General features: G+C 40.7%; 3 protein-coding genes across 3 annotated transcripts in view; 1 reads left to right on the forward strand and 2 right to left on the reverse strand.

Annotated features, from left to right (window-relative positions):
• Positions 1-11,742: 11,742 nt before the first annotated feature.
• On the reverse strand, positions 11,743-13,262 carry LOC125242345. Its single transcript, XM_048151120.1, has 3 exons — positions 13,127-13,262; positions 12,661-12,981; positions 11,743-11,935 (listed from the first exon to the last, which is right to left on the reverse strand). Exons 1-3 carry the CDS (start codon positions 13,188-13,190, stop codon positions 11,769-11,771), a joined length of 552 nt encoding a protein of 183 aa, XP_048007077.1. The 5' UTR covers positions 13,191-13,262; the 3' UTR covers positions 11,743-11,768.
• Positions 13,263-13,359: 97 nt separating this feature from the next.
• On the reverse strand, positions 13,360-52,981 carry LOC125239610 (aristaless-related homeobox protein-like). Its single transcript, XM_048147217.1, has 7 exons — positions 52,858-52,981; positions 40,164-40,360; positions 39,886-40,023; positions 28,875-28,962; positions 24,130-24,259; positions 23,461-23,525; positions 13,360-13,523 (listed from the first exon to the last, which is right to left on the reverse strand). The coding sequence occupies exons 1-7, from the start codon at positions 52,916-52,918 to the stop codon at positions 13,360-13,362; spliced, it is 843 nt and encodes a 280-aa protein (XP_048003174.1). The 5' UTR covers positions 52,919-52,981.
• Positions 52,982-70,644: 17,663 nt separating this feature from the next.
• The window catches only part of LOC125239613, a 2,215-nt gene continuing 770 nt past the window's right edge, over positions 70,645-72,089 (forward strand). The window contains exons 1-2 of the mRNA XM_048147230.1: positions 70,645-71,626; positions 71,754-72,089. The exon at positions 71,754-72,089 is cut by the window's right edge and continues 770 nt beyond it. Of these exons, the coding sequence (XP_048003187.1) occupies positions 70,645-71,626; positions 71,754-72,089 (1,318 nt within the window). The remainder of the gene's footprint in view (positions 71,627-71,753) is intronic.

Here is a 72,089-nt window from a genome sequence, read left to right on the forward strand (position 1 = left end):
ATGGATTCGCCATTTTGACATCCTGCATGATTTGATCAAATCCCTTAGAGACTTGATCAAATCTCTGTTTTGGCCATTTCCCTGCGACATATATATCAATGTGGCATTTTGATTATTCCGAAATCGATTTCAAGTCGCATTGCAGCGTAACCGGATTTAAGAAAAACATAATTTACATACATACTAATACATTTAAAACTAGAAATACACTAAATATATAAATATAAATACTTACATAAATGCGACTTCTTCATACTTTCCGGACTAATGGAGCTATCCACCAATATATGTATTTGAGCGAAGAAAACAAACATATAAGGACTGTATCGATAAGTATAAGGACAAAACAAACCTCGTCTAAATGTTGACATGTGCATAATTTTATATTATTATGTTCCGAGAGTATGATCTGAAGGTATTGGTAAGCACTATTTGATATAAGAAAGTCTAATTTTTATTTTATTTTAGAGACTTTATGGTACTTTCATTAAGGTCTAGCAAATAAATTTCGGACAACCCCTATCTGGCTTAATTTGAGAATATTTCAATGACTGTTTGCACGATTTCAACAAACAAAGGTTAATATGCTGCCAAAATATATTCTTTAAGAGTCCTCTTCATGGTTTTTCAATTGGGTACTTGCAGAATAAATGCGGTGAATTTATATAATTAAAAAAAACGCTATTTTGAGCAACGTTCCGGATTGTCGTAAATTTTTGATGCAAGCAGGATGAGAGAAACAGATAAAAAAATTAGCCATAGGCCAAAGTCTAATTGACATTCACGGTGTTTGAACAGTGCCTAAACCAAATCGATATAAACAGTGTATGATAGTTAAATTCGACATCAAAGTCGGAGTTAGAGGAAGCACCATGCCACATTCTCTAAATGGCCGCCATACACAGATCCTGAACTTTATTTCTTAAAAATAACTATGGCTAGACTATGTCCAGATATTCTGCTTTGTGAATCATATGTCGTTGAGGTTCACACAGTACAATTTTTTTTCGCAATCGTATCGTTTTTTACGCACTTTGTGAATTTTCTAGTAGCATTTGTCCGGAATCGTAATTGTTACTCGGGAGGATTAAGTCAATACTGTCTAAACCACTTGCTTTACGTCGAGTTTCTAGGACAAAATGTGAACCTTATTATGTGCCTTATTAAGCCTATGTCTTGTTTTAAGAAAAAAATATAATAGCAAATAAATACGGCTACTCAAAGTTATCCTCATACTTAACGATAAAGTCTTTAGGCAACATCATCCGACCCAGTTATACAGGAAAATAAATGAAATACTTTTCAGAACGCAACTGACTTTAAGTAGCTTTAACTGCTTCTGGTCAGTTGCGGTCTTACTTGGCTAATTCTAGCAAAAAAGTAGAACAAAAACGGAACAATTGACCGTATCGAAAAATAGAATGGAATGTGTATCATAGGATAGCGGCAATTAACGTTATCAGCTATTTTCTGTGTCGACAGGAACCTGAGTCTGACACAATTCTTGGTAAGTTAAGTACAATTGTTTACCTCAAAATCAATATTATAAAAAAACATTTATTGTAACAGCTAATGTATTATGTACAATATATCTTGATAATTTATATTAATTTCCTGATTGGTTAGGACAAAAGGTGGAATATTAATTTTGTACTGAAATAATATTGTATAGTATTGTATTTGTACACAATTTTTATTTTTGTCTAGACTGCGTCATGAACCTCCGCCTATTCATCGCTCGAAGAGGTACCCCCTCAGAGCTGTGGTCAGATAATGGGACTGCATTCGACGCTACGCCACAGTTCGCTGCTACACAAAAAATCAACTGGCGATTCATCCCGCCGTCGGCGCTTTTCATGGGTGGCTCCTGGGAAAGGCTTGTGAAGAGCGTGAAGACAGCACTTAAGGTGACCCGAACGAGCTCCAACTAACAGTCAAATACAGTGGTATTTATTTAATTAAGAGTTTTTTTATTAAACAAATCAAACGGAAATAAATACAACTAGGTACCTAATCATCCCAAATGCCATAAAATCTGAAATAACTAATCTGCTCCCACACCAGACGGCGAGCCGCTGAAACTCAGGACTCTAAATAAGGCGCCGCAAGATGTTAACTACAGCTGAACACATCCAGATTCCCGAGATCTCACCGCCCTAACCATCTGCACACAACTACAGTTCTTATTCGCTGGATGAAAGTACTAGTTACAGGAGACCTGTGGTAATGAACAGTTTGTATGGTTAGAGGAGTCTAGTTCGCTGGCCGCGCTGTGTAGGGTAAGTCTCTGTGGATGCCTACGTTCGCCAACGATAGTAGAGCTGTGGTATGGAGTAGAGTGTATAAGTGCAAGAGATCTGGTTCGGTGGTCGAGCTGTGTACGGTAAGCATCTGTGGTTGGCTGTGTCGCTATTTACAGTAGACCCGAAGACGGGAGTAACGTGTATAGTTTGAGAGATCTGGTGGACTGGTCGCGCTGTGTACGGTAATAAACGGGTGCGCGTGGGCATGTCTGACACGCGTGTGTGGGTGACGGCCCGGTTGTGTCACGAGCGGTTAAATAATCGTTAAATTGAGCTATTTTACTGCAACTGCTCTTTTTAGTATAAGGACATTAAGGACGCTTTTCCGCTGAGGTCACTGAATTTGTACTTGAGTTCTACTCACTCACTGCTCATACACATAGCTATTTGTACTCACTAGAGCCACATGTCAAATATCAATGAAATTGACTGCATTTTATTCGGAGCAATAAACAGCGCTCAACTTTGTATTCCATACGGGCGCATAGTTTTTTTAATATATAATTCAGCATGCAATGTATTATGTCCACATTAATTAGCGTACCTATATACATAATCGTCAATACGACATGACGTTTATGTCATGTCAAATTTAGTTAGACGAGACGAGAATGTACTACATTGCTTCCTGGTTAAATTTAAAAAATGAATTACTTTTAACACTGTTTAACAAAATGATTATCCGATACGATTCGTATGATCAGATACTATAACTAGATACATTTTACGCCCGTATGGAATCCACACGCTGTATAGTGAAAAAATATTGTACTCGAATTTTTATTTAAAGGTTATTTCTACTTAAAATAAAGTATTATTAGGTAAATAAAAAAGTCCACTGAAGTGTCTATCGCATTAGAAACCACTCACATGTAAGGTATAGAACTTTAGTAATATGTTTTGCAATGCAAAAGATGTTTTAGACAATTGAATGTGTTACGCAGAAAACGTCACACAAAAACAGGAAAATGCTATACATACAGAGGGTCTCATTAGCTTAATAATTAATGTTATGACCACAACTTTTGATAATGATGAATCAGCAAAATATTTTTTACTTAAAATATTTTTTTTTTTCGAGAGAGATTTCGCACAACGGTTAAGTGTGAATATTATTTTTCCCCTCACTAGGTCAGAAACACGTGTTCTATCCTTTAAGCGCGCGGTTGTTTTATGCGATGCGATAAACGCTACGTTACACGCAATGCAATAGACGCAGATAATTTCAAATCAGGTAATATAATATAGATCATTGTTTTGCGCGGTTAACGCAGCGGCAAGCGCAGCGTGAGATGCAATGCGTCAAATGCACATATAAAAATATTTTATCTTCATAGTTTATGTAAGGAGCATCCTTGTTTATTGCGTGAAACGTGTCCGTTCAACCCAAGCGGTTAGCGCTTGCGCATATTCGTGTTGTTTTGTGCGTCTACCCGCATTTGATGGAGGAAGATTAGGAAGAATAAAATTCACTTATTGCATGCATTGCATCTCAGATCAGTTAATTGTGACATTAATTATTTATTACAGTGAAACCTGGTTAAGTGGGACCTGGATAAGTGAGAAACCTCTTTAGTTGGGACCTAAGGTGTGGTCCCGACACTTTCGCACCGATTTACCTCTATTAGTGAGACAAAACAGACCTCTATAAGTGAGATTAGCCTTTCCGATTTTATAGTCACATTTCCCTCTATTAGTGAGACAGAGTGTGTATTTTACCTCTGTTACTGAGACTATATTTGAAATGTATATGAACTTAATTGTTTGTTAAGAATTTTATAAAAATTTACCTCTGTATCTGAGACACAGTCAATCTATGACCTCTGTAACTTGGACTTCATTGAAAATGTACTTCCATATTTTTAATAATTCTTAGCCTATCTTTAAATTACGCGATTGATCCTTTTTGTGTTCAGATGAGTTTAAGGGTTTTCTTGGTACATAAAAATAAATAAAAATATTAAATAAAAAATACTTACATAAATATACCTATAAAAGTTTTAAGACACAATGACGTTAAGTCTTATATTTTATTTAAATACGAGGCTTATTTACCTTTTATTTTAAGTAGTATGCAACTAATAATAACTATATGCAAAACACCTTATTTATCACCTCTATAACTGGCATACCCTCTATTCTGGCCTCTATTAGTGATACCCTCTGTAAATGAGACAAACATTTTATTATGCCTGTCTAACTGAGACCCTGAATAAGTGGAATACCTCTTTAAGTGAGATAAATTTTGTCGTCCCTTGAAGTCTCACTTATCCAGGTTTCACTGTAATTGCATCACTATGACAAACTTAAAGACACGTAAAATTATGACATTTACAAATAAGGATGATGAACACCTGATTAATTTAATTAGAGATAGACCGGTGCTCTATGATCTTTCACACGAACATTACAAAAATATCCAACATCGCAACCGAAAGTGGATGGAAATAGGCGAAATAATCGAAAAGTCTGGCGAGTTTTTCTAACTTTTATATGTATGTTTCAAATAATCATAAAACTTATCTTTGTTGTTGATTAAATGATTTGATGAATTTCTCTTGTTTTGTACATAGGGTCAACTTTACTGCGATATGATTGTAAAGAAATATAAAGATCTTCCTCTTCTTCTTCTAATAACAATAATGCTATTATTTTTCTTTTTCTGTCTGCCATTTTGTTTTCTCACACGTTCACCTGCTTGAAAACTTTAAAACTAAATTCCAAATATACCTTCTCAAGAAATCGCTGCGGTAACCGCAAACAATTTAAAATATCGCTGCTAACGGAGCGTTAAACGCATAAAACAATATTTCACTATGTAGCTCCCACGTAGAAAAAATTACAATGCGCTCGCAGCAGAGAGGGAAAATATATATTTAATATTTCGGTCTGGAACAGAATCTTCATTCCCTTTTCTCATGAAAAAGTTACGTGACTAACCGGCGATTAACACCGACAGCTACCCGTCAGTTAAAGCTACGCGGCACCGGGCCGTGCGCTCGCGCCGCCTTCAGCTGTTTCAGCGCGCAGTCGCGCGCGGCGCCCGCGCACCGTCACATGCCTGGAAACAATTCGTACACCACGTCCTGCAACACTCGGAGATGGTATACTAGATTCGTCAGACCTACAACTGTACAACTTTTTTTTATTTCGTAACCGGATAAAGTACGACTTCCCCATCGTCAGCCAATTTAGCCCTAAATAAAAGGAAGTTCAGTGGAGTATTGAGGCAGTGTCGCCGATTGTTATTGTTCCATTCTGGTGATAATTGTGATGCTCAAACAACGTTCCTAAGGAGTTTAATATGGATTCGATCTAGTGATTGTAGTGGCGATCGTTATTAGTAGTATTGTTTCCGCAGCAAGTGTTTAGAGTATTCAACATAAATAGCAAGAAGTACACACATAAGTTCATAGACGTGCGTCTGAAAGTCCAATTAAGTAATAAGAGCGACAAGCGGTTGGAAAGGAGATTTACGATTTCTAAAACAATTTCGATAAAAACTTTTTTAACCGACGTATCTGCCTCAAACTCCTTAATCATGTTAATTAAGTTAATTACCATACAATATCAATACCATACAATTACAATGTACCCTTCATATCGGTAGCGTATCGTATCCAATCAACCGGCTACCAATAAATACAAACAGTAAGTAGAGTATGTGCCAAAAGAGAAGAGTCGTAAAATGTATTGGATCCCATACATTTCACAGGTCTTCTCTTTCCGCACACTGTACAAGCGCGAGATAGTTCTCATCGCCACTGAGTAATTTGGCATGTGTACTAGTTGTTGTGTACAGTGTACACTCCTAACGAATGACTAATTAAATGTATACTGCTCTCAACACTGCGTGCTACACATGTTTTTGTTTGTTCCAATCGAAGAGTTTGCCAAAAGTAACGTTTGTCGTCGACTTCTTATTAATTCTGTCTCATGGCCGTCTTAGCTGATCGCTGGGATAGTCAGCTCCTCATACACTGGACTAGAATGCACTCGGTGGTGGCCACCTACACATATAACTGAGTGTGTAAGTGGCTGTTACCAGGGCACTCAGCTTTTTGTCCAGTGCATAATATATTAATTTTTAAGATTAATTTAGTTATAATAAGTTTTTTAAATAATGTAATGCCCACTGTATGGACTTTGGTCTGAAATAAAGATTTTTTTTTATTACTGACTAGCTTTTGCCCGCGGCTTTACTTGCGTTGAATTCGAAAATTGTGGAATGCTCCATACAAACTCCCACCACTCACTTTAGGGAAGTGGGGGGTTAGAAAGAGACAACAAGTAGCCTATGTCACTCTCCATCCCTTCAACTAGGTATCCCCACTTAAATATCACGTCAATTTGTCCGTTTTGCCGTGAAAGACGGACAAACTAACAGACACACACACTTTTATAATATTAGTATGGATGGATTGTTAAAGGTGCATCCACACCGATCTCTACCTTTTGTAAACAATGATGCACTAAGTAGGTGCCGTTTCAATCTTTTCATATAAAATGTTCATGACAGATAACCTAAATTGTAAATTTTCAGTGAGAGGTTGCCAGCTTATCGCTCACACCACAATGGAACCCGTATCTCATATCCCACAGTCAACTTCTACAACAACCACGGGAGAAAAGGGGATAATGATATTCCTTGTTATTTTCTTACAGGTTTCCAAAATCCGAACACGATACCAAACGAATCCCCACATTGCTTTTATCTTTTCAAGTGAGGTAGTGAGTGACACATGCAAAAATTGTCATTGGTAGGTGGTAATGAATGTGGTCGCGGCGCCGCTGCCAACTTCACAGTTACTTCGCAACTCGACGCCACGTTTAACTGCTTATAGCAGCAAATCTAAAATAAATGCGATTAGGGTCATTCATAGTATCTAATTAGATTTATTATTGTAATTTATTACTCCATATATATATATATATATATATATATATATATATATATATATATATATATATATATATATATATATTATTCTCCTTAATTATCACTATTGGCAGCTATCAGAATTATAGTAGATCGTACAAATACTAATAGCCATCCCAATTCCCAAACATTCCTGTTATGTAATTTACGTAATTGCCCTAAAATTCGAGGAAACGTAAAATTTCTTATTTTATTAAAGGCCATCAATACCATCATATATTTATTGACAACAGCCAAACAACTCAATCGACTACAACTCGATTCAATATCGAGATTACGTTTTTTGTGGCAAATTCACTCCAACGTAATTTACACCATGTTCCAAGATAACAAGACAGAAATCTAACCTTATTTTTCGAGGTGTAGCTTTTCTCAGCCGGCGACAAAAATCGCCTTTTTTTGTCGTGTGAATGCGGTTTCTGGGCCATTTGTGCGATTCCACGCATCTGTGTGCAATCGAGCGTGTGGACACGCCTTTATTCTCCATTATAACCTCCTAATAATGTCCTACAAATAGTACAAATGCTAAGTACGACGGAATGGATATTAAATAGACAAGCATTGTGGCACTTGAAAGAGAAAACTTGATAAAGAGATATTGTTGGGTTTTAAATAAGCACGGTGCGCTTTAGAGCGTGTTCTCAAATGATTTTGTTACAAATGTGAATACGAGCAGCGATCGAGCGACCTTGGTTCCGTGTAGTGTACACATTTTATGTTTTATTTAATTTAGGTACAGTGCATGTTCGTAGGGATATGTAAATACTTAGACCACTTATGTACATGACTTACAGTATGTCTGCGTAATTCTACACCGGCTGTGAGGTCTGACTATCAGCAACAGCAATTGCGACTAAATAAGTACTTCATTACAAAAGTACTGTGATGATGGAGTACTGTTTGTCACTGTGATTCCCTATAATATATTAGAACAAGTATAGGACCTATTCCTACATATGCTCCCATACATACCCCAATTTTTTCTTACCCCTTCTACTCGAAAAGTATGTTAAACTCAGCAAAAAAATGAAAGTTACCAAACATTAGATACAATTGTGCAAGCAACAAAGCCGCAAAAGCACTCAAAAACGTCTGAACAAACACGAAAGCAAGATTACCGGCAACCGGGCTCATTAGCGGCGAGCCGCGGGGAGAGGCGGTTATTATGCTGTAATAGCTGTTATTATACTTCAACAAAGCCGCAATATTGATATTTCATAACGAGTGCGTACGCGCCGCTGCGTTACCAAGGGCGCGGCACTCACTCTACACTCTATGGCACGCAAACGGCATCGGCAGCGGCGCAGCCAAATATCTCGATTGTAACATTTTATACAATGCCCTCTACACACAGAATTACAAATTTTGACTATGATTATAATCGATGCACACTACTTATTCTGTTTTTTACAGATGTCAGAATTTCAATTTTCTCAAAATTATTTCTGTTAGCGAAAATTTCATAATGAACAATATAGGTTCTGAGAGGTCTATGTACCATAGTAATTGGTAGTACGGTTACGAGCAAAAGTACGCATTCCCGATCTGCTACCAATGTTATCAGGTGTCTCCACCGACTCTCATCTGGATCTCGCAAGCTGAGCTCGGTCGAAATCATACCAATGGTAGTTCCTCGTAAAGACGCGCTCACAATGGCACGGCGGGCGGTCCAGACTGCGCGCCGCCAGCGCACACACGCACACACACACACTCACAGAGACACACATCACATACATATACGTCGTTATAAAGCCGGAACACACTGGTGCACTTTGTAAGAGTTCGAGTAGAGCGACTTAATTGATGGTTACTTGGACACATGTAAAGAATATTGAGCAGGCTTTTTTTGAATGTGACAAGTTAAATCAGTGACATTTTCACCAATTAAAGTATCTTCGGTGGTAATAAAGTTCGCTAGGCAACTTTTTTTATGTACTAGGTAGATATATCGTTTAAGTCAGTGTCAGTATGATGAGAATACATTTTTAACAATTATACATGGATTCGTTCAGCTTGCTCCTCATCTCACATGTAGAGCATAATATTTATCAATAATTTAACAGTCAAGATTGAAACAGCTTGAAACGAACGCGTCAGTTTTACCCGGAGTAATTGCAATTCTTACCTAATGTAACTGAAACCACCTACCTGAATCCTAAAGTCGTCACTTGGCATCGAATGACACTTCTCACTTCCGCTCACTCGTTCGCCGCCGTTCCATTCACTCGCGACAATCGCCGACCGCCCAGCATTCACCGCCATTATCCGCCATGGATACCGCATCGATATGTTTTTGTCAACAAATGTGTTTCTATTGCGAAACGGAAACTATTTAAACTTGGCATCAAATAACATACGCTACAAATGAATTGGGACATTTTTTACTACTTTTTTTAAGGTTATTATTTAACAGACCCTTTTAGCAGTTCTATTTATGTTCATAAATATAATTGCTCTATTAAGTAGCTTTTGGTTAATACCTTGTAAAAATAATCATATTTTTATATCCTTTCATTTCGACGAAATGTTATTAGGGAGTAAAATAAGGGATTGCTCAATTGTAAGACCGATTACAAAAGAGTATTTAAGATAGGTTTTGCACTTAAGGACTTATTAGTCATCGTAACCATCTTAAAAAGTAATTACCTCAGCAGTGCCCTCACAGACAATGCTTAATCCGCCAGTACCCGGTAGCGACCAGCCACCTATTTGTTGGCCACCCAGAGAGATAAGCCTAATGCTAAATAACCAGCTTTAAGCCACAAGGATTGCAAACTATTCCATTCAATTATCAAGGTAATTGTCAAAATATTGCAAAAAATACGAGTTAATTTAAGTTAGCCGAATGCAAACCTTATAAATGAGTAGTATTAATACGTTTTGCGAAGCCGGACACACGAGTGAGTAGGTTCCCCGCGACATCGACACCGCGGCATCTTTGTCGGCGACGAGCGCTCACATCACACTACGCTTGCTTCATTTCCAATAACGTCGTAAGCGTGCATGGGCACTGTAGCTCCTTCAGCCGTTTCTCATCGGAGAGAATGGTTTATTAAAAGGAAGTTAATGTGAAGTCAAGCTTGGCTTCCGTAAACTACAGAAAGTTATTGTAAGTTGTCATCATGCGGTTCGTTTGACTCCATGTTAACTCTCCGAATGTGCGGCTGATCTAAATCGACTTCGACAATGATACAAGTAATCGCTGATATTGAATTGCTTTCAATTTGGTGTTGAATGTGTAGAGAAATGGAATAGACCACACGGATAGCATTCATTCCCACGGAAAGCTTTTGTTAATATGTGTAAGTATGTAGCTTTGGGAAATCGATAAGTAAAACTACGTCGAGAAAGAATAATTATAATTATCAAAAATACCTACACATTAATGACGAAGTATCAGGGCTTTAATTTCATTCGAATTAGACTTATATTGACCGGGATATAGACCGTGATTACCTTTTTGATTTTTGTCGAGCTCCCGGATATTTCGACGCAGTTGCATGCATCATGATCACGGAAAATATAAGTCTAATGAAAATAACCGTGAATCATTGAAAACTTTCATTCGAATTGTCAATTATTAGTAGGTAGGTATTCTGCGTAAATGTTAGACTCGCCTACACTTCACATTCACGTATATAACAAGGTAGATATTTATGTACTACAAAAAAATAAATTAGCGTTTTACTACATCTGTTGGAACCACACAGTTACCAATCGTCATAGTCGTACTTACTGTAAAAAAAATCACGACTGAATCGAAGGGAAAACTGACTAAACTATAATTAAGGGAAGCCACAAAAAACTAGTAGCGTTTTGTGAGTTCAGATAAATATAATATTAATAATCCTCTCGCCCGGGCGCATGCTTTGTGTCCTGACGCGCCCTCGCGCAAACAGCCCTCTCTACACAATTCCTACTTTAAACCTAAATAATAAAGTTTCAAATTGAAATGCTTGTATTGTCGAGTAGGTTTTAGTGAAGCAGTGTAGATTATTATGATGTAGCAGATTATCGCAGCTGATAGGCGCACAATGCGGTGATGTTTCTACAATGAAGTCCGGCTTCTGGAGCGCAGATAGTGCAAATTACTCCCAGTGGCGATAATAGGACATCGAGGGGCTTAATTTTATTACCCAGATGATATTTACTAAGTAGGAGTTATGATTTAGATGTTTGTGGTCTTTCTATGAATTCTTTAAGAGTTCAATAATAACGAACAGATTTACTGTACAATCTCATAATCAGCGGTCTCCAACAAACCTGCCCACAAAAAGAGTCTTAAATATTAGTCTCTTGGATGATCTTGCAATTTGGTCCTCAAGGCGAAAAGTTCACCAATGAATACCAAAACTACGGTGGCAAATGCGCAGCGGTTCATGACTCGCCTTTTCTGTTCCAAATTCGGTTTAAATTTTCGAGACTTTCAATTGCGCTATCCTTTGGCTCCGACTTTTCGAAGGCATAGGGAAGCATTTGGGTATAAAAAACATTGTGAAATGTAGACAAAGAATAGTTTATTGTTGCTAATAATACTCGCCGTCGGAGAGGCGGGCCGCGTAGATGTGCAGCGCGCGGAACTCGCAGAACTGGTTGGTGCACCAGCCCGAGTGGCCGTCGATGCAGCGGCAGGAGTCGCACTCGTCCATGTACTTCTCGCCCGGGATGCACTTGAAGAACGGGTTCTTGATCACTGCAACCACAGATACTAATCGTAACACGTCGGATTCTACGACGACTGCTCACAACGTGCCTTTCATTCAAAAGCAGGGTCCACAGAGCGAGGTAATTTTCGGCAAACGTGCTGTTTAAACGTGCCTCGGCCATGGCAGCGCGTGCGTGTTGCTCAGCCGAGCAACCTGTCTAGGCCGGGGCACGACTACAATGGACGTTTGCCGCGCGAACACAATTCTCCGCGACGTGCCTCGCTCTGTGTGGACCTGGTTAACAACAAAATTCTCGGTCACCACCATTCAATACACTCACATTAATTTCTTATCAAGAACAAGTCATCATGTAGGTACGGCCTATTCTGATTGAGTAGTACAACCCGTAGAACATGGTCTTAGTAAAACATCTTCTGATAAACTCGGGAAAATATGAAAGTGACCTGTGCAGCGGAGGCAGGGCGTGGAGCGCTCGCACAGCGCCGTGACGGTGGGCTCGCAGTAGACGCAGGAGGGCATGGAGCGGCACGCGCCCGTGTCGATGGTCTCGCACAGGAGGCAGTTGTTCTCGGGCACCATGGCGAGTGTGAGTGTCACCTGTGCATCGGAGGCAGGGCGTGGAGCGCTCGCACAGCGCCGTGACGGTGGGCTCGCAGTAGACGCAGGAGGGCATGGAGCGGCACGCGCCCGTGTCGATGGTCTCGCACAGGAGGCAGTTGTTCTCGGGCACCATGGCGAGTGTGAGTGTCACCTGTGCATCGGAGGCAGGGCGTGGAGCGCTCGCACAGCGCCGTGACGGTGGGCTCGCAGTAGACGCAGGAGGGCATGGAGCGGCACGCGCCCGTGTCGATGGTCTCGCACAGCAGGCAGTTCTTGTTCTCGGGCACCATGGTGAGCGACGTCTCCTCCTCCCAGTACTGGTGCGGCGGCTTGGGCTTGACGAACTGCGACACCACGTAGGCCTGGCTGCCGGGCCGGTAGATGGGCGGCGAGCTCTCCACGTCGCCCACGCTGCTCAGCGTGCCCGGCATCGGCGCGTTGCGGATCCGACCCAGGCGGTCGTTGGCGTCCGCTGCAAAGTTAAGGAAAACATTAATAATTACTTTATTAACAGACGATATTAAAATATTCTAAGATGTTTGAAAACCTTTTACATCAGCACCACCTATTAAAAATTAAATTAATCAGCTAATTAATGATACGCACTCCATACTCACAGTCCAAAATCGCCGTCGTCAAGCCGACCGCCAGAACACTCCAGGCCACCAGAAAACGCGCCATCGCTCCGAGCGCCCGCGGGGAAATGCACTGAGCGGCCACGCTTGATTGCCCAATTAGCCTTTATCCTTATCAAATAAAATAACGATCCCTTTAATTGCTTATCCACAGACCAATCAGTGAGAAAACATGTGAAAGTAATCCCTTTTTTATACGCATTGAATTTGTCTCGTTAGCGGGATCGGCGCGGCAGCGGCAGCACGGGCGCGGCGGCCGGCCGGGCAAAGGCAGCGAGGAGCAAAGCCGAGGGAGGAGGCGCGGTAATTGATGCGCTGCACGGTGATTGGCTTATCCCGCGCGGGTGTTCCGTTTCATTGCTTGTTATGATACATTCACCTGCGATAAGCTAAAGGCAAAAATTATATTTGCAGCCTTTATGTTCGTGATTAAGGCGTAGTATAAGTAGGATCTCGTCTTCCATAGGGTAAAATCTTGTAGCTGTTGAAACTTTTAGATGCCGAGAACTCTATACACTAATAAAATTTTAATTGGCTTTCATAAAAATGTAACTCAATATTTATAGGACTACTGGTGAGCATAGTTAAAATTAGCGAACAGCTGCAGTGCTGGTGTGACGTCACAGTTTGCACTTTATCCTTCCTTATCGCGCCATCGATCACCATTGCCACTTTATTGGGTTGACTACTGCACGTATTACCTCTTATCCTTAATGAGCGAGATATTAACAATATGCTACATGTGTTCACACTGAATCCTACATAATGAGTTATTTAATAATCACTGCAGTAGGTATGTAAGAAAGAGGGAAGCACAGCGGAATTACGTCTAACTTGAACAGCCTGAGAAGTATTTTTACCTTTCCGAATCGAAAGGGGTCGTGTGATATAATGATGGATCACCCATTTGCATTTGTCTCACACTATAATATATGCTTTTTATGTTTTGTACTCTTGAGGATGAGTGCTATCATCGAATTTACTAGGTATATTTGCAACGTGTTCATTTGTTCAAAACACATAAGAAATATTATTGTTAGTAGGTAAGTACTCATGTATACGTATTGCCTATGAGCATAATAGATTATATTATGGACTGCTATTGCGATTAGGTAGGTACAATAACTACCTAATTAAACACCAATGAGCCAACTTTTTTATTAGTACAGGTAATCACAATAAACAATGATAATCGGTATCAGAGGAACATTATTAGCCGATAATAAAGATTAGTTATCGAAGGGCAAATACTGGCACGTGTGTATTGTTTCAGGTGTCTCCCCCCCCTCGCCCCTCCCTCACCCATTCGTCACCAAGCAGGTGCTACAATTCACAGTCAACATTATTATACTCTGGCACACTGAATTTTTCAATTTAAGGAGACGCCAAATTTACCCATTTCCGAGCCCCGGTGTCCACGTAATGATTTCCATTGTATTCCATTTTTTTAATTTTAGAATGTCCATTGTCGATGCAGGCCTAAGCTTCAAATCGAATCTATTCTCGCAGAGTCCGAGGTGTTATGCCCTGTGGAGCCACTCCGCTGCAGTCCAAGAGCATATTATAAAAGTATTTCCCTTCTTTCTACATGTACCTATACCATCAGTAGGTATTATAGGAAGTAATTCTGTGACAAGAAATATTTTTAAAACTTCGTCATAATGGTTGTTTGGGGCCGTCCATAAATTACGTCATTCTAAATTAGGGGGGGGGGGGGGTTTGGTCTGCGGATGACGGTAAATGATAGATGGGGAGGGGGGGTGTTTCGAAATTGACGTCATTCTTATTTATATATTTATAGTTTATTTTTCACGTACAAAAAGATTATTTCTAAAAAGAAATTTCTTCCAGCACACCTAGTAAGTGAGACTGCAAATGTGAGAGGCGGCTAAGGCGCATACAATACTAAAATAACTCATAATAACCATACATAAGTAATGCAACATAGATGTACACAAATACAGTAATAACTACAGATAAAATACTCTAACAATAATATTACATATAATACTAGCTGCCCGCCCCGGCTTCGCCCGTGGTACTTAAATGTATTATACATATAAACCTTCTTTAAGAATCAGTCTATCTATTTAAAAAAACCGCATCAAAATCCGTTGCGTAGTTTTAAAGATCTAAGCATACATAGGGACAGACAGCGAAAGCGACTTTGTTTTATACTATGTATTTATATTATATTATAAGTAGTTATATTATATCAATGATTATTGCCAAAGTAAAAATAATAAAAGATGATTCTATAACCAAGTGTTTTAATCATATAATACCCTATTTTTCTCAAATCTGCAATGTTTTATTTTGTCAAACTGGTAATGACGTCAATTTTGGGAGAAGGGGGGGGGTCATTAAGATATGACGATAGGATGATTATAGGGGGGGGGGGTCTAAAATCTGAAAAAATCGATGACGTAATTTATGGACAGCCCCTTTTCTGTGCACCAAAAATGTCAACTAAGACACATTTAATGAACGACTACCAAGAGTAAAAAGATTGGACGTTATCTAATCCATAAAATAATCTTGTACAAACCTATTAGAGCTTTTTAGCAGTCCTTATTGTAGATAATGTAGTTGATTATATTTTGACAGTGTGTTATCGGTACATGAAAACACTCTCATTACGGCTAGCGCAGCCGCCGCCGCCGGGAGTGGAGCGTCGCGCCGTCGATCATTATCCATTACGCGCTGTATCCATTGATTGCCCACTTTGCTTATCGCCACCGCCCAATATTCAGTCGGATGGATTGGAACACTAATACACTTTCACCGATATTTTTACCTACCTACCTATACTAACATACTTACATAAACTCTGAATTTTTATATTCCCAAAAGAGTTATGTCGCTGCTTTTATGTGAAACGTAGAATTACTTTATTGGTGATGTTATATGGACTTTTAGTTTCTATTTTTGTTATCACCTTTAGTGAAGGTGACCGATGCCGCTGACAACATTACAGGGCATAGGCACAGGCGCCACAGGGCAGGCTCGCTATCGGTAATGCTGCCTACTCACCGAGCTGGAGAGCCGTCGAGGGCCTCCCACTCATTACATCTGCCTCTATGCTCTACTCCGAACTCCGAGCTAGTATTTAGACCAAAACCCTTAATAAGCTTATTTACCCCCCCCCCTTCTACGATAAGCAATTTTAATTTACATTAAAATAAATATTTCTACTTAAATTCTGTATGACCTAAATGAAATAGCCATAAGATATTCACCCCTTATTCATAAACGTACTCTAAAGTTATCAAGCCGATAAAGTTCGTTTGTCCCTTTCTATCACACCAATACGTCGGAAAGGGACAAACGAACTTTATCGGCTTGATAACTTTAGTGAACGTTTATGAATAAGGGGGTCAAACTTTGTTTCTAAAGTCTGTTGGAGTCTCAAGTTCAAAGCTTCAAAAGTGTTAAATTAATGAGCACATAGATACGTTTCGCCAACCAATGTTTGTGTTCCCAGTATTATTATTTACTCGAGTACATTCTCCACATTCTTGCTGTTTTCATCAGACGAACATATTAATCTTAATTATCGTAGTAATTGAACTTCATTCGTGTTCACTGGCGACCACTCGAGTGACACAAACCTCACCCGTTCACATTCCCACACTCCACCACATCGCTCCACGGAGCTCGATCACACCGGCGCTATTGGCTCCTCTTCGCACTTCACTGCCTCCATGAGAAACCACATCAAAGGGCCTAGCACGAACACACTACTTCGCAAATTGCTGGCATCTTTCTCGTTTACTTACTACAATTATAACGTAATTAGTGTGACAGAGAAAGACGGCCCACAATTTGCGTACTTCGGTATTCGTGATAGGCCCAGGGGGCCTAAGGAAATATAGACGTTATAAAATCCAATCGGTCCCGCTTGTTGTTGCAGTGGATCGAGCCCGTGCGTAATCGGGTGGAAGCGTGCGCGCGAGGTGCGCTCGGAGAAAGGGCTTTATTAGCAATTTGGCATATTCTAATTTGTGGGAATATTTGCAATTTGTTTTAATTTAGTCGGTTTCTTTGGTTTTATGGTCAACAGCTTGACTTTGCTTGATTGATTGCACGATTTTATTTAGTGGTATTACCGACCAGTATTTACTTATTTTATCGAAGTAATTGTATACCTATGAACAATTGAACATGGCAAAAGTTATACCCATTTTCTTGTAAGTATTTAAGCCATCTATCGCTACATTTAACCCTATAGTGTGTACTATCATCACCTACAAAAGTGCATGGAGAAATGATGAATGAATTCATTGATAAATTCGCCATACACTTTTGCAGCTGATAGTACATGATTCAGTGCGAGCTTAATACATTTTCCACTAAACGCCTACGCCTGTACTTAACAAGTAACACATGTATGAACTCATACTTAATAAACTGTCAATCAACGTCTAAACTATCCCCAATAAAGCGATTAGTGATAAGATGTGATTAGGATTATATTAAGTTTGCAAATTCTGCTTACCTTACACCTAACTGAATTAAAAAAACTACCAACCATCAAATCAAACAACCAGTATCATACACAGAGCGTATGTGCCATCTTCCGCCATCATCACACCCCTGCTCGGTGCGCACCCCGCTCCCCGCTCCCCGCTCCCCGCCCCCGCCGCTGCCTCCTCGAGCCGCTCGGAACTCAATAAATGTTTTATGACGAGTTTTATTAGCTGTAATATAAAGGAATGACACAGATTAAAACATCACGTCGGGGCCGAGGGCGCAAATCGCTGGATAAACGCAATATCGGGACCCCTCCCCCTCCCCCCTCCCTCTCCGGCGGGCGGCCGGTGGGGGGCAGGCAGTTACGTAATTAATACTAACCAACCGACGATAGGAAAGTCAGTTAGTAGATGTTCATAGTGGAATTCCGTAGAGCGGTGGACTCCGATGAACTTACGCAATGTGATATGAGGTTTTGTAACTAGGGCGGTGGAAGTGTGGTACACACAAATGACAGTAGACAGGAAAAGTTATAAGGAAACATCCTTTATAAAAATGAAGGGGAAACATTCTTACTTGGCACATGTTTAAATCAGCTTTTCAAATCAGGTTCAATAGTGGTTTACGGTGGGTGATTAAAATACCTACATTTATAAAACCGTATAATCACTATTGAATAAATCGTAAGAACGGTTATAGGTCATAGAACATTTTTAAAGCACTGTGCATGTTCGGGACAAAATAATAGAAATTATAGAACATCGGCAATCTGGGAGCCGATTCAGATTTCACAATTAGTTGCTTTGGGTTGGTTTCGACACGACTTTGATAATCGGCGCGCACAACTTTCACTTAATTTCACATGTAGGTATCTGTTTGTTTTAAATGAGCCTGGTTACGAAGTCGAGGTAACTTGACACCGGGCTCACTTATTAATATCCTTAGCTTGCTGCGCCACCCGGCCCCGCAATGAATGAATGAAGCAGTGGTATAAAGAGTGCAGTGCAGTGCTCGCGACAGGCATTGTGCGCGCATTGTCTCCGCCGGCTCGCGCCCGCGATTAATTGCCCGCTAATGAGCCCTGCGCCTGACACAGCCTCATCTCATCAGAAAACATGCTTTATCTATTCACCGCAGTTTGAAGATATTATCATTATCAACGAAATTTTGAGTTGTGCTGCTTTTCAATTAAACAGCGTGGAACAATAGGTATATTTCTGTTATTGAAAGTAGGTAAGTGTTGCTGCTATACTCATTCATGGATGTCGAGAACGAGGATAGATGTTGATGTTACCTATATACTTTAATGAGATAAGTATAGGTAATTAGGTACACTTACTTAAATTCCTAAAACAGTTGACTGTGTATCTGCAATAAGATGTTCCCTCTTTGAAGACCGGTAAAATAATGTCACACGGTTTAAAGCTCAATAAATCCGATCGTCAGATATTTCTGCGATCTTTGTTACAGTGTTAACGTATTATCAACGGATTAACGCAGACTTCTAATTCGAAGTCATAATTTATTCGAAAGCTCGATAAAGTTTTAGTTATTACCTACTGCTTTGTAAGTGCTTGAGCTCATGAGTGGTGACGCGTCAAACACGACCGTTAGACATGCTAAAGCTAACTTGGCCATTACCTATCTCTGTAAAGTCTCATAAGGTTCAGTCACCTGCAATAAAATGTTACTCTTTTAAGGCCGCAAGAGTATACTTACAGAAAGTCTGGTTATTAGTAGTGGTTATTAGTGGTATAAAGACAAGAGCGAGAGTGTCACATATTTTTGCTGTTATCAAAGAGTAGCACGTTAAGCCATGATTCTCCACCGTCTCAATCCACAACCAGTTTAGAATCACCCATATCGACACCGTTTATGTTTAACTCCGTGGGCAGTTGATGTCGCTGCCAAAAAGTTAATTGAATCGGAAGGTGTTGATGATAGAGGGTATCAGAGGAAGGCCGGCAAGACGCGAGGCGGGGCCGCCACGCCCCCGCCGCTAATTGGTCGCGGGCCTAAGCTGCCGACTGATACAATCCAAGGCTACATAGTGACAGCGGTGCCGATGCCGGTGTGTCACTCTGTTCGGCTTACGCCTGGCATCCACTAGACTCGTCGAGTCGAGCCTCGTTAATTCGCTTTTTGCATTTCTTATGAGACTGCGTTCATTAACGACGCACCGCATAGCATTCAAATGTATGAGAACTCGATGCGACGCGGCTCAATTCCACCTTAGTGGACGCCAGGCTCAACAGACCCTCAATGTCGTTAGAACCCAGAGTCACAGACTAAACTGAACGCGAGCTATGATGATCCGTAGGTGACAGTTCAGTTTTGTAGGGGGTGAGTGGGGTAACTATCAATCTTATACGAAGGAGAGACGAGTACGAGAGAGAGAAAAAACGAGGAGAGAACGCGCTCTTCGCAGTCTTTTGCCTGGCTAACGGAGTAAGCCGCACAAAACCGGTAATCAATTTTTAGATTATCCGAAAACCTCCATGTAAGAAGTTTTCAAAATAAATTAAAGAAATTAAAACAAGTTTTTGACTTTATCACCAATCTAATCTTCTTACTCTTACTCAAGGAACAGGACAAAAGTATAATCATTGGTACCTACTTAATATAATGATTCAAATAAGCATGAAACCTTTTACCTAAAAGGAGTATTTCTTCAATAATCTAAACGAGGATAAAAGTATTTGCATAGTACTTACAAAGTCATGAATGGTTACCAGTTCGACTTACACAAGTTGTAAGAGGATCGCGGAGAAGCGAGTTGGCCGGCCTTTGTTCGGGCGGACTTACAGCCGCTGAGCCGCATTAGGCAGCCAACGAGCTTACCCGCGCGCCGGGAGCCGATGTGATTAACGTTGGCGAGTACAGTCGGCGACGAAAGTGACTGGGAACTATCTTGACTTGGTCGACTTTTGTTCTGAGCAACTCAAACCGATAAGCCGCGTTGGTTAGCCAACGAACTCAATAGCTCGATCGAACTTGTCAAATAGAGCTGTTGATTACTATTACCTACTGAATGCAAAGTCATTCAATTCTGTAAACGATTAAAATTTATTTATTCTGCATAATCCACTATTTTTTATTTGCAAAGGTTACCTACACGCTCGCCCTTCACTAAGTATAAGTATTTACCTATGGCACGGAATCAAAAATGAATAAACTATCCAGTACCTAAAACGTGAGAGCACGACAATCATGTCAAAAGAAAGAAGACTTTGTTCGATTTAACGATTTTCGTGTTATTACAGTTGATAAATGATAAGCACAAAATAAAGCTTGATGCTACATTTTAAGTATATACCTATCTAGGCTCGGCTCACTTAATTGCAAAATACTTGCGCAAACAGTTGCCGACGTTATTAAATTACGGCAAGCTAAGCCGAGCCCCGAATTCCCAAATGAATCCTTCTTCAAACACTCGGCTTTGTCGGGGCCGCGAGTGCCGATTGATTTCATATTTGGAGCCGACGCAAAAAACTGACAGACGGCTCATATATCTACATAGGTGCCTAGGTATAGGTGGCTCATATATCTACTTAGGTAGTTATAATAACCTACTCAGTTCCTTTACGAGAAACTTGAGTTCAATTAAGGGTTTTAGGAGGGGAAGGGGAGAGGGGTTTATGTAGGGAAGAAATGAGTTAGGCAAGATCCGAGCCAAGCTCAAAATTGTCCACTCTGCACTGTGTACTGCGACAATTACCTGGTAAGTCTAGCGCATGTTGCGCAAATAAGAAATAAAGGCTTATCTTTTAGGTAAAGAAATAAAAGTCTTTCTGCAGTCCTCACGTGATATATTGTACCGAGCACTACACAAACCGACATATTGCAACTCGCTACGCTATAACTATTGCTACCTTTACACTAGTTTACACTATGTACACGTACACCGCTACTATTTACACTTATAATTTATATCTCTTCTTAAATAAACAAATGCAATATAATACATAATCTAAACACAAACAGTTCTTATGAATAATATTTGTTCAGTTTTCGCAATCTAATTGCAAATCGATTCTACCATTTTGTGTGATCTGCGTCAAAGTAGCGGATGAAAGCATGTGGCAGAAGCATCAGCCTCCGTCGTGGCTATAGGTACTTCTCGCAATAAATATGTGTACTATGTACACATAGGTACATACAGTAATTACGATAAGATAAAGGCGCATAAATAGTTTGATAATTATGTTACTTTTGATGCAGACTGGTTTAAGTGCCGTTTTAAATCAAATTTGCAATTAGATTGTACCGACTTGTGCGGTGTGCGACGGCTACACGGAGTTTACGGACTAGTCACATTTACAGCTATCGCTACTAGAATGAGATCTCATGGAATGCTTTGAACTCTATGGAATGACTTTGGAACGTACTTTCTTAACATCAATATAAACAAAAAATAAAAAAATATATACCTACGTATAGGTCTACATTTTTGAATAAAGTAACACCACCATAAAAGTCATACCGTAGTGTAGTGAATAGTACGCGTACTATTTATACTTCCTTGTTTAATAGACACTATATCATTAAAATAAGCATAATAAAGGCATGACTACAGGAAAAAATATGAAAAATGTATTAAGATAATTAGAAATCCCTGATCATTTGACAATCATTATTTTTAGTAAGTCAAAATGAATAAATGGTTCTATTCACCTCTGTCCAGGGGATCTACAATATAAACTATCGTTTCTTTCTTAGCACTCAATAATTACTTAATAAATATTTATTTAGAACCGAGTGAAGTTACACATGTAAGGCACGCGGCTTGTCACACATCTAATGCTACTGCACAGCCGAGGTCGTTAATATGTACACACCAAATGGGCAATGCTATCTGAACACACTCAACACAGCTCTGCATTATATTAGTCATTAGGGCATTACCGCATTAGCAGTAGGATTAACTGCTTATACCTGATATAATGCACCACCGGAACAGTGTATCGTAGGGTTGACCATTTTGGCCTCGACTGTACGCAATTATACATTATCACCCGGTGCAACAGAGAAGAAGTGCTGTTGACATCTCTTTTGCACACAACTACAGTTCGAGTCACTGTGGGTGCGACGAGATCAAAGGCTATAAGATGTAGGTTCTTAAACTATAGGTTAAAAATATTAAATTATTATAAATAAGTAACATCTTTTTCACTTAATAGTCCAGTCCATCTGATTCAGTCGATATTCAAAATGAAATAGGCTATTTGTTCAATTACTTGGGAAAACAATTACTTGAAACTATTATTTATACATGTTAGTTAAAAGATAAAACATGGTGGTCCCACGTTGGGCGCCAGTATGTTGCGCTCAGAAAGTTCTGACCGTGGTGTCACACAAATACATATAGTTAAGGGACGAAAGATCCTAGATAGTTAAATAGCGAATGACAACAGAACAGGCAGTCAACTAAGTACCTAATACAATTTTAAATAGACCACACATCGGGCGCCAGAATTATGAAGCAGGTGCATAGTGCCATTGTCGCCACAAAATTCACGAAAAGAGTCACGTACAAACCGGTGACACGTTTCTTTAACGAATGTCTGCTGAGCTGAGAATCAAACCTGGACTAGGACTATCATTTTGACTAGGCCCCACGTCGGGCGCCAGGACGACGAGCTCTGCTACTTGTGAGGTCGTCGTCATGGAAATCATAATAACCACCTAAAACGAGCCTTAAACAGTAAGCGGTCTAGTGAGTCAGTCGTGCTACGTGTGCATCTTGCTGGCGGCGTGCAGGTCGAGGCGCAGACGCAGGTCGGCGGGCGCGGGCGGCGCGGACAGCGCGGGCGGCGCGGGCGGCGCGGCGGCGGCGCGCGCGCCGGGCGACGGCGAGCGCGGCGGCGGCGCCAGCGGGCCCAGCGCCGGCGGCAGCGACAACACGTACCTGCCGACAACAGTGCTCTTGCTTCACTCGCTCGTTATCATCTACATTATCATGCGTCGCGAGCCTAATTAGACACACTTGCTTCGGATGAGCTGGGCACATTTCTAAAATTAGCGTTTAATTATTGGAATAGGAAGTTGCATTGAACTACTTAGGTGGTTCTATTTATGTGGCCGAGCTCCGCGTAGGCCGAAGGCCCGGAGCGTGTCTGGGAGGCTCCAAAGCACGCGAGGCCGCAGGCCAAGCTGCGGACAGACAGTGCTCCAACGCGGAACACTTTTGTAAACGACAAGTCAAAACTTAATGCCTGCTCCAACCACGGCAACTACTGCATGAGGCGAATTCGAAAAAAGGTCATCACCCCAAAGCCAAAAGACAAATGCCCGTGGGGCCCTCGGGCCCTGCGCACCTTAAAAAGACTAGTTACTTGCCTCTAAGAATACTGAAATAACTTTGACACCTATTTTAAACTTTAATTAAGAAAGTAATGAATGCAAGGACAACAATGGTAACATTAAAATCATGTTGCGAGGACGAAAGTAACTTGTCATTATGACAATGCTGGAAGGATATTGAATAGCTGATATCGTTTGTGTTTGTATACCTGTGCAGCAAGGCCCGGAAGGCGGTGGGCTCTGCGGGCCACAGCGGCGGCGCCACGCCGAGCGCGCCGAGCCCGAGCGCCCACCACTCGCCGCCCCCTCCCGCGCCCGCGCCGCTCCACTCGCTCACCACTGCAACAACACGCACACATTAGCGCCGCTCTACTCTTTGTGGCGTTCTACCATACTATATTACAAATGGGAATTCTCACCTCACCATACACACTAATCAAAACGCTGGTTGGAGACATCGCAAAAAACTTAATTCAAATACATAGGTATAAGGCCATTGAGTCATTAAAATACAGGGTGTTTACTTATCCCCTAAGTTTACTTATAAAAAGTTTGAGCACCGAAGAATTCCCAAGTTTATGGAAATGTCAAACAAACATAGCCTCAATGAAAACATTGTAATGTTCGCAGCTGGCCTGAAAGCTGCATATATTCCCAGCCTGATAGGAAAGAACATAGTGAGCTCATTGATAAGCGCTATAGATAGAGCTAACGGGTAGGTAAACTAGGTGAGCTCAGTTATCGGCCGCAGGTGGCGGCGCCACCTGTCGGCGCACTTCGTTACTGTCGCGAGGGGCCACGGCCGCCACATGGAGCACTTATCTACCCCCATCAACCGACTTGTTGTGCTTTAGTGTAAACGGTGCGTGATTTGGTGAACGGTTTACGAGGAAACGTATTCCGACCAAATTACAGCCTAGAACTGACACTACTGATAACGAATATAAAACCAGAATAGTTTTATCATAATCTTCATGTTTAAGTGCGATTCTGAGATAACTTGTGGGCACAGTTGAGTTCTTAACTCCTAAACGCAAAATGTGTGATTCTTTAGGTATTTATTCTCAAATTCTAAATTCTCTTCTTTAGAGCCATATAGTGGGACTCAAGCGAAATCAAGTGTGATTCCTTAAACTTCAAGCGCGATATGTTAATAAATTGGGGACAAAGCTTACATGCAGAGAAACACCGTCTTCTATTAATTTCAAACTCCAAGGAATACTTAGATATAAAGTTATCTGGATCATATTTCACCTTCAATCATTAGAAATTTAACAAACCATTAATAAATGATTTACGATTTACCTACGCACCAAATGTGAGTCGAAACGATTTCAAACGTTATTAAAAGCTGCTCAAAAATGTAATCGGGTATAATTCCATGGAAAGTGACGGGTGACAAAATAAATCTGGGCAAAGTGTCGCGTGTCGCGTGCCGTGTCGTCACCGGCCATTATACGAGCATTAGCGCCCTTCCCTGCCCGCGGTGCCGGCGCGGACGCTGTCCATTGCTGCTCCGGACCTACCACTACCGCGTCTAAAGCCAGCGACAGTTGTGCACAGATGAATGAACTTGTGGAACTTAACTCATCCACACGAGATCTTGAAGTTTATAATCAGAAATGATAAATGTAATAAAGTTAAGGACATTATGAAACCACTTTTTTAGGGTTCCGTAGTCAACTAGGAACCCTTATAGTTTCGCCATGTCTGTCTGTCCGTCCGTCCGTCCGTCCGCGGATAATCTCAGTGACCGTTAGCACTAGAAAGCTGAAATTTTGTACCAATATGGATATCAATCACGCCGACAAAGTGGTAAAATAAAAAGTGAAAAAAAATGTTTTGTTAGGGTACCTCCGCTACGTAAAGTGGGGACTGATTTTTTTTTCATTCCAACCCCAACGTGTGATATATTGTTGGATAGGTATTTAAAAATGAAGAAGGGTTTACTAAAATTGTTTTTTGTGAATATTAATATTTTCGGAAATAATCGCTCCTAAAGGAAAAAATAGTGTGTCCCCTCCGCTCTAACTTTTGAACCATATGTTTAAAAAATATGAAAAAAATCACAAAAGTAGAACTTTATAAAAACTTTCTAGGAAAATTGTTTTCAACTTGATAGGTTTAGTAGTTTTTGAGAAAAATACGGAAAACTACGGAACCCTACACTGAGCGAGGCCCAACACGCTCTTGGCCGGTTTTTACAAAAGTCTTTAATTTTAAGAATCAGGACGATGACGGTTGTAAAACTGTTACAACCTTGAGCCTCTAAAAGTAGTTACGCGAATCTTAAGATTCAGAACATAACATAAAACTGAAAAAACTTTAAGAATTAAAACCTATGAGAGTTATTGCATAATACAAGTACCTAAATCTAATACAGCTATAGTGTAAATTCCAAACATCCCAGCCCGCAATGTAACCGCTACCGGCGATAATTGAGCCCATAATGACGTATTTGTGATAATAAATTGTCATTTGCGTATCGACAACAACGAGGGCGCGATCGGATCGCTCTGATTTGGGGGACGCGGAAGGAGCGGGGCGGGGGCGGCTACAACCTTCGGGAAATGAATTATTTGTATGATAAGTGTTTTACTCCTTACAGTTGTTAAAAATAATAAAGTGAAAAAAATGTGTATGTATAACCTACCAAATCTTTAGTTTTTAGAAAGGTAATGTACAGTGAGCTGCAAAATTGCATGGATAAATTATGAATTAATGCATTGATATATTCACCATGGACTTTTGCAGCTCAGTCTACCTTGAAAAAGTATTTCCTAATAGGTATTTTGTTAATAACAACAATGTACATGGGTAGGCTATTAAGGTATGATTTATGAACTAATAAAGTAGTTAATGCTCGGTAATGGTTGTTTCTATATGGCGCAGTCGGTAGGATCCGAGACCACTGTGAGCAATCAGATTTCAAACTTGAATGGGCCCCGAGAGTCCAGTCCGTAAGCGAGGTGAACTCATCACGAACCCGCCTCGATAATGGCCACACCGCCGCGCCGTGTACCGCTCCGCCTAATCACCGCTCGCGTCGCTAATCGCGTTGACGAAGCGGAGCCGCTGTCTAACGAGCGCTAACCGATGATAAATGCACAGATAAACTATTTACCATTATCGTCGTTTCCACTTTCACTGCGTAGTTGCTGACACTGATATCTACGAAACTATATTTAACGAATTTTCATAAGGTTGTAAATGCCATAAACGTTGTATTGGCTATGTGTTTTTATTTTACCACCAAGCTATATAGTTGTGTGCAGTTGACATTAACTATAGTCAAAATAGTATCATGTACAGGAAGTAAGCAAAGCAGCAATTATACTAATGATACATGAGGGTGACGTATTCAACGCGTTTTAATATATTCAAATAGCAGATAGTGTTGAGTCATTAGAAGCAATCAGTTGGAAACTTAAACTTAATCGGTGTATTTAACATTGTTCGACCGAATCAGTTGTGGAGATTATATTTTTTGTTATTTCGTAAGTTAGACACGTTCGACCAGTTTAGATTTTTAAAACGGCATAAAGTCATAATCATAACGCTATTAACATTAAATAATCATAGTTAGTACTGAAAAAATACAAATTAAAATATTTTCAAATGAAAAAAATTGATTTGATTTTAGATAACGCTATTAATTATTAAATGTGAACGACTCATTGTAATATAATACATAACTAGAGATGCACCGAATATTCGTTTATTTTAATATTCGGCCGGATACAGGACAGTAACGTACTATTCGGCCGGATACCGGATGTGCTATAAAGAAAACATTTACAGTTATAATCACTGCCCTTTATTATTAAAAAATAAACATTTAAACATACATTTTCCCATGAACAAACTAATTATAATTAAAGCCTGCGCTGCTGATCACGATATTTTGTTTTTATTGTATGGGTTTTGGGTTTAGTTTTAATTTAGGCTTTTTATTGTCATTAATTTTTTTTATTGAATTATAAGAAAACTAGTTTAGCTTGTAGTGAGAGCCGACCCCAGATAAACTGTGAACATAGGTAGGACGAAGAAGAAGAAGAATAAAACTAGTTTGCACTTAAAAAGGACTCCGCGCGAAGTTCACTACGAAACAAGTCAAAACCTGCACGACGCGCCCGCTCCCGGCTTAAATTGTAGGTATTGTAGGTAAAATTCTGCTGGCCGAATATTCGGCGGCCGGATACCGCATATTCGGCTGATGGTTAGGCTGAATATTCGGTATCCGGTATCCGGCCAAACAACTATCCGTTGCATCTCTAATAATAACAGACGCTTGTACATATTATTATTATTATTATTTATTTATTTCGTGTAACAGAGACACATATTTTGTTAGTACATACATGAATGAAAGTGACAATTAATTAAGGGTTAGTAGGAGCCTAAATCTAAAATATTTACATATAAAGTTAACCTACAGAGCTACCACTGTATGGTGGTCAAAGGGGAATGTAATCCCGCACAGTAGCCGCACATAGCCCGGCTGGTCTGTTAAGGCCTACAAAATATTAATTTTGAAATCAAATCGTCCTGCATCAGCAAAGTTTGTGCATCCGACAACAGGGTGGAATGACATCAGCACAAACATCTTTGGCGTTCATTAGTCTTAGTTGTATCATTACTCTGTGTTTTTAAGTACTTACCCAATAAAAGGTAAACAATACAAGCATTTATCGGTTAACCAACCAAATACAAAATCAAGTGGGTCTTTAACGAGCGGACTGTCTTTAACCTACTTATTTGGTCGTGCAATGTTTTCATTTACCCTCAAGTGACTTAAGGAGCCTTTTGAGGGTAGATTTTGTTTACATTTTATTTAAGTACCTAAAAAACAGACTATAGGCTATTCTAAACTAGTTATGTTAGCGTGGGCTCCCCGTGGCCGCGGTGCAGGACGGGGCTAGACTAGTGTTATATAAGCTCAGCGCGGGCTCACCGTGCTCGTGGTGCAGGAAGGGCGCGTGCTCGCGGCCCAGCGCCTTCTCCCGCTTGCGCCACTTGGCGCGCCGGTTCTGGAACCACACCTGCAACAAACCGCACGTCAGATCCTCCTCACTGCACACCACGACTACGTTAACAGTCAGTAGTCGCGTGGGACATTACACTTGATAAATACGCAAGGTAGTAAGAATACCTACAGCGTCGCCAACGCAACGTTTGATCGAATTAATTTGATCCTTTTTGTTAACATGCAAAACATTGATTGCATGCTGCCAAACATCTTGGAAGAATTTTTACAATACCTATGATCGGTGATTTTGTGATCTAATGGAACAACAACTCTAATTCTTGTGGCTCTATTTGTTAAATGAAAAAGTCCAGCACAGACACATCCTGTCGCAATAATTTCCCCTGGCCGCAGGTCCTTCCACAATTCCACACCCCGAAGCAATCAAGTTCGCTGTGAACTGGACCTGAACCGCGCGATCTGCATCTCGGACAATGCCACGGCTCACTTTTAATTCTTTTATTGTGCAGCCATCGGCAATTGCCTCTCCCCCTCCCGGGCCCCCCTCACACCGCCTCACACCCCCCACCAGCCACGACAATAGACCCGTAATGAAAAGCAATTACGCATACGTGGTTTCCACGCCGACACTCCTCCAATCTAAATAAAACTTTAAAGTCGCGGGGCAAGGTGCACTATCGCCTGGCTGGGGGGCTGCGAGAGAATAGAAACAAATTGAGCTAGTCCTCCGGACTGCGCTAATAAAAGACATTGTGAGAAAGAGTGGTGTAATTTCATAACTCGGGTAATTGCGGCTGATTGCGTTCATTTGCACCCAATGCGCGCGCCATTCATTTGGCACCAAGTGTTTAATGTTGCTTAATTTGTTACCCAATTTCTTTTCAGTTCATTAATTAAGTAATTTACTTAAGAAGGCTTAACCTACAATGTTTAATTCAATTATAAATAAGGTACATTTCTGCTTATACTTATGGTTTAATTTGCACTCCAGTTTAACATCACTTCGATTTTTTTTCCCTAGCTTGCATTCTGAAAATAATTCCTGTATTTATGCAAAAATATAATTATATGGGCTGGGCTGGTCATGTCTGCCGAATGCCGAATGAGCTATGGGCCAATATTACCACAGAGTGGCAGCCCAGGCCAAAACGGGGACCCGGCAGACCACGTATGCGATGGCGGAACGACCTAGACTCCTTTTTGGAAGAATGGCCGAGGGCTGCTCAACACAGGGAAGAGTGGAAAAAACGGGGGGAGGCCTTTGCCCAGCAGTGGGATATGAGAGGCTGTCAATAATAAATAATAAAATAACAATTATATTATATCGACATGATTTGGAATTCTGATCTTCTTATAATAGGAATTTAAGCTTGATTAGGTATATGAAAAACATGTACATATTTAAACTTCACACGAGACTACCTATTATTTACAATTTAATTACGATTTTGATTACTTCACAAAATTTTATTGTTTTCGGATACCTAGTTTAATAAGAATCAAATGTATCGCTCAATGGGTGCGTTGTGACCCATAACCGGAATCAATGAAATCGCTCTGGAGAGTCTCTCGACGCGCAATTAAAGTCGCGGCGACACGCGCCGCTCGTCCGCGCGCCTCTCGACCACTCAGCGCCACATCTTCACTCCCCGGCCCGCGGCCCCTGCGCCAAATCACACCTTATAACAAGTCCTCAAGGTGCCATCTATGCCGAACGCGGGGCATAAAGCCGCTCTCCGTCGAGTGGAGTGGATTAGAGCAATTTGTGGGTACCGCTGCGAGCCATCATGTAAATAGTGTAAATGATCGAGCGATTCAATTCTCATAATTAATTGAGGGTCTTGAGTGGCATCGATTTCACTCCGAACATTATAGGACGTTCAGTTGCAAATGTTGAATGCTGAATTTTTAAAGTTTCAGTTCATTTACCCGCATAGGATGTAATGGTTCATAATTAGCGTGATTAAGGCTGAGACAAGCGCGCTAACGAGGGAGCTCAGAGTGGAGGGGGGAAGGGGGGGGTGACAGATGGCGCCACTCGGGTGCGCGCGCTCGACTCGAGAGGTTAATCATTTACAGATTAAAGTCGCTCTGTGTGCCCTGAGTGGCTTAAACTCCGCTGATATTAAATGCTACGTGTAAATAAAATGTCATGTGCAAAGAGGGATTACAGTCAAGTACCTCTTGAAGTACCTTGCGGCAAAGCAGTCATTACACTAGTATTGAAGCACAGTTAACCTGCTTTTCCACAATGGCGAAGATGGCCGGAGTTAGTTAGCACTCCTTCATTTTTCCACTTTCCTGAATTGCAGTCAATTCCAAGGTTGATTCCTGGACTTACAGTTATCTCCGCCTTGGTGGAATGTCAGCTTCCATGTAAGTTAGTACGTTTAACAGAAGGATTATGTGGGTCGACCGACCGGACGCCGTGCTGTTGGTCAAATGGTCATCCGAAGTAGAGGTGGATCTCCGTGAGCTCGGCGGTGGCGAGCGACAGCTGGCGTGGAACTACTCAAGACCGAGTAAAATGGCGCGCTCTTGTGACGGAGGATAATTGAGACTCATTTTGGTTCGTCAAGTCAACCAGCTGTTACTAATAGTTTGATTTGACAAATATTATGTAGATAAATAGGTAAGGTAAGTTACTACTTATGCTGCAGTGTTGCTGCTCCCTGATCCAGACATCAACATTCATTTACTTTTTGTCTCGATTGCAGCAAGTCGTTCAACGCATTGAAGTTGACTTTATGGGTGATTCTACATTGGAATTCACTGTATTTTGAAACAGGAAGTAAAAATTCCAAACGATCACGAGAGACTAGGATCAATTGGTCTGTTTGACAAAAATCTTAATTCTATAAACGTAACCGCCTCTCCGCGTAATGGGCGCTCGGCGCTGGTACGGCGGCAGCGGCACAATGCGCGGCTAAATGTTAATCCGGCGCAGAATGGCGCTGATGAGCGAGTGCAGCGAGTGCGTAATGGCGAGTAATGAGCGGCATTAGCCGCGGCGCGACGCCTCCGCCCGAGCCCGCGACACCGCGCTCGCGCCCGCGCCCGCCGCAAGCCGCAGCCTTCATCGAGCCTAATCACCGCGACCATCAACTAGCCGCTTGTTGCTAAATTTACATTTACCACCTAATCGACCTATGGCATAGATTAAACTTGATTTCCCTTTGTTTGCCTAAATGGAGACGATTAAGCAAACCATTCCGTATTACTCTAATCTTCCGATATTCTCTGGCATCCTGTCAGCACAAATATTTGAAGACGCTATCCTCCTAATACAAGCTAAGACAGACATAGGTATCATCTATGTCTCTCCCTACCTACTCCATAGCCTAGTATTAAATTAAGGATGGATATTAAGCAGACTAGGCAGGTAATAGAGATTTGGAGGAGCGGTGTAAGGCATTATTAAATGGAAAACATTGTAATTGTGGCCAAATGCCACCAGCAAAGATTATTCAAGCCGATGTGGCCCACGACACAACTAGGCATGCGGCAGTAGTTAAACAGCCCCCTAGAGCAGTCAGTAAGACTGTTGTTTTTTCAGATCAGATTGGGTTAGGAATGGGCCCATTATTAAGCTACCAGTTAGAGCAACAAGTGACAAATTACTGTTATCAAAACATTACTTTGTCTCATTTATGTGACCTTATTTCAAAGGGATGTTATGATAGCAGTACTACATTAGTAATTTTATTAGGAAATAGTCTTAATGTAGATAAGCTTAGCATAGATAAATTGATGTCCACTCTAAATGTTATTGAAAAATCTGGTGTGGGGAAAATTATATTATGTGCACTACCTTATGCAGAAAATGTATCATATGACTATAATTGTAAGATAGCTTACTATAATTCTTTAATGTACCATGCCATAGCTGTTAATAAAAAGTACCATTTCTTTGACTTAAATAAATTCATTGAGCGCTTCATGCTAGCTCCACGGAAGGTATTTTTGCCAAAGAAATTATTTGTATATTTAGTGGAGTTAGTGGAGAGAGCCTTCAATATTGAGCCAAATAGATGTAATAGTGTTATATATAAGTCTCAGTCAGCTGACAAAGCCAAGGACCCCATGCCTCATTTAAACTAGATTGTAAGACAGCGGAAAAACACCTGAGTATGAACGTTGTTCACCAGAATATTCAGGGTTTTTCCAGCAAAGAATTAGAAGTAGGATTATTTTTATATAGTAATAATGTTGAAGTTATGTGTATTACTGAACATTGGTTGAAACAAGAACAGTTGATATTTGATTATGTTAATTTTAAATTAGCTAGTTTTTTTGCCAGAAAATCTGCTGTTCATGGTGGCTCCCTTATTATTGTTAAAAATTGTATGAAGTGTAAAGAGCGCAAAGATGTTGTAAAATATTCCATAGAAAGAACTATAGAAATTTCATGTGTTGAATTAGACAGATATATTATTGTATGTGTTTATAGACCACCATCAGCTGACTTCAGCATATTTGAATCTACAGTGGAAAATGTTCTCAAGTTAGTGTGCAAGGGCCAAAAACATGTTATTGTATGTGGAGATTTTAATGTTAACTTGCTCGAGTCATCTAGTAATACTGTTAAAATGTTCTGTTTGTTTAAATTTTTTAATTTATTTAATTTATTTCTTGAACCTACCCGGGTAGGTGTGACTAGTGCAACATGCCTAGATAATATTTTTTGTAACTGTGAATGTATAGATAAGAAATTATTTAACTGTTTTCATTCCGATCACAGCGGCCAAAGGGCAGCTTTCTTAAACGTTATTCATGATACTCCACAAACAATAACATATAGACCCATTACTGGATCTCGCTTGGAATCATTCAAAAATGAAATTCAACATAGTTTGTCTATAATACCATTTTCGCATTATGACTGTAATCATTTGTATCAAGATGTTTTCAATGTAATTCTTAATCAATTTAATAACAATTTCAAAGTGAAATCTATTAGTGGGTCAAAAGTTAAAGCAAAGTTTAGTGAATGGGCTACTGTAGGTATTCACAAAAGTAGAAAAAGACTTTATGAACTTTATGGTGAGAGAGAGCTGAACAAGAATTCAGAATTCCTGGACTATGTAAGAAACTACTCAAGAATCTTCAAGAAAGTGTGTTTAACTGCCAAGAAAAACTTTATTAGTTCTAAATTGAAAGTGTCGGACAACAAAGTGAAAACAACTTGGAGTATTATAAATAACGAAGCTGGTAAATGTAAATCACGCGATTGTCAAGTCAACATTGTATCAGATAATCAACAAATAGTGTCGAACAGCGATGTTGCCTCGGCATTCGAAGATTATTTCTCAAATATAGCCGTTAACACCACAAAATGTTTACATTCTTCTGCGGCTCAAGCCCATTAATTACTTTGTGCTAATGTTAAGAAATGTAATAATTCATTTGAATTTAGTCAAGTAGACTCTGTAAATATTGTTAAAACATTCAAGTCACTCAATTTAAAGAAAACGGAAGACTTATGGGGAACATCAGTTAAAGTAATTAGTCATGTCATAGATATAATAGCACCTTACTTGGCCGTAATATATAATATTTCAATTTCACAAGGCACCTTTCCAGATCTTATGAAATGTAGCAAAGTCATACCGCTTTTTAAATCGGGTGATTCGAGTGATATAATCAATTTCCGTCCCATATCAATACTTCCTGTACTAAGTAAAGTCTTTGAGAAGCTAATGTTAAATGATCTACTGGGACGTCTGGGACACTTCAACAGACATAGATTACTTACAAGCAAACAGTTCGGTTTCACAAGGGGCCGTTCCACGACCGATGCTGCTTCGGTACTCATTAAACATATATATAATATTTGGGAAAATTCTTGTGATGCTATTGGCATATTTTGTGATCTTTCAAAAGCCTTTGATTGTGTGGATCATGGAACGCTCATTTTGAAATTAGAACACTATGGTTTGTCTATAAATGCCCTAAACTTTATGTCTTCTTACCTTAGCAATAGAACACAAACAGTAGTTGTTAACAAAACTCGCTCTAGCGGGACTGTAGTCCAATTAGGAGTGCCACAAGGCTCAATTTTAGGTCCATTCCTGTTTTTGGTTTATATAAATGATTTGCCATGTATAGTAAAAAACTTTTGTGAAATAGTACTTTTTGCTGATGATACATCACTGCTTTTTAATGTTGACCGAAAATCTACGGATATATTATAAGGGGTGATATATTGTGTGGAATAATAAGCACTTTATAATTAACTCCGTATATTAAAATAACCAGTTAACGTTACAATGGTCGGAGTGAGACTGGCGTCTCGTTCTCACATTGAAAGGATATTGCTTTTGGCTAGTCAGCTCATATCGCGGTGCGCACGTACTTGAATATGAGCTGACATAGCTATACTGTTCCTACATTACTTCCCCCTTAGGGAAGAAAAAAAAAATTACATAAAAAATTACATACAATTGAATAGTATCTGATATTTGTTACACCCTGTATGTTTCGTATGTTGTGGCTATTCAGCTATCGGACAGGTGCGCGTTTCGCTGACATAGCGTGACGCGCAGCTGTGCGATATGAGTACAATGTTACACAATGGAGGTTGTATTATATGATTACGTTACACAACTATAATTAGATATTAGAACTAAGTTTATTACAAAAATGTTTGATTTTTTTTTTTTTACAAACATGTTCATCTATATACTGAATACACTTGATCATTTTGATAGCACTGAATTATTTGTTTTATTTATAACACTTCACTTAGTAAATCACAGGTTGTTGTTTCGGTTGGGGTTGGGCTGGTTCCCTGTGCACTACGACTGCTGTTGGCTGAACTCTAGCTACTGCTTTTAGTAACCAACTTCTTATACATTGTCTGCATTTGGACTGTATGAAATACAAGAGAAACAGTGCCAATATTACTGAGATAATTATGAGGATTATTCCAAAATAATTCAATTTCGTGTCTACTTGTCCAGTAACACTATGGACTTCAGCAATTGCAATACTGTTATGTGAACCATCCTCTTTGCTCTGTGCATAGCCCATTTTAATTATATTCAAAATTTACTTTTATTACACGATAAATATATGACACACGTTGTGTGTTGTTAGTACCAATATTTTACGACAATTGCTTATAGTTGACACAAATACATATTTATAAGACAATATATTAGTAACACATACATTGCAAAATTCATTTAAATTAGTACAAAAATAATTCTGTGATCAAAGTTCATACTTTCACAGTACAATCTCTTCAGCATTTTATGCTGTTATACATAACGTAAACACTTACGACATCATGACTAACGCTACCCAGCCAGTACTGTAACCGCTATGCTTTGCTATAAAACAACATCACATCATTGCCTTACTATGATAAATAAGACGGATAATGTCTGTTTTGACCGTTCGTATGTAATATAAGTCCCGTTACTGACGTAAAGTTCAACTTAAAACTTAAAGTATCTGATTTCCTAACTAGGGTGCGGAACATCATGTTGCAGAGTCCGACTTGAAGCTGATTATACCGGTGTAATGAGTTTGAACGTAGTCTTCCCTCTCGGCTTGGTTCCGGTGGCGTGACGTACTCCTTGGTCTGGACGCTGAACGACCTCCGCGTCCTCTCCTTCCGTAACTGCGACCTCTTGGCCTTGCCCGTTCCAAGTCCATCATTCTGACGCTTAACTTGGCAATCTCAGCGAGTATCACTGCTGTATCTGCGGTTCCTGAGGTGTTCGCTGCGGCTCTGTGCGCCTGACTCTGTGGTACTGCCGCTGCTGCCACGTTAGGGATTCTAGTGGCTTCCGATACGTCATCGGCGATGTTGGCCAGTGTGTCAAGATCGCTCTCCCTGGATGCTACCAAAACTGCGCGCACTGCCGTAGGTAGGTGATTCTGCCACATTATTCTCAGTGTGGCATCGGGGAAGCTGTCCTTGGCCAGGTTGCGCATCTTGGCCAATAGCTGGGATGGTTTTTGATCGCCCAGGTCCATTTCCCCGAGGACCTTCTCTACTTGCCTGTTTTTGGAATCTTCCAACATCTTCAAGAGCTTCGCCTTAAGCTCCTGATATCGGTTGGTGGCGGGCGGGTTTGTTAGAAAATCCGCCAGCCGCAGTATTACGTCCTTTGGCAGCTTCGACACCACCATGTCGAATTTGGCGTCGTCCCCTATCCGCTGTGGTGTTAATACTGCTTCCGTCCGGATGAACCAAACTCTGGGCTGGTCCACCCAGAAATCTGGTATCCGGCTCGACACTGAAATGGCTACCACATCGGTCGTTTCTGCTGCTGGTACATTGTCCGCGCCCGGTTGAGTCTCACTGCCCGAAGTTAATTTATTGGGATCCGGACTCATTTTTAATCACTTTAACTGTTTTTATTATTCACTGATCGTCCACTGATTCACGTCGGGAGGTCACCACTTTAGAAGTTATTTGTCCGCACTTCTATATTATAAGGGGTGATATATTGTGTGGAATAATAAGCACTTTATAATTAACTCCGTATATTAAAATAACCAGTTAACGTTACAATGGTCGGAGTGAGACTGGCGTCTCGTTCTCACATTGAAAGGATATTGCTTTTGGCTAGTCAGCTCATATCGCGGTGCGCACGTACTTGAATATGAGCTGACATAGCTATACTGTTCCTACAACAATGTAATTAATAGCACGTTAGCTCATGTACTGCAGTGGTTTACTGTCAACAATTTACTTCTTAATTCTAAGAAAACCAAATGTATTCGATTTTCTCTGCCGAATGTTAAACCAATCGATACAAAAATACTTCTGAATGATGAATGCTTAGAGATGGTAGATACAACACTGTTTCTTGGTTTAACATTGGACAAAAATCTACAATGGAGTCCTCATATAAGGAAACTAGCAAGCAAATTAAGTTCAGCCGCATACTCCGTTAGGAGAATCAGGCAACTGACTAATGTTGAGACAGCTCGCCTAGTGTATCATAGTTATTTTCACAGTGTAATGTCATACGGTATTCTGGTTTGGGGCAAAGCAGCTGACATACAGACTATCTTTGTATTACAAAAGAGAGCCATTCGTTCTATTTACAACTTAGGAACACGTGAATCAGTAAGAGAACTCTTCAAAGAAATTAATATCTTAACTGTAGCTTCCCAATACATTTATGATAGTATAATTTATGTTGTTAAGAATTTAGACTGTTTCACTAAGAATTCAGATATCCATAATTATAACACTAGAAACAAAAACAAGCTTGCCATAAAGAAGTTTCGTGTCCGTAAAGTACAGAAGTCATTTGTTGGGCAATGCATTCATTTTTATAATAAGTTACCTGACACTGCTTTGAGATTACCCCTCCCAGCTCTTAAGAACTACTTAAAAAAATCATTGATGTTAAAGGCTTATTACAGAGTCGAGGACTATTTGACAGACAAACATGCATGGCCCGAACCAGAAACTACAAAAAACGAATAGCAATTAAAATAATTGTATTATGTATAGAGGACACAGTTCAGATAAGAAGGCACATCAAATATTTTATATTTTATGTTGTGTAGGTAAATTACATATTTAATGATATTGAGTTTCATATTATCTTTTTTCTTCTGTGACAATTTGATATGTTTTCTCTGAAGAAGAACGACGTATTATTAAGCAATAATATAATTTATTGAAATTAATTTCCATAGAGTACCTAGTCTGTTCATATTCTTTGATGAATACTTTTGCATGTTAAATTGTATCTTGTTATTTAATGCATGTTAATTATAAGATGCAATGTTTTGAACAGAAGTTGCCCGCCGAGTTTCTTGCCGGTCCCATAGTGGATACCCCCCTCCCAACTGAGGGGGACTGAAATCTTCTCGAGGCTGAGGCGTAGGGTTAGAGCCGGCGTAGCTTTATTTGACGTTCATATGCGCATTGTAATATGCCTACTTGAAAAATAAATATTTCATTTTCATTTTCATTTTCAACAATGTTTCGCAGAGACGGTGGTGCAGCGTGAAGTACATTTCGCGGAGCGCCGCAATCGGCGCTCATTGTGCGCGGAGAATGGCGCTAATGCTAATTACTTGCAACCTAGCTCGCCTGCCTACCTGGAGTGAGAGATATTAGTGGTCGCCACCCCTCTTTACCTATTTAGATATAAGTAAACAGTTGTCAAATCTATAGAATCATCCATCATATGCAACCGAAATAAATATGCCGTTTTCTTATTTTCGACCGATGTATAAATATTACAAAAGGTTAAATGTATACGTACGGATAGGTAACATAACATTGAAAGCCTTTTAGTGGTTTAGTTAGGTTAGGAAGTGAAATATAAGTTTCACTGTATACATACTGTAACCGTTCTTATATACATATAACTTGTATACTGTAACCGTGACGTGGAATGTTGTCAAGCGCCACCTCGTCGCTTGGTATACCGACTGACTGCTGGGACTTGGGAGAAAATTGCATTACAAAAATCTGAATGGCGTGCTACTTCTAGTGTTCATAAGAAGGTGCATGAATTTGAGCAGTAGCGGTTGGAAAACCTGGATACTAAGCGCGATATCCGAAAGACGCAACCTAAGCCCTCCTTCAGGTACACCCGCAACTCGTCTGGACAGCTCCATTGTATGACGCGTGACCGCATTTTCAGAGAGGTCGTACCAGCACTTTCGCCTCGCCTCGCTGAACGGTGAACACGGCGGGTGCTGCGTGGCTCCAGCTCGTGCAGGTGGTGCGGCTGCGGTGTCCCTACCTGCACTCTCGCCTCGCTGAGCTCGAGCCGCAGCGCCAGCTCCTCGCATGTGAACACGGCGGGGTGCTGCGTGGCTCCAGCTCGTGCAGCTGGTACGTGGTGCGGCTGCGGTGTCCCTACCTGCACTCTCGCCTCACTGAGCTCGAGCCGCAGCGCCAGCTCCTCGCGTGTGAACACAGCGGGGTGCTACGTGGCTCCAGCTCGTGCAGCTGGTACGTGGTGCGGTGGTGCGGCTGCGGTGTCCCTACCTGCACTCTCGCCTCGCTGAGCTCGAGCCGCAGCGCCAGCTCCTCGCGTGTGAACACGTCCGGGTACTGCGTGGCGTCGAAGGCGCGCTCCAGCTCGTGCAGCTGGTACGTGGTGAACGTGGTCCGGCTGCGGCGCACCTGCTTGAGGACACGCACGTTACTGACATGTCATATGACTTTAGGATTCACGACAGTGAATTAAAAAACAAAACCAGGCAATACTATCTGGATCAGCAAATTGAATAGAGGTAGGGACTCGTGCGTCGGTAGCAAATTACCTTTCTCGGCCGACCGGTATCCAAGGCGTCCAGCTCAAGCGGCTCCCGCGCCGAGTCATGCTCGCGCTCGTGCTCGTGTTCGTGTTCGTGCTCGTGTTCGTGCTCGTGCTCGTGCTCGTGCTCGTGCTCGTGCTCGAGCTCCAGCTCCGAGTCGGACGGCGTGTGCGCTCGGCTCTCGGTCTTCAGTTCCACGTGGTCTGCGGGCAGAGATCTCACTTAGTATTGTGACGAAAGAGAAAATAAGGGTCGATGTGTAGTGTGCGTGAGTGGAGCTGAGAGAATGTCATCAGTGGATTAATAATTGACCCACTATGAATGAAATAACTTTTAAGAAAAAAACCGCCGCTTTTGGGGTTCTCGTGAAAGGTCTTTTGCGAATGTTTGTAAATTGATTGCGCGAATGTTGCGAAATTTTAATTTAAATCTTTGATTATTTGATGGAAATACAAATGGATATACGTATACTGTTAAGGTTAGAGGAGAGTCCTCAATTCCTCATGAATCCGATATCGATAATTTGACTTAAAAACGAAATATGCTTAACAAACATAACGAAGAAAATAAATCTCCTAATATGAGCTATGTGTCGTTGAGGAGTTCCGTTTTGATCATCGTTAGCAATTCCACAGCACTGTTAGCAATGTCACTGTTCCGAACGTAAATGCATGCTGTTCTTATAAAAATACCAAAGTCACTATAAGCGTGCCGTTCAGATTTGAGGAGTTGTATTCTGATGTTCATCATCTGCAGTTCCAATGCACGAAATGTCACTGTTCTGAACGTAAATGCATGCTTTTCTTATAAAAACACAAAAATCACTATATGAATGCCTTTCAGATTTGAGGAGTTCCCTCAATTTCTCCAGGATCCCATCATCAGAACTAGGTTCTGATAAAATGGGACCAATGTGTATGCATATACATTCAATAAAAAAAACTAAATCGGTTCAGTAACGACGGAGACATCGAATAACAAACATAAAAAACATACAGACGAGTTGAGAACCCCCTTCCTTGAGATATAGGCGGCGGTTAAAAAGAGTTCCAGAGCCACTCTCGTAAAAATAACTGTATTATCTGTGCCTAAATATAATTATTTAGTTGTTAGTTTCTGAACGCACCCGTTTTAAAAAAGTTAGATGTAAATGTCACTGGGTGACCACACCCTCTTCGCTGCCAAGCTAAGCATGGATCAGCACGCATTTTACTTGTAATAATAATTTTAAGACTTGAAGAATAAATACTGTGTTCCTCCATTCAAGAGACCTTTTATTTAATAGAAAATATGAAGAAAGAGGAAGATGTATTATCTGTGCCTAAATATAATTATTTAGTTGTTAGTTTCTGAACGCACCCGTTTTAAAAAAGTTAGATGTAAATGTCACTGGGTGACCACACCCTCTTCGCTGCCAAGCTAAGCATGGATCAGCACGCATTTTACTTGTAATAATAATTTTAAGACTTGAAGAATAAATACTGTGTTCCTCCATTCAAGAGACCTTTTATTTAATACTACAATAACAACCAAAGAAAGTAGTGCCAGTGCAACGGAAATGTTAGTATATGTAAAGACAATATTGAAGAAAGGAATTTTCTAAGACAGTTGTGGAAGATCTCCGACCACTTAACTCGAAAAAAGAAAAGTAGTTTTGTTTTCCAACCGATTAGATCAACAATGAATGGCAGGCCTTTCGACAACGAATTGCCCTGAAAGACTGAGACTATCATCTGTGTATTTTGTTGGCAGCATTGCCATTAGAACCTACCATTTGTGTGTATATCAGAACCTTCAATCATGCTTGATCAGAGCTTTCAATGAAATACAATATACATCTCACAGTGTTAACTGGACAAAACTGATTAGCAATCGTAGAATACGCGATAAATTAAATGAAATAGGTATCCGATCAAATTATTTTTATTGTTATACCTATTACAAAAGGTCTTCTTAACGGCGCTGATGCGCAATTGTGGAGCATAGTCTCACAGTCGTCATTGATAGATGTCAAAATGTGACAAGAAAAACTTGAAAAAATTTTGGTTTTTAGAAAAAGAAATTAAGAAACTCATTTTAATTGCCAACTTTATGAATAAAATTTACTTTTTATGTGTGTGTGAAAATACGTCCAAAAAAATAAAAAACGAAAAAAAAATTTGGCGAAACATTTTCAAATTCATATAACATTTTTTCTTTCTTTTGGCCTCAGAAACGCGTAGTTCAAGTTATGCGGGTTCTTCGCGAGCACCTTGTATGTACCAACCTATATATGACGTCATAATAGGTAGGTAGGTACGTACCTACGTAGGTAGTGAAAGTGGATGTGTTGGTAATGTACATTTAATTTCTTATTTTAGGCAAACCGCTAGATTAGACTCAGGAACTACCAGCAACGCCAATCCTTCTTACCCATTTCTCCTGCAGATCGATCTCTTTCTTAGACGGCAGTGTCTTCTGTGAAGTTTTGGCAGAACTGAGTAGAAATACCAGGGTGGCTAGCCGAATGGCACAATCGCTCACGAAACGCTCACGAAACGAAGCGCTAGTAGATATCTATCTCTATCGCGCTTGCGTATTGGCGCGACAGAGCCAGCGGCGTATCGCTTTCGTTTGGCGTCGGAGAAATGCCATTCGGCTACGGGGCCAGCAAGGTAGTACGAATTCGTAAAACCCTTGCTTGTTCTGTTTGTCAAATATAGCGTGATAAAACGCGTCTTAAATCATATTTTACTCGGTTTGCGACGCAGATATACCTACCTTCATAGAAAGACAGGACAGAGAAGACGTCGCTATATTTGACCTCGTCAGTAAGAACCAGGGGCCTCTCGTGTTGAATGCGACTGGGAGCCCAGCCCGGGGCCCGGGGCCCGGGGCCCGGGGGCTGCCGGGAGCGGAGCTTGACTGACAAGATCAACAGTAATGCGCCGACACAAAGCAGTCAACGATCGCGGACAATGCGTATTGATCGCCAACTTAAAAGAGCACACACTCGTCGCTAAGCGCCTCTCCACTTTTTACCGAGGGGAGAACAATCCGTGTAAATAAATTACAATAAATACAATTTAATAGTAACGGTATTACTTAAATGAAATGTGAACTATCGGAGCTTAACGTGTAAGCCCGCTTAATGCGCAAACAATGTTCGACACCGAGTAAACACGGCTCTCGCGCGCTGCTTCCCACCGCGTCCCGGCCATCAACTATACCAGTACCTTATCTATTGGCCTTATACACACTCAAATAATATTAAAATTAGTCTTTGTTTCCACAATCTTGAGATTACTGGAATGTCATTCTTGGTCGAGGCTTATATTTAAGTTACTTCGGGCGAACATTGTGTTGATTTATTCAGAAATCACCAACTATTTATTTTATTACGTATTATAAAATCATGTTCACGTCATTTCTATTTGATTTATTTGTTAATCCTACTTCCTTTCCCCTATATTTCTTTCCCCACAGAACAAGATATTTGATATCTAGAGAAAGATCAATATTTTCTTCGGATAATATGATACCTAACCTGTTTATGCAAATGAAAACCCAATTATTTGTACACATAGAGAAATATCTAATGGCTCATAAGTCTCATAATCCACACCACAAAGGTGTATCAAATAATATACACTCTTGTGTAGATAGACGAGGACATCCTCCAGCATCGTTATTAGCAACCACTGAACTGACATCAAAACATGATCGAAATGAAATATCAGGCATTATTAGCGTAGTTATTGAAGCTGGCCGGGAGCCGCGCGGCACGGCGCGGCCACTGCGCACGGCCAATAGCGAATTACAGCCCTGAGAACCATCACCGGACTAATTACAACCGCGCACATTACATTGCGACCCCTATCCTCTAAGCTTTACGGCACACAGTAGAGTGCCAGCAGCCCCCCTAAACGCGCTTTTTACAAATCACTTCACGTCACTCGGGTAAGAGCACTATTTATTTGTAGTAATTCTATTTTTGCAGCGGCTTTGTAATTGTTGCGCGATTACGGACAAAGCGAAGGGCGGGTGATGCGCGACGCGACGTTAATGCTCCGAACGTTGCTGTTTTGTTACCTGCTATGTTAATCACTTCAATAACATTATTGTTGATTTAAGTGTGGTGTTCTAATAAAATTAACAATTTTTAAATAAGTTTATCAAAGCAGAAACAGGTCGAAATTTAATTTCACACTCAAATTCCCCAAGTCTTCTCAAATGGTTTGAGAGCAGACGGGCGGTATATTTTTCAGATGTATCATGAAAATATCTTTAACAGTTATTGTATCATACAAATCATCATCATCGTCATGCAAACCGTATCCAGTATTAGGCCACATTCTTAACAATAGATTGAGCCTGTGCAAATTATTGTGCCCTGTCTGTGAGCACAGATATCACTACGATTGCCGAATGTATTCCGTAAAACGGATCTTCTTTACACCAAAATTTGCTCCAAACCTTATACTCATTAATTTTTGATAAAATTTAATATGCAGAAGTATATTTATTCATATGTGTATTATTATACAAAAGACCTCCCCGAATTTCAACTGCCAATGTTTAAAATTGTGGTATGATATTATAATATCAGCCCTATGTATATCAAAAAATAAGTTAGGAGCATTGTTACGTTGAATTTATAAAAAAGAATGTAGTTTAAAGTTTAGAAATCAGTTCTACCCCCTGCTCAATCGAATAACGGCATCCGATAAATCATTAAACCTAAGAAGCTGTAACATTTTAATTACGCACCAGCTCACTACACGTCCAAATAAAAATACAGAAAACTATGTCTCGATTCATCTACCGCTATATATGTGATTCGATTGTTCCGTAATATTTTGTACTTAAATACCAGTATCTTTTGTATGACGCCTGAAAACCAAAAAAAGTTTTTTGCTTGTAGTGTAACATTTTTATCCCAAAAAAAAATAAATGTTAAATGAGAGCCAAGTTCAATAATATGAAAACTAGCCAAGTCAGACCTCAGGCTACAATATATATTATTATCCTAAGTAATGAGAAGAAATGATATTTTATGTTGTTATAAATAAATTTCAGGACGGACCATTGAACTTGGCACCCATTTAGATTTCACTTCTTTTTTCGTTGAAGTCAACAACCAAGGCATATAGATATCATATTATTGAACTTGGCTCTCATTTCACATTTATGTTTTTGTTGGTATATCATTGCTTTTTGTAGATAAATTATATGCGCTAAATATTGAAACAACAACTAATTCTAAATCTCAGTTAATAACGTAATAAATACGAAAGTCGACTATACTCTTAGTTATAAGCACTAACGCGGGAATATTTAGGGATAAAAAAATTATCAAAATTTACCATTTTCTGATTTTTTCCCGTGTTTTTACCTAATGACCAAACAAAACCAAATTTGCATACCAAATTTGAACTTTCTAGATCATCTGAAACTGGGTTAGAATTTATATCTATAGGTATAATATTTTCTGTGCATGTAATTTGTTATGTACAATAAAGTGTTTACTACTACTACTACTATATATAATGATAAAAATGTCGGTTTTTGGATGTTATTATCTAAATAACTGTTTGAGATATGTTTATGAAATTTGGAGCACATATGTATCTCGCAATTCTCAATATATGAGCCAAATTTGATACGTTTATGTAAAATAGTTTTTGAGTTATGAGGGGGTAAAAAGTGGCTCCAAATGGTTCGTGTAATATTACACACGATGCTGCTCGCCAGTTCTGTTACTTGAACTTGGCTTGACATGCTACCGCGTGTCTAGATTTGACACTTTTTTGATATGTGGATTTGAATAATTTCATCTAATCAACCATATTTAAAGGTGGTGCAAAATTAGCCATGGGGGAGCAAAAGCAGCCCCGTTTTACGGTTCTCTTCTTCTATTTTCCAAAAACAGGAAGGTCTCCACTACAAAAAGTCATCACCAAATGCTCGCTTTCCTTTCCACACTAATCTCTGTATACTGAATTTAACTGAACCTAATAGTCAGCGCTTGTGTTATGTTATTTTGTTATAAGTACTTATTAATAATTATTTGATATATCAAAGGATCATAAAGCGTTACTGTAATTAGTTTAGATAGGTAGTTGGTACCTATACCGGATCCCGGCGCGGGCGCGGGCGGGAGCGGGTGCGGGAGCGCGTGGTGATGGTGACACAATGCCTAATGAGATTCTCGCTGCGCTCACATTCGTTTGATGTCGCCTCGATGCTCGATATTGTCACTTAGCGTTATTATTCACCGGTATTTCACGAGGATAGGTAGGTATGTTGTTTACTACAGGTGCTATATTATGACAAGAAGCTGAGACGGTTACATTATAGTGTTGCATTCACACAAAAAGTTCAATGCCGCCAGTCAAAAAAAAGTACATCTCAGTAACTCATAATAATTGGCAATGATCAAGCCCCGTATGTACCACGACATTTTTCGAAACTAGAAATTATTCTCTTGTCCTATTATTTTAGCTAGCATTATGCTGAGTTGGGTTGGGTACATTTCGTGATGCGCACTTAATGCTCTGTCCTCCGTTTATCTAGTCTTATTAAAAAAATGCAGGTATTTAAATCTAATTAATATCATAGTATCCTGTATCCTTATTATAAGTATAATAATATGGACCACATGCAAATATTTAAACATGTGCGTTGGCTTGTGATAAATGTCGTTAACATGCATACGCGCGGCGCGGCACTCGCTCGCTCTGCGCCGAGCGCTGCGGTCGAGTGGGGATTTGCCCAATCATAATGGATTCAGTGCATCCCGATTTTCACAATCCGTTCAAATAATGATACCTAACGACTTCTGATCGGCTCGCTTTCAACAAGAGGCTTTCATCTAGCTTTATTTAATGCATACACAGCATTACAATCATACGTACCTAAATATGCATTATGTCATACCCGTGCCTAATACACATTTTCTGTGATTTCTATGTTTTAAATAATCCAGGAAAAGCAGAGGATATCAAATTTTAAATTATATACTTTGATCTTTGAAGTTGAAGAGGACCAACAAGTAATATACAATTAGGATAATTTGTATGGAAATCACAATATTATACTTGCTGGCCTTGTTATAGCGACGTATTTATAGTGATATCAAGCTAAGTTGACAGCGGTTTATCAGCACGTTTTTTTTACATGAAACTTTTATGGAATTATAATCCGACCACTTGATATTATGACCCAAGCGGCCCCACGTTGGGCGCCAAGGTTATTCTCATCAAAAATTCTTCACCGCCAGACCTTCCTCTTCTTAACAAGTAAGAAACTTTGAGATAATGTAGAGTTCGTATCGACGTTTAATGTCGGCACATTAGCTAGTTCGGCCCGTCGTCGGCCATTTTTATGCCATAAGGTTTCTTTTAAACAACACTAACTTTAATTATTATTGTCAAGGTTGATTTTTCTGTATGTGTTAGAAAATACTGTTAGGAATTTATTATTGATCATTTTCTGATATTTTCCTAAAGGTATTTAAATTAACCTTGCTCGCAACTTAATTAATAAATTAAGAAAATAACTGTAATATGTATAAAAATGTTATTTCAAGCAATGTAGGACTAGCAATGTAGCTACAACACAGACACCTGTCAAGTAAAGGGCAATGACAGCTCATAAAGAATGTGAGTATTGGCAATTACGAAGTGCACGCAATACATTGAATGTGAGGATTACAAAATATTAATTTTGCACTCAATTTAAATAACTATGACACGCAAACGATTGCTGACTTGATCATATTCTGCCACCATATGGGTATACTACTTATGTATATGCAGAATTGCAGATTATAGTATTGAGGAAATATTTGATAGGTCGTCGATTTAAGTTATTATACTCGTAAGTGCGATAGTGGCGATTTATTTTGATTTATGTAATTAATATAATATGGTAGGTATTACAGGTACATAATAATTATGATTATTGTGAAACATCTGCAGCGGAATGAAATAGGTATCGAGGCAAACCTTATTTCGTGGTCGATATTGTTGTAATTAGCTTTAAAAATAATATTTTTTGTAATTAGCTAAATACATAAATAAAAAAAACTGTGATTGTTATTTATCCTTAGCTCATATGGTCAACTACATTATTATTTATAAATTGTAATGAATGTACTTTCTGACACAACGATTGTTCAAGAATCAATAAATGAAATGCCTCTCTTCATCCGTAGGTAATATGAATTTGCAAAGTGCGACATACTACTCGATCTCAATACGATATCACATGTAAATTCCCTAAAGAAAAGTCGCCAAAAAGTCACAAAAAACCTTTTCATCATGTTACAATATCGTTTTAGGTTTTTGTTTTAAGGTAATGGCGCCTATTAACGTGGTACTTAAGGAAGATTTCAAAAGATACCAAAAAATTAAGGGTATCAATGCTCATTAACGACCACAAATATTTTTTTTATGGAAGAGTATTTATTGAACTATTAGTTTTGAAGAGTTTTAGGATCATTTTAGTTTATTATATGTCATAAAATGATTATTGAAGCCAACATACCTAAATTTTCTATTACCGTGGTAATGAACAGGCTGCAGTTCTATTAACGCGAATTGAGATTTCATTACCGAGGGTATGAATGACAGTGTTTTTCTGCCATCGGTAAATAGAAACCCATCTCAAAATTCGGAGCTTAATACCGACGGTTGAATATACAAATTATGACAAATACATATACCTATACTATCCTCCTTTATGAATACCCACAGAAGACTCAGTTTCACCTAAGAAATCTGTACTTACGGTACACTAAACGTCATATTTTGATACAAGACTAATATGTCACTCGGTAATAGATACTTGTATAGGAGCCCATTACCGACCCAAACAAATATTGCATGGATCGGTAATAGATTCTTATATATTCTAATACCGAGGGTTATCTGATCGTACCATAGGTATAAATTGGAGTATTATAAAATCTAATTCCGACCCATAAAAACAAAGTCATACAGATGTATTTTCATTACAAATGAAAATAAAATATTGCAATCTTATATTAAAACCAAGTTTACATAACTGGTAAGTAAGCATCAGACTTTATGTCAATGTTTAAAAAAAATTGACAAATTAACGGTTTTCATAGAAACTACGAAATCAGTCATGAAGTTTTTGCTAAAAATTAAGGTTTTGTTGAATAATTTTCATACCGCGTAAATAGTTCTTTGATAGCGTGAATAGATCAAGATTGAAACAACTGTAAGACATTATATAACTGATCACATATACTTAAAATAAAGCAAAAAGAACTAATATCACTACTTTAACTATTACTGTGGTATACCACAGTAATAGAATCTACTCACGAAATGGCGCCTATCACCGCTGTCTTTTAATTTCCACTTTAAACACATTTCCAGGCTAAACAATACGTAAAAAGTACTCAGAAGTCATGTAGAAAACTATGAACAATAATTTGAAATGCATAACTTTCACCTGTTTGCCATAATTATTACGTAAACTACTAAATGAGATTGGATTTCACTTAGGTTTAGCGTCACACGTCAGTATGACACAACCTCTTCTCGCGGCCCCGTGGCAAAAACTGTCAAATAGCGAGCGTCTTCTTTCATTCACACTCTCTATCGCCTATATGTGCGTTAGTCAACTAAAGAGGCTTCCTTTGTGTGAGTAACTTTTTTTAAGAAATTGGTCGGTTTGCCTATAAAATGCGTATTTGCAAATGCGGCGGTAATGGACGTCGATTTCGATACCCGCGTTGATAGCCGCCGTTACCTTATTATTTTATTTATCTTCCAAAACAATTTTTACACTTTACAATGACTAAATATACCAGCAAAATATTATCAGCGTACAGCGCGTGACATTAGTCTAATACTCACTACCTCACGCACTGATATAAAAACTTAGTTAACACGGAATGAATCAGTCTAAGTTTACCCGACGAACGTTACTTTTACTCATCCAACCAAGTTGGTTCCTTTAAAGTGGTGACCCCGAGTGAGTCCCACTGCGACCCACGTGCAGGGGGGTTACTAATGTATTACCGAAAGTTTTTTGCCAGATTTTTCACATCCCAAACAATCTATCCCAAAAATTTAAAAGGCAACTCATCATTTCCCAACTTATCATGTGCCATACACATATTTACCAAAATAATTATATCCAAATAAATATTTAGATATTTCCTTTCTTTGGCAATGTTCATTTTACCAAACTTTAATTACTCAAAATAATGAATTGCCAACGAATATTATCCCAAAAGAAAAAAAGCCAAATCTAACATTTAGTAAAACATTTCTTGCGCATTTTTTATTTTAATAAATTTCGTTTACTCAAAATAAGCAGCTGACAAAAATAGAAAAAACAGTCAGGCTAGTGACAAGTCGGACTCCGCGTCTGCTCCGGCGCTGCGGGTAAAGCAGCCCCTTCGCCCTTGCGTATCAAAGCGCAGGAAATAATGGGAGCCTTCACAGCTTCGGCTTGCTTACTTTTTAGTAACAGTTGCTTACTTTTTTAGCAACGGTTTTGTGTGGGGGTGGCAGTTCTAACCTAACCTAACCCACTTTCTTAGCAACGGTTTTGTGTGGGGGGGTCGCAGTTCTAACCTAACCTAAACCTACTTTCTTAGTTAGCAACAGTTTTGTGTGGGGGTCGCAGTTCTAACCTAACCTAAACCTACTTTCTTAGTAACAGTTTTGTGTGGGGGTCGCAGTTCCAACCTAACCTAAACCTACATTCTTATCAACAGTTTTGTGTGGGGGTGGCAGTTCTAACCTAACCTAAATCTACTTTCTTAGCAACAGTTTTGTGTGGGAGTCACAGTTCTAACCTAACCTAAACTTACTTTTGTAGCAATATTTTGTGTGGGGGTCGCAATTCTAACCTAACCTAAACCTACATTCTTAGCAACAGTTTTGTGTGGGAGTCGCAGTTCTAACCTAACCTAAACCTACTTAGCAACAGTTTTGTGTGGGGGTCGCAGTTCCAACCTAAGCTAAACCTACTTTCTTAACAAGAGTTTTGTGTGGGGGTCGCAGTTCTAAGTGTTCTAACCTAACCTAAACCTACTTTCTTAGCAACAGTTTTGTGTGGGGGTCGCAGTTCCAACCTAACCTAAACCTACTTTCTTAGCAAAAGTTTTGTATGGGGGTCGCAGTTTCAACCTAACCTAAACCTACTTTCTTAGCAACAGTTTTGTGTGGGGGTCGCAGTTCTAACCTAACCTAAACCTACTTTCTTAGCAACAGTTTTGAGTGAGGGTCGCAATTCCAACCTAACCTAAACCTACTTTCTTAGCAACAGTTTTGTGTGGGGGTCACAATTCCAATCCAACCTAACCTAAACCTACTTTTAGGGTTTTAGGCTATGTTTAGGTTTTTAAAGATTACTTGATTCGTCATAATTATGGTATTTTCGTCAAAAGTGTTTGTGGGAAGCAAACTTGTAAGTAGTTGTTAAAATCTATTCGGCTCGTAAGTAGTTGTAAAAATGAAATTCGGTAAATGAAAACAATCATGTTAAAACACTTGTCAAAAAGTGGTTTTGCATGGTGTGTTTTTAAAGAAACATTTTTTTACTGAACAAATTATTTGACAAAATAATATATGGGAAATTATCATTTGACGGATTTCAACGTTGTCAAATGTTATTATGGGAAAGATTGAGTTGACAAACATGTAGTTGGCCAAATTCGTTTGGGAAATGAAATTCGACAAAAAAATCTTCGGTAAATTAAAAGGATCCCCGTGCAGGGTGTACCACTTCGTTTACACAACATAGGTAGTCAGTGGTGACACGACGACGGAACACGCACCTGCTGGGAAGTCTACAGGAAGACCTCCAGTGAATGAGCTCGAGGACAGCCGTCACAAGAAACAACGCACTGCAGCTACGACTCGTATAAGTATTTCGGTTTCCGGATCCATGGGACCACAGAAATCATCATCACGACGAGCATGAGTAGCAAGGCATGACTACACCGTGACGCCAAGCATCATCGGCAAGAAGAACCTGATTAATCCTGATGTGACAAGCAGCGAACATAGAGCAATTCTTTAATGGTCGTACTCTAGGCTCGCCCTAAGGGCTCGAGCATCAGCCACGCTGGCTCTGAGCACCCCAGCTGCAGTTGTCATATGTCCGTCCAGACGATGAACATATCCGTTTCCTCCAAGAACGTCAAGTTTAAGGAAATGATGTAAAACAAAGACTAACGGCGCATCAGGGACCAATTCATGGAAACTCACGCCATATCGAAAATTTATTGTCATGTCGCCATTTTAACAAATTAAATAAGTGGGTAATTGGTGGGTGGGGTCTATCGCCTTACTAGCGTATTCAGCAGAAGTATCAACATGCAGCGAGAGTTATATCACACAAAATGTTTCACAAGTTTACGGGCACGAAGCCACAGTATGGGTAGTTGGAAGATAAGAACAGCGTGGCACAGCCTCCACGCGCATGCCTACGGGTCAATGGTCGGAGCATGGTTCCAGCCGATGGCGACTGCTCCGGGGCCAAGGTAGTTTACCTGACAAAGGTTACTTTTCCTCATCTAACGGTAGATGTGTATACATAGCAGTAAAGGCTACATGGATTCGAATTGATCGGCTCCATAACTCACGAGTAAGGGCATTGTTTTCGTCCACTGTGTCACTGTTACGTGTCATGAGTGAAGTAGTGTGATAATGTGTGACACGATATGTACCGCGCGGTCGCCGGCCCAGGATGTGGTCGATGCTGTAGACGGCGCGCCGCGGCGACGACATGTCACTCACTCACTCGCGACAACACTCCACCATCCGTCACGTCACTCGGTCGCAGGCTGCTCCGCGCGCCGCGTCCCGTCACTGACTGCCGACGGCGCGGTGCGGCGTGGCGGCGGCGCGCCCGCCTTCGCGCCCGTCCCCCTCGCACACCCACCGCGGTCGTCACTCGTCCCGCTCTGGTCGCCGCCCCTGCCGCGTGATTGGTGCGCCGCGGCCCGTGAGCGGAGCGAGGGACTCTTCTCCCGCCGCGTTGTCGCGCTACACCCGTTGCGGCGCTTGCGGCCTCCGGCCGGCTCGCTAACTTTCGCTGACAACTTATTTGGAACTCGCTAAACTTTTTGAAGTCGGACAATCTTTATTTTTACTTCTGCTTACGATCCAGTAGTTGCGAGTGCAGAAGCCCAAAAAAGAACAAATATGACGTTGACTGATGAAAAAGTTCATGGAGCCGACAAGATTTTTAATGCAGGTGGGGGATGGGGAGGGAATTTCAGCGTTGTTGAACTAAGGTTGATAATTGTATATGTTTTAGGTTTGATAATAGTTTCCTCGTGCGAACCTACGCCTTCGTTTTAACTTAGGGGATTGTCAGTCAAGGAACGGTCACTGTTCGTCTCCATCCATATTTTCAAATTGCGAGCCACTGCGCTCGCTTGCTGGCTCCCTTGGCCTTGGCATTGGACTCCTGCCCGGCCTCCCGCAGCCTCCCACAGCCTCTCGCAGCCTGCGCAAGCGACGCCTGCCCACCGATGCCATTATTTCTCACAGCCGTCCCCGAACACTCGCGACACTCACAGCTCTTTGTGCTCGTTGCATTACGAGCTCGATCGTGAAAGGACTCGGCCCACTCGCCCATTGTACTTAATAGTTAAAAGACTTAATACGACTCTAAGAACAAGACCCAGATTATTGAACAAAAGATTCAAAACTAAGCCTGCTTGTGATTACCTCGTTTTTTATAAACTATTGCACTATTATGGCATTCGCCTCTTGTAAATATTGACAGTTAGTGGGAATTTACGTTACTCAAGATAAGTTTTATTTGCGGCTGCATTCTTTGAAGACCTTATGCATACAGATTAGGTATCCTATTAGTTTATCAAACCATACTAGATTCCTACTCCTAGATTCCGCATTTTTTATGAAAAATAAAAAGAGGTACTGTCTTATGTAACTGCGGTAAATAGCTACCTGCATACTTATACCAGTTGTTTTTGTAAAGAATATAAAGATCTAAATGATCTAATTACAATTCTTAAATAATACCGTTTTAAAATTGCCTAAATTCATGAATATCTAGTAGTAATGGGTTACATTCTGGTGGCCGATACTATTGTCATATTTTCAATTGTTAGAGCACTATTTACATAACATTGTTTGTCATAAAACTTTGAAGTTAGAATAATTTTTGAACATACTTGTTTTACGTCATAGCTGTGTTATTTCATATTTTTTATTGCATAATTGTCTTCAGTTCGATATATTACTATGGATAGTATTAATATTGTATACAAAAATGATGTCATATATTTAGAAATCATAATACGTTTCGTTTATAACTGTGTTAAGGCGCCAATTTAATGTATAATAATAAGTATAGTCCAGTTAGGTGCGACGACGAGCGAAGCGAGGAGGATCGTGTTAGGTTGACCGTGAGCAAACCGGAAATAACTTTTTATTGTAATAAAAAACAAATAGACAATGAACACCTTTCTTTCTCAAATTTACTTTTCAGAGACTATGGAAAAGAAGGTTATTTTCTAAGATCTTCAAATGTTTCATTTATAAGTGTATTAAGATGCGAATTTAATTTAATAATAAGTAAACAAATCTTATGCGACACAGTCCAGTTAGGTACGACGACGAGCGAAGCGAGGAGGAGCGTGTTAGGTTGACCGTGAGCAAAGAGAAAACAACTTTTTATTGTAATAAAAAACAAATAGAAAAATAAAACCTTCCTTTCCCTCAAATGTAGATTTTAGAGACTGATGTTTCAATTTGATGAATGTTTCAAGGAGAGTTAGTGAACTATTATGCCTGATAATCAGACATCGGATTCCGTGGGGCGAAACTTCTTGACAGCTAGGGACTTCCTATATCGATAAACTCATTTATCGATACTAGTTCTATATACTAGTGACCGCCCCCAACATTGTGTGTGTTTTTTGTAAGTATAAAAACCACAGAGGATCGAGTATTATAGAGAATGACTGTCAAAGTAAAATGTGTAATCACGGTGCATAGACTGCCATCTCTCGACACAAGCTTAAAACTTTTGAACCTCAGTTTTGACAATTTGGCCCATATTCTTAGCTTGATATGTTTTAAAATGTCAAATATTAATATTAGCGCCATCTAGCCGAGCGTACCCCAAAGGTGTATCGCCATCTAGCTCACCGTACCTTTTTCTGTATGGTTTTGGGGTACGTTTTTTTCTTAGACTTTATCGGTCTTTACGAAGTTATATAGGTCTTTGTAAAAACACAAAAACCACTTTTATGCCTTTAAGACTTGAAGAGTTCCCTCGATTTCTCCAGGATCCCATCATCAGAACTGGGTTTTGAGAATAATGGGATCAATCTGTATGTAATACATCCGATCAAAAAAAATTAAAAATCGGTCCAGTACTTAATGAGGGAGATATCGAATAAAGACGAATTGAGAACCCTTTCTTGAGAGATTTGGGCGGCGATTTTAAATTATAAGTAGGTTTAGAGCGTTTTCACAATATCCGTGCCGATATCGGTTGTAAGAAGGATTTCAAATGAAAAAAATCAAAGATGACCACGCGACGTAAGTATATGGGATATCGGTCCGACATCCGATATCGGATCGGATAATGTAAAAACGCACTTACGAATTGCATTCCGGTTTCCCCATTGTGGAGAAGAAAGAGTTAAGAAGCTTATAGCAACACCCAGGAGTGATTGTTTAACAAAACATTTACAAGATTTAAGCCTCTTCGGACTTAGTGATCAACCCTTTCTGACAAAACGATTATGTCATTTAATCGAATGCAATGGGTAGGCAATGGTTTGTTTAAGTCAAACCCAAGATTAAAGTTTCATTATTTTGACGTAAGATAGGTATATTTGGATGGAAAATAGCACCATCATAACATTCAGTATATTTTTTATTTGGCCATGATCAAAACCTTGAGAGTCGAGATAGATTCATCGTCATGAGGTTAGTTAGTAGTTGAAGATGAACGGCACCTACACTGAAGTATCGATACCATCCATGTTCACTTGTTCAGCATCGCCTGTCGCCGCCGCCTGCCGAGGCCGCTCGCTTCTTCCAGCCAATTAACTCGATCGCTCCATTGTCGCTCTTCGCGGGAATTAAGCCAATTGTATCCGCAACTCCCTCCGGAACGTAAAATAATAGCGGCCATTACCCCCCCCCCCCCCCCTCAACGCTCCCTGCTCTCTAATCGGCGGAAATGAAGTGACGTTTGTGCGACGACGCCCCCCGCGAGACATCAAAGTGGTCATTATCTGGGCGATTACGGAGCGTCTCGCGCGCCGAGGAAGTGTTGCTCACCGACCACAATCTAATAGCACATCCATAATTGTATGGCACTATCCGTTAGATGACAGGAGTAGTCTGACAAAACTACATAAGTAGTTACCTACTAATCAGGTATCTAATGCATTTTGGCTTTGCAAAGATCATTTCGAAAAGTAATTGAAAGTGTTTAGGGTTGTTAAAACTTTCTCGATGAGTAGGTATTTGTTGCCCGTGTAACTTAGCGACAAGAGTAGGCTACTAGACTCTTATCGAATTTGGCACAAGAAATGATTGTTTCCTGTAGTATTTGACATAAGAAACCAATTTTTATAGATTTTGGGTATTATTTAGTGTATGGTGGCTACGTATTTTCGATTAAAAATGTGTGTAATCTTTTTTTTAACTTTGGCCACCGAAAACGCTGTCAGACGTAGTGACGTCATAGAACCTAACTTAACTTAATGTCGAGTCAATCACTGACATGATGAACTTTATGCCTTATAACCAGAGATCGGATTTTTGTGCGTCATCTCATACTAAAAGTCATTAAAATGACGTAAGTCACTAAGAATGTCCCAAATCCGTCCGATCTCTGCTTATAACTTAAATGTCAGAAAATTTTGAGTTCAATTCGATTTACGTCATGCGCAGACAATCTATAGATTAATATGGCTAATGATGTTTTTGCCTAATTAAGTTACAGTAAACTTTATAAATGTTTTTGTGGTTTTCAAGCCGTAATAAAATATGGTAATTTTTTTTTTCGGTTAATTGGACAGTAACAAATAATTTTTTTTTGTCAAATAGGTGTTAGGTACTCATTAACATTTAAAACAAATGAAATACAATCAGACACTTCTCTAGCAACCGCCAGCCCACTACTAATTAAAGAGAGACGAATCCATATTGTCGTATCGCGGACTTTTTATAAAATTGAATTGAATATAGTTAGATGCAGGTATGTATTAAGATGACGATGAATACATTTGTAGGTTTGCATAATGGCCAATGGAAATGTTGGCCACATACTTTATGACCACCAGAGAGTTCCACGGCGTCGTCTCGTATCTGGAGACCGGTTAAAGGAAGTAACTTTGTTGCGCGGCGGCCGCTGCGAGCAGGGCGAGCGCCGTACCCACTGGCGCAGACTCGCAGGAAAGTCGCGATCAGATCAGCGCGTCCGGGGAGGCCCGGAAGGAAGGAAGCCGCCAAATTAGAGCTCTCTCGGCGCTCCCTCCTAATTGTTTGCGGCCATTAGCGACGCTTTGAGCGCCGAGCCTGCGCCCCGGCTCCTGCCTGCCGCATACCTACGAGTACCTACCCGCCGAGACAAGGCTGAAACAGTCGCGTAAGGAGTACTCACTTTTATAATTATAACACACTTTTCTTTAATAATGAGTAACTAAGATATTATTGCAAAACCTATTTCACTATCTTGACAGTCCAAAATACACATGTATTGTCAAGAAAAAAATACATAGACATGATTATTGTTTATTTCTGTTTCACCAAAATCTACAATTGTCACACGATGAATTCCGATCAATACGGGTTACCGCAGGAGGACCATTCTCATGCATAATGCAATCCCGACAGTGCTCGTAGCTGTCGCATGTCAAGGATTACCTACATTTTTACAAAAGTCATCTTAGCAAAGTTACTCATTATGCACACCCCTATCTGCTAAAAGCTTAAAACGCGCAAAAAAAAAGGATTTCCCCATACTTGTTCGATCCTCGTATTGTTTGGGTCTCGAGTGGTCTCCACGCCGAAGAGATTACTTCGCCTTGAGCGGAGTGAGTGCCCCTCGATATGTCGCGCCGCCGCCGCCCGCGCCCGTGTTGCCGTGTCGTGTCTCAGGGTACTCGTAGGCACCTACTGTAATATATTTAAATAACAGTACATTTGTAGGTATTGTAATACAATTAGTGACATTAGCCGCCGCATTACTGTCGCGATTTAAAAGTCCAATCCGTTACTCATTTGATCTAGCCAACCGACACCAGGCAGCCACTGAACTCGCACCAAAAAATAGATAAATACATTTTATTAATTTTAATTGCAGCTGAAAGACATGTGCTTGTGCAGCAGTAATGGAGCTGCAGCTGGTGCCCTGGTCGGCGGTCGGAAGGCACGGCGGCGACACGGCGGCGGCACGGCGTCGCAGCGGGAAAGCGCCGCGCCTCGCGCTCGCGCCGCTAATGGGCGCCATTATGCCGCGCTTTATCCGCTTAGCGACGCGACTGTGAGCCGAGGCCCGAGCGCCCGGCACTACTATCCTTTGCCCATGGAACACCAAACCTATTATTAATATAAAGATAGTTCGCTCCATGTTCGCTCAAGCAGCTCGTTATGTGTCTAAAGCTTCTTCGTTCTGTGTCTAAGCTGTGTTTAAACATCGTTTAAGGCGGCGTGATGGAGTGTGTAGGTTTTCTAATCTGCCATAATCTGTTGATAACGGCAAATTAGGATGTTCGGATGAGCGGCATCACGTCAGCAGACCATTTTTTGTTCGTGCGATTTCAGCTTTGTTTGATGAAAGTTGAAGTTGTTCAGTATAACCTCAAAAGTAACTATACGAAGTATCTATTTACCTTTGAATCGCTTTAGTACCAATTTTCATGATAATCGTGTCAGTGTTAAGTTTCTAGACCACCAAAAATGTACAGTAGCATATTATTATGTACAGTAGTATGAAAGATTTACTATACTTAAGTAGTGTATAGAATTGTTTATTTGGCTCTCGGACTATCGACAATCGCGCGCCCATCGACGAACAATTACTGGAGTGGCGCCTTCGAGAGCGTTTGATCCGCGAGGGGCGCGGGCGGGGTGCAGCGGGGAGACGGGGGCAGTGCATTACCGCCCGAGAGGTTAATGCGTCTTATTGTTTCACAGCCCGCATCCATTTCCCGTAAACGGTTCGATTTAAAGGAAATCGCCCACTTACCCACTCCAGCCGAGCGCTCTAATGTCACAATGAACAACATTTGCGGCGAGAGGTCTGCCGCGCCGCGCCACTCGGCCCGAAGCCCGGCTCTTGTGAAGCTGACGTGACGCTAGAAAGCTTTTACGTTTAACAAATTATTCGATTGAGTAGTGATTTCGTTATTTAGTATTGCCAATTGTAAAACGATTCTCTTAAAAAAATAAGCGCGTTACAAAACACGGAGAAACTAAAAAGCCAAAAATAATAAACCTTTCAATTCAGATTTCTTATCGTATTGCAATAAGCTAAACATCCAAATTATAAACAAATCAATTATTTTTGTAGTCGGTACCAGACCTGTTCGTCGCCTTGCTATTGCCTGTTTGACCCACCCAACCATACACAGGCTGGTACCGACTCCAAAAATAATTGAATTGTTTATAATTTGGATGTTTAGCTTATTGCAATACGATAAGAAATCTGAATTGAAAGGTTTATTATTTTTGGCTTTTTAGTTTCTCCGTGTTTTGTAACGCGCTTATTTTTGAAGGCGGTTTTATTTTTTGTTAAAAAGTTTATTTATTTGTTGATTTTTAGTGGTTCCTAGTGATATTATATGTATCAGTCCGAATACATGTACAGTAGTGAAAGAATTATCCTTTAACTCCTAACCATTGAGGAGTTGACCTTCCATCATCAGCTCAGTTGATTTTTAGTGGTTCCTAGTGATATTATATGTATCAGTCCGAATACATGTACAGTAGTGAAATAATTATCCTTAAACTCCTAACCATTGAGGAGTTGACCTTCCATCATCAGCTCAGCCACATAAAATTATTACCATCAGACGTAAATACTGGTGTACCTTTGAAAAATATACTAAAAACATTACATGTGCCTATAACATTTGAAGAGTTCCCTCGATTTCTCCAGGATCCCATCATCAGACCCTGACTTGGTGCCAATGGGACCATCTCGGGGTTATACCGGTTCGATCAAAAAAAAAATTTTGAAAATCGGTCCACGATTCTCGGAGATATCGAGTAACATACATACAAAAAAATAATAAAAAAAAAAAACATTCAGTCGAATTGAGAACCTCCTCCTTTTTTGAAGTCGGTTAAAAATGGACGAAGAGCCTGGGCTCTGGAGCCGCCGGACCTTCCTCATTTTTAACCTTACAGCAATATTATAAAATAGCAGACGGGCCGAACTAGGTAGTATCAAAGAGGGTCGAGATTTATAGAGAGTTACTGTCAAAGTAAAATGTGTAATCAAAGTGCATACTGCCATGTCTCGACACAAGCTTAAAACTTTTGAACATCAGTTTTGACAATTTGGCCCATATTGTTAGCTTGATATGTGTTAAAATGTCAAATATTAATATTAGCGCCATCTAGCCGACCGTTCCCCAACGCCATCTAGGCCACCGTACTTTTTTCTCTAGGGCTTTGATGTACGTTTTTTTCTTACACTTTATCCGTCTATACGGAGTTACATAATTATGTATTTGGTACATATAGCCTGTCAACCAAATTTTGGCAGTAGCAATGTACATCAAACTAAAGTACGGTATCCCTATGAAACGAACAAAAACCCGCAATGTACGTCGAACAGCCACAGATTTTTTTTTCAAGGGGCTCGTTGGGCCTGCAGCATTGGAATTTCGAATTGAAATAGTAGTCGGATCAAAATGAAACATTCGTTTTGATGTTTTTTATAGATTTCGTTATGAAGTTAAACAATTACAACATAGAAGCTGATTATGCGGCCAATAAATATTGGATTCTAGTGGAAAAGTGTACAAATAATAACGAGAAAAATCCTAAACCACATCTTGTTCCTACAATTTTCCTTTTATTTTTGTCGAGAGAAATGTGATACATTACATTATTTGCGTGTGTTAATTTAGTTTAATTTACTTTATATCCAATAATTTTGTGCGTACGTACTTTAAGGATGAAAACAAGATATAATTCCTTATTTTAATTTTATGTAAGGTAACCAGGATGTACATATTGTTATTGAATAAAATACTATGACTTTGACTATATATTATATTATGTGACTTGTACAATTCTTAATAAATTAAACAAATGATATATTTTAATTTTGTGTTTATTTCTTTTTTACACGCTGTTGATGTTATAATAAAATAGGTAACTGTACAAATTTTCAGATTAACATCAGAGGTTGACAATGAAAAATGATAAGTTTCGTGTCCATATGATAAACATCTTCAATTTGTGGAGAAAATGATCTACGTCATAATGATCTACGTCGTACGCCCCTGTTGCCGCAAAAAAAAGGTATACTTAGACACTGTAGACAATCACAGAAGGTACTCTTATCACTTTGATCAAACACATTGCAAGATCGACACCAAACCTTTGTTTTCGAATATGGCCGTTTTACACATATACACGGTGTAATATGAGAAAACCGAATTTTCTGGATCTCGCCTACTTTTAGAGCATATGAAAAAAATAACAATTACTTATTATTTCTCAGAACAAAACGCTATTTTGATGGCGATGATGCCGTTATCGGATATAATCTAACTATCCTCGTTTATCAAAAAATAACTAGTAACTCATATTTTTTCAGGAAATTTGCTTGACTTCATATAACAGTAGGTACCTAGTTAAAGGCTTCCGGTTCGCTCATATTACACCATGTACACCATTACACCATATACAAAACTACCGTTATCAAGTTTGCATCAGGAACAACGACATCTATTGGGAAATTGAGTAAACAAATGACATGACGTCATTTGAAAACAAGTAAAAGTTTCAGCGTACATAAATAAACATAAAATGCTTGATACATAAATTATTACTGAAGCAAACAATTATTTTTCAACATAGGAATCATTTTTCATAAAGGATGCCTACAGTTTTGTAATGTATGTGGCGCCATCTCTCGTGTTAATGATCAATGGATATAATTTGACACAAGATTTTACTGAAATTGAGAATTGAGAACGGAAAAGGGATCATTTCTTAACATAGTTTCAATTGCTTGGATTGTGTGTGTGTTTTTTTTTTTTGTATCGATGTGACTGCTAACAGTGCTAACAGGTATACGTACCTCACGTGAGTACACAAATGAACGTTAATTGATCGAGCAAATGAATTTAGGATTCAGCCAATCACTGTTTGAACAACAATATGAGTCATACTAAGAGTAACCATTTATCGAATTAATTAACACAATATTTGTTGAACTGAACTGCAATAATACGAGTGCGACTCCAAAAATAATTGATTAGTTTATTTTCAAAGGTTTAGGTAGGAAACCTAATCATCATATTATTTAAACGTACATTTTTTTTTTTTTTGCTTTTTAGTTTTTTTTTCGTGTTTTCTAACGCTGTAACGCGAACGTTTACCAAAAGTGATTAAAATCAGTGCAAAACAAGTTTAGTTTAACCGGGCGCTACTAGATGTCGCTAGTGGTACTGGTTTTCGAGTAAACTTAGCAAACATTTAAGTGTTCCCGTAGTCTTAAAATTCTAAAATGTGTCAACGGGTGCCTAGAATTTTATAGTTACCTTACCAACTCGATATGTAACTCCAAGATATAATTGGATAAATTATTAGTTTGGCCACTCGTCAACAGATGGCGCCGGTGGGTTCATTATTGTGATATCGATGTTTGAATATTTTAAATTATGGAATAACGTTCCCGTAACTACTGAAGTAACTAGTACATGTCAAGATTGTAAATAAGTAGTCAAACATGTAAAAACAAACAACAACGTTAATACTAAGATCAACTTATCTGGTTTGAACACAAAACTCAATAGATGTCGCTGTGCTGTGGCGCACCTCAAAGTAAGTTGTCGCTATTAAGATTTTTCTTAGAATAAGGACCTCTTGTACTGAAATATGCTTTCACATAGGGACGAGGTCCTTTGTAAAGCAATCTGACTACGTCTACCACACTCCCCTTTGCGCTCGTCTTTCGTCCTTAAGGACGCTGTACGGCCTTCGGAACTTCGATACTATAGAAATCTAGCATAGTGCTGACTGAATAAACGCCTAAGACACGCCGTTTCTGTCTACGCCTACGCGCACTTGATTATGTATGTATGTATGTATGTATAAACTCTTTATTGTACAAAACACAAAACACAAATATGACACAGGATAGACAGTACAAAGGCGAACTTATCCCTTTAAGGGATTTCTTCCAGCTAATCTTTGAGTAGGTGAAATGTGATGAAGAATGGTAGACAAATATAGCACTTAGTACAACAGTTTATAGGAAAGCCCATAAAAATATAAAAGAGACTAAAACAAAAAATAATAAAATAAAATTGGAATAAAAGGTACATCAAATATAAAGAATATATAACAATATATATAGTAAATAAATATATATTTATATATAGTATTTATAACTAGTTACAAACAAGTCATCCATGTTCCGATAGCCACAGCTTTTTTAACTGCCCCTTGAGCGAGGCAACGGACTGCGATTTCCTTAAGGACGGAAGCAACTCATTCCAAAGTTGAACCGCTCGCACTGCAAAAGATATAGTAATATACGCACGGGATTTATGATGAGGTGTTGCCAGTGCAAGATTAGAACTAGAACGTAGACGATGGCCACTACCGTCCGCCATAAATTTAAATTTTTGTGAAAGATAAAGAGGAGACGAAGGATTAAACAGAACATTAAATAGGAGAGAAAGAATATCCAGATCCCTGCGACGGCGGATGGGAAGCCACTTGAGTTGACTGCGAAAGAGGGAAACATGGTCGAATTTCTTTAGCCCGAATATAAATCTTATGCACACGTTCTGGAGGCGTTCAAGTTTGTCAAGCAGTTCCTGTCTTAGATCGAGAAAAGAAATATCGGCATAATCGAGAAGAGGAAGTAAAAGAGACTGAGCCAACATAACCTTAGTCTGATGCGGGAGGAAGTTCTGCAGACGCTTGAGGGAATGTAGAGAGGCAAAAATCTTACGACTTATTTCGGAGACTTGAGGGTCCCATGAAAGCGTTTGGTCCATAACAATACCGAGGTTTTTGACAGTGAAAGAGAACGGAATCGGAGTTCCCTCGAACAATATATCTGGTAGAACCTGGTGAGGCAGTTTGGAGATGGAGTAAGGTAGTCCTTACTGAATGATTATTGCTTGCGACTTTGCGGTGTTAACTTTCAGCCCAAACGATGATGCCCATTCACTTATTGCTTCCAAGTCAGAGTTAATTTGGCCTACTAGAGAACTGACGTCGTCAAGGTTGGACGCTGAATATATTTGTAAATCGTCCGCATAAAGGTGATACGAGGATTTCAAACGCTTAGTAATGCTATCAATAAAAATGGAAAATAGTAATGGTGACAGTACACCTCCCTGGGGGACACCGGCCAAAAGTTCAGTCCATTTCTCCAAATGGACTCCACCTTGTCATCAATCCGGACTCGCTGCCGCCTCCCAAAAAGGTAACTACGGAACCAGGACAGAGATATAGGGGAAAAATTAAGATTATTAAGAAACGCAAGAAGTATATCGAAGTCCACCGTATTAAAGGCACTACTAAAGTCCAAAAGAACCAAGATAGTGACCTTTTTATTTTCAATATTATAACGAATATCGTCAGTGACCTTAACCAATGCTGTGACTGTGCTATGCCCGGGGCGGAAACCCGACTGAAGTGGATTAAAAAGGTTATTTTGGTTGAGATGTGAAGTAAGGCGTCGATTAACAAAGTGTTCAATAACCTTGGAGAGAATAGGCAGAATAGAGATAGGACGAAATTCGGAGATAGAAGAAGGGTTGGAGACTTTTGGGAGAGGAATTACACTCGCGAGTTTCCAGATAGAAGGAAACATACCGGACGAAAAGGAAAAATTAATAATATGAGATATGATGGGGGAGATAAAGTCTGCTACGAGCATAATCATATCTAAACTAAGATTATCCTCCCCAACGGCTTTCGTTTTAAGTGACTTGAGAATAGGATGTGTTTCTTCGGGTGAGATATTACCAAGCTCAAAGGTAGTACAGTTTGGGTGCCGGGAGTTAGCTAGAAGAGCTAAAGATTTTTCTTTTGTAGCAGGGTTAAGATTAACGGGCGACGAGCTAAAGTGCAGATTAATATTGTCAAGGTCTGGGACATTCGCAAAATCATTCGGAGCTTTGCCTACCCCGAGGGACTTCAGGAAGCTCCATAACCTAGTGGGGGGACATTCGTCAATTGTTTTATAAATGTACCTACGCCTAGCATCTCTGCAAGCCCTATTGCAGCGGTTTCGTAGCTTAACATAATTTTGATGGTTGGTCTCTGAAGGCTTATGTCTAAGCTTTATTCGAGCGCGATTCCTTTTTGCCATCAGTTCCTTGATGTCCGGGGTAAGCCATGGCGCAGGGAGATGTTTAACACGCATCGGTGTTAAAGGAGCGTGTTTGTCAAAAGCCGCAAGCAACAAACTATTAAAAGTATCTATCTTCAAGTCTACGTCAGGGGCCTCTTCCAAATCCTTCCAACATATCTTATTTAGGTCAGCGAGAAGCGCCTGTCGATCCACATTCTGAAGATTGCGTCGCATAACTATTTTGTGCCGGCGTTTGGGGGGGCGAATTTTAAAAGAAGCATAAATAAGGTCATGGTTTGAAAAAGCTGCTGCATTAAATTGGCCATGAAATGATACAAGATTAGGGGAAGAAGTCAAGATTAAATCCAAAAGGGATGGAGGACCGTTGTGAGGGAAATGAGTGGGGCCAAGAGGTAAAATATGAAAATTTAAAGAAGTAGCGAGTTGCTGAAGCTTCACAGTTCGGTGGTCGTTTTTTACTAGGCAGGTATTGAAATCACCCATTACAACGGAATGATCGAATTGCGAGGCAAGAGTTGCTAATTCATTGTCGAGAACGTTAAAGAAGTTAACATTAGAGGAAGGGCTGTAGAAGACTCCTAAGAGTACTTTACTATGATGTAAAGTGACATTAAGAAATAAATATTCCGGCGAGTTGGAATAGGTAGTTGGGGATTGAGAAACCACTTGACAAGAAAAATCACCTCTAATGTATATGGCAACACCACCACCTCGAACTATGTTGTTTCCACCGTTCCTAGTACCCGTCCTGTCATTACGAAATAAACGGTAACCCGGTAATGGATAGAGGGTAGATGGAAGCGATGGTTTCAACCATGTTTCGGAGATCAAGATGGCGTGAATGTTCTTTGTGCTAAACGTGGCAAGCAAATCAGGAAAATGAGCAGGAATGCTCTGTGCATTAATGTGAACAACGTTAAAGTTTTTTACGGCGGATTGAAAAGTGCAGTGCAACCGATCACTTAAGTCTGGCAGATCTGAAGCATCGCTCAAGGAGTCGTACTGGCTAGAGGACGAAAGAGAAAAGAATTCACTTTCTAAACTGGCATTTAACAAATCTGACATGGTAAGTACAAGTTTGTAACTATAATATGAGTAACGTATATAAACCTAACTATCTGAATATATAAGTATTGATAATATACTAATAAATATAACAATATAAAATTTCTAAAAATTCAATTTTACCTCATCTACTCGCCGGCAGTTGTCATTTATATAAAGTGAACACTTTTTCTAACTAATGAAAGAATATACAGTGACAGCTGAAGTAACAAAGAGAAAAAGAAAATAAATAATATGTATACAAATCAAAGAATATAATACTCACTAGGAGATACAAATATACCACAAAAATAACCATCAGAAAAATACGACTCTGTTAAGCATAAACTAAACGCAATGTCAAACTGACAGCTTATGTGACATTCATTGAAATAACAGTATTGTTATTGTATATTTTAAATGCGGTGGTAGAACAAAATCCATACTAATATTATAAATCCATCCATACTAATATTATAAATGCGAAAGTAACTCTGTCTGTCTGTCTGTTACGCTTTCCCGCTTAAACCACGCAACCGATTTTGATGAAATTTGGACCAGACAATCTTTAGACCCTGAGACAGAACATAGGCTACTTTTTATTTCGAAAAAAAGGGATGAAGGGGTTGAAAAAGAGGTTAGCGACGAAGGTTAGGAGACGTTTGCGATAAGTATAAGCAAAAAAGGGATAATAGAAAAAAGTACTTTTTACCCACCGATCATAGTGTCGAAATACGGGCTATGTGGGATGTTTATAAAGAGAGAATTACCTACGCTGTGGTCGATGTGTAATATTTCTACAATCATTGCAAGCAAAAGCAATCGAAATAATCGCAGATAAATATACCTACAGAGAAACCTAAGGATCCAAATGAAAATCTTAATGACTACTTTTATTACGCGGGCGAAGCCGCGGGTAAAATCTAGTAATACATAAAAGTTATAAAATGCCGGTACAAAAGAAAAATAAAAAGTAGCAAGTACTTCTTGTACAATAATTGAAGGCCTGAGATAACTTTATCGACGAGAACACGGCTCTGCGGGACTTTTCCTGGTCGAACGCTCGGGGCGAGGGTGCCGAGCAGGCCCGAGCAGGTCTTCATCAGAAGCAGCACCAACCTTAGGCGCTACGCCGGAATCTGAATCGTAGAAAGGAGCCGCGCTTGCTTGTGACTGCGCGGGCCTGGGCAGAGCTCCAGTAGCGGCGGGCGCAGGCAGAGCGCGCAGGCCAGCTAGAGTCGTAACCTTATGGCGCGAGCCGTTTGGACATAACACCACTATACGCCCGTCACTCGTCCAGCTGTTTCTTACCCCATACAACCTTCTGGCCTCAACGAACACTGCATGTCGAGAGCTAGTTAAAAACTCTGAAACAGTCAGCCCCGAGTCCTTCAGCATTTTCTTCGCTGCCCAAACCTTCGGTGTTCCGAACACGAAGACTGCTACATTTGACTAAGATAGCCCTGGGCCTAGAACCTGACCTCATCTTTCCCAGGCGGTGACATACAACGAAGGAATTCTCAGTAACCTCCTGCAGGCTGAGTCTATTGTTGCAGATATTCACAACTCGTTCCGCCACCTCCTCATCCTTTATCTCTGGGACTCCATGAAGAAGCAGGATGTTTGACCGCGACCGGGCCTCCATGTCTTCTAAGGTGCCTAACACCAAAGCCATCTGAGTCTGCAGTGCCTCTACTGATTTCATAATGAAATTTTTAAATTCTGTGAACTCGCTGTGTAGTAAAGGTGGACCTGTGCCGGGCTGTTGAGGAATTGAATTTTCAAAGTTATCCATCCGGGACTCAAAGTACTGCTTCATATCCCCCAAGCTTTTCTCTAATTTTGACAGCTTATCCATTGTGTGAAATGTCACTTGATGACTAGCCAAAAAGCTTGGAAAGTTTTGCCTGTTAGTGGAGTGTTTGTGTGAAGAAAACAACTGCAGGCAGCAATGAGGTGAATACTAACACATTTGTCACTTAATTTAATATGTAAAACTATATATATATATATATATATATTTTTTTTTTTTCTCTAAACCATCATCGATAAATACTAGGTGTATCTTTTAAAAAATAACCTGAAACTACCACGTGCCTATAACATTTGAAGATCCCATCATCAGACCCCGACTTGGTGCCATATAAATAAATAAATAAATTAAAAAAAAAAAAAAAAAAAGTCAAAACGCTTATATAAGCGCGTATATACGCCAATTGCTGTCGAACAAATTTAATAAAAAATTCATATTCATGAGAACTGTGCGCTAGATGGCACTAAATAGTCACATGCGAAAATATAGATCGCGGTTTTTCCTTGATTCTACTAGCCATTTCTCCGGAAGAGTGGTTAGGTAAGGTTCGGAGTTAGGTTAGGTTTTGAGTTAGGTTAGGTTTTGAGTTAGGTTAGGTTTTGAGTTAGGTTAGGTTTTGAGTTAGGTTAGGTTTTGAGTTAGGTTAGGTTTTGAGTTAGGTTAGGTTTTGAGTTAGGTTAGGTTTTGAGTTAGGTTAGGTTTTGAGTTAGGTTAGGTTTTGAGTTAGGTTAGGTTTTGAGTTAGGTTAGGTTTTGAGTTAGGTTAGTTTTTGAGTTAGGTTAGGTTTTGAGTTAGGTTAGGTTTTGAGTTAGGTTAGGTTTTGAGTTAGGTTAGGTTAGGTTTTGAGTTAGGTTAGGTTAGGTTTTGAGTTAGGTTAGGTTAGGTTTTGAGTTAGGTTAGGTTAGGTTAGGTTAGGTTAGGTTAGGTTAGGTTAGGTTAGGTTAGGTTAGGTTAGGTTAGGTTAGGTTAGGTTAGGTTAGGTTAGGTTCCCCTTCGACGTGTTGCCACCTTGCCGTGGTGAAGGGGCTTGCGTGCCTCCAGGACCCTCAGGGCTATGCCGGACAGGGCCTCCCAAACCGGACAGGCCTGAGGCGAGAGGCCAGACTAAGAGCAGCACACGGGGGGCGGCTCCGCGTGTCCCTCTGAAGTCAGCAGAGGGCACAGTGCGAGCTGCCAGGTGTCCCCCCGGGATGGAGTCGGGGCTCTAGGAGCCATCGGAGGCGTGTCCAGGCCGCCTGGCGCGGCGTCGTGGCTACGGCCACCGTCGGGCAACCCGCAACCCGCACTGAGCGGACCGGGGGCCTCCCTCACTGAGAGGAAGGCCAAGTGGAGTAAACCACTATAAAAATCCCCAATCCCAAGGTTTGCGGCGTGCCGATGGGATGAGTGGCTGGGGGGAGCCCAGTCACAAGCGCCGCACAAGGGGGGCATACCCCTTTAAAAAATAGCAAAACATGAGTGGTCAACGTAGAGTAAAACTACCCCAGGAGGTCCCAATCCTCTGTGTCACCACAGAACGGGAATCCCGTACTGTGGTGACATGCCGCCCGCCGTATTCTGGGGGGGCACACCACTCGAGGACCATCACACCAAACGACTCTGGCAAGCGACCAACGGACACCGATGCTCACGAACTGGAACTGTTGTTAAGGTTACGAGGAGGAGGAGATGCTGAGGAGGCAGTGATAGAGCCCTCCCCGAAAACTGCTCATGGAGGAGATGCAGTCAGCGAGGAGGAGGCGGGCACCCCGTCCTCACCTGGGCTTGCCCTGCCCTCGCCTAGGCCCGTCCCGGCAGGGTACCGCCCACTACGGGACGCACTCGGGCGTTACATACGCTACCCCGCGTCCGAGACGGTAACGGGGATGGAGGATGCGCCTGTGCCTACAGGTTTCAGGCAGTTCGTGCGTCCTTCCACCCCGAGAACGAGAGTTTTCAGCGGGAGGATGCCCGGCCCACGCGGAGTCTCCACGCCGTCACCCGAGAGGGAGGAGTTTTACTCCCCTCAAGGCTGGACGGACGAGACCTGTTTGGAGGGGTCTCCCCGCTGACACCGGCGACTCGGAAGGCTCGGTGGACATGGGTCCCCCGAGGGCACTGGAGGAGCCCTCGACCACAGACATGGGCCTGAAGTTCTGGGGCACGAGACCCGACAAGCGGCCCGCGGATGACATAGCGCTGTCTTCCGGGTCAGAGAGCGACGCGGGAGCCGTGGCACCGCTGACCAGCACTGCCAAAAGCGGCAAGAAAGCTAAAGCGGGGAGGCGCCAAAGTGGCCCTAAAAACAGGACGGACCCGCTGGGCCAGGCACCCATCGTCCTGGTCGAGCGCTTGCCGCTCAGCTCCATCTCGCACTTACCGCAGCAGGAGACGGAAGTGACCGAGACCAGCCCCAACTCCTTCAACACGGGTGCCGAGTCGGACTCGGCGCGGAGCGGGGGCTCGACGCACGACGCGGGACTTGCCCAGGCGAAGCGGGAGCTTCACCGCCTGAGGCGAGAGGAGCTCCAGCGCAAGGCCGAGCAGGAGCTGGCAAGCCTCACGCGGTCGCTGGCGCCTGGAAAGTCCCCTAAGAGTGGCGGGACGATCTCGGGCCCACCAGACACAGACGGGGCGGACAACAGTGCGGCGTCGCTCCACCAAAGGGTGAAAAACAGCCTCAAGACGGTGGAGTTGGTGGCCACTGGGTCCGCCAACCTAAAGGGGACATTTGTACGGGCCCTCAAGGTGGCTGTCGCGTCAATCGGGGAAGCGGTCGAAGACCTGAAGGAGCTTACTTCCTCCGAAGAGACGCGACGGCTACAGAGGCAGAATGCCAACTTGAGGGTGGAGGTTAAGGACCTGCGCTCCGAAGTGGAGGAGCTGAAAGCGGAGCTCCGGGCCCACTTCAAGAAGCAGGCCCCGCCCTCCTCGTCCCTCCCCAAAGAGGCACCACAGCCCGTCACTGTCCCCCCAGGACGTTCCGATGTGGACGAGCTGGTCGGAGCAGTCGCGGCCAGGGTAGGGCGGATGCTCGACGAGAGGCTCGGAGCTCTCGAACGCGACGGCAGGCTTTTGCCAGGTAAAACTGGGCAGCCCCCACTGGCTGCAGACAGGGGACGACAGGCCGCGCAAACGGCCACAGGGGGAAAACGGGAGGGTCAGCGCCTACCCGGGGTCCCCCAAACTACACCGTCGAACCCCAAAAGGGCGAAAAAAGGGCGACAAAAAGAAAGCCAAGGGTAAAGGAAAGGGTAAGAAGAGCGCGCCGAAACCGTCAGCGAAGGCCACCGCCACCGAGAGTCCTCTTCCACCCGCTGCCGAACCCCCCCGGCCAGCGGCCGCCACATCCACTGACGAGGGCTGGAAGGTGGCGGTCGGCGGCAGAAAAAAGAGGAGGAAAGCAGCAGCAGCGACCAGGGCAAGGGCGCCCCAGCCGGTACCGCAGCGGGCGAAACCCAAAGCCCGGAGACTTCGCCCTCCTCGCTCGGCAGCTGTGGTGCTAACCCTACAGCCGGAGGCCATTGAAAGCGGTGTCAACTACG

This window comes from Leguminivora glycinivorella, chromosome 2 (genome assembly GCF_023078275.1).
Source record: "Leguminivora glycinivorella isolate SPB_JAAS2020 chromosome 2, LegGlyc_1.1, whole genome shotgun sequence".
NCBI lineage: Eukaryota > Metazoa > Arthropoda > Insecta > Lepidoptera > Tortricidae > Leguminivora > Leguminivora glycinivorella.

Excerpts from the sequence above, each read along its gene's own strand:
- LOC125242345 (XM_048151120.1), bottom strand. The coding sequence starts at position 13,190 with ATGGCGCGTTTTCTGGTGGCCTGGAGTGTTCTGGCGGTCGGCTTGACG. Across the intron at positions 12,982-13,126 it reads GACGACGGCGATTTTGGACT|CGGACGCCAACGACCGCCTG; the intron begins GTGAGTATGGAG and ends TTAACTTTGCAG. Across the intron at positions 11,936-12,660 it reads GCCCTGCCTCCGATGCACAG|TGATCAAGAACCCGTTCTTC; the intron begins GTGACACTCACA and ends CTGTGGTTGCAG.
- LOC125239610 (XM_048147217.1), bottom strand. The coding sequence starts at position 52,918 with ATGTCGTCGCCGCGGCGCGCCGTCTACAGCATCGACCACATCCTGGGC. Across the intron at positions 40,024-40,163 it reads ATACCGGTCGGCCGAGAAAG|GTGCGCCGCAGCCGGACCAC; the intron begins GTAATTTGCTAC and ends GTCCTCAAGCAG. Across the intron at positions 24,260-28,874 it reads CTTCCTGCACCACGAGCACG|TGGTGAGCGAGTGGAGCGGC; the intron begins GTGAGCCCGCGC and ends GTGTTGTTGCAG.